The 72089-nt window shown below is 39.0% G+C and overlaps 1 protein-coding gene across 5 annotated transcripts; it reads left to right on the forward strand.

Moving 5' to 3' along the window:
• The first annotated feature begins 13268 nt into the window (after nucleotides 1-13268).
• SSX2IP (SSX family member 2 interacting protein) lies at nucleotides 13269-54230 on the forward strand. Of its 5 annotated transcripts, none has more exons than XM_032155482.2 (14): nucleotides 13269-13400; nucleotides 28969-29100; nucleotides 29468-29637; nucleotides 30390-30602; nucleotides 34029-34139; nucleotides 35703-35838; nucleotides 38237-38312; nucleotides 38392-38569; nucleotides 42256-42406; nucleotides 44605-44741; nucleotides 45083-45256; nucleotides 49085-49199; nucleotides 50561-50726; nucleotides 53548-54230. In XM_032155482.2, the coding sequence occupies exons 2-14, from the start codon at nucleotides 29058-29060 to the stop codon at nucleotides 53720-53722; spliced, it is 1845 nt and encodes a 614-aa protein (XP_032011373.1). In that variant the 5' UTR covers nucleotides 13269-13400; nucleotides 28969-29057; the 3' UTR covers nucleotides 53723-54230. The 5 variants fall into 5 exon arrangements, with proteins under 5 accessions (XP_032011373.1, XP_058295611.1, XP_032011374.1 ...); XM_058439628.1 differs by having other exon boundaries at nucleotides 45086-45256; XM_032155483.2 differs by lacking the exon at nucleotides 13269-13400 and adding an exon at nucleotides 13478-13625.
• Nucleotides 54231-72089: the final 17859 nt, after the last annotated feature.

The raw sequence follows: 72089 nt of genomic DNA on the forward strand, positions 1-72089 counted from the left end.
GAAATTGAGTAGATGGGAATGGGAGAAACTTGTTGTAGCAGTGTTACTCAATTCTGTGAATTCCTTTCAATTATATGCCAAATATCATGCAATGATAGATTATTTACATTATTTCTAATGCTCTATCAGGTGGCAATTTTGCTCCCCAGTCATCATAGGCGTTCTCTTTCTCAATGCCCGCACAGGCTTCTACTTTGCCATATTGTGTGCACCTGGGACAATACACCATCGTAAGATGTGGGATCTGTGAGAAGAATGACTTTTTGCCAAGTGGGAAATGGCCATTGTGAAAGGGGAATGGAATGGAGACCACATGCACATTCTCAGGCAGATCGGTTTTAGGAAAGCGTAGAAAAGGATCAAGGGCATGGAATTGATTCTCTTGAAACTATCCTGTTCTGCACCACTGGAGGAGAGTCTTCATGTATCTTGGGGGAGGGGCTGGGGGTTGGGAGCTGCGGGAAGTGCAGGTTTATCCCAGTTTGAAGATGTCCATTTCTTAATCATCATCTTTTGAATAAAAATGACAGACAGCAAAAGAGATTAAGCAGTCCTAAACAGATTGGTAATGACATGGTGGTTAAGAGGTGAGCTCGGTAAATCCTAGCTCGGAAATTAACTAACTATATATATATAATCTTGTGCAAATTATTTAACCTCTCCCTGTTAAATTCCTCATCTGGAAATCAAAGCAATAATGATACCTAAGAAGGTTATTGTGAGGATTAAATGAGCTAATATGTAAAGCACTTAGAGCAGTGCTTGACAATTAGTAATCATGCAATAAATCATCACATTAGTACAAGGAAATGATTATGTATGACATAAAAATTAGGACAATAACCCCCACATAAGTTTGATATGTACTTTGCTATTACCTAAGCTAAATGCTTTAATTTGTAAACTAAACAAAAAGGTATAAGGTTCCACTATAAGTATGTGGCAGAGCCAATATTCTTACCCAGAGTTTCCACTGTTAAGGACTGTGTTATCCTGCCTCTTGAAAAATAAATGAAACAAAAATAAATGATATAAGAGGTGTGTAAGTTGTAAAATTATTCTTTCTAGATCAAAGTAGCATATGTTAAGCAAAATTTATAGTATGCTTATTTCCAAAGTAGCAAAAGTGTTCACTGTGTTCTTTCCTTACCTTTTATAACCACAGAAATTTCCATTATTTCATTTCAGATACTTCTCCCCAACCCCCACCCCCCCACACACACACACACTTACTACTAAATATATCATCCAACTTTTGGTGCTTAGAGGTTCAGGGGTTTTGCCTTGCAGCTTTTACTGGGGCTTCAAGCAGATCATGTTCAACTGTTTTATTAAATGAAAATTAGAGGTCCTTTTCCCAATATTATTTTATTTTTTCCAGCATTTCTAGCTGTCCCCTTCCCCACCTCATTCTACATCTGGGTTGTATGTTTGATAGCATATACAGTAAGCTGAAAAACACAACAAAGAGCTTAAAAACCCGCATCTGAATAACATCAACTTCAGGAACAGCTGCTAAGATAAAATAAATCCAAGACAGCCCAGCAAGCAGGAGTGATTTTGTTTCTTAAAGGGACAGGCAGACTTATATAAGATTTAAGTCTTAAACTGTTATTTAAAAACATATTATATTTCAGTTGAAATCAAAGTTTTTCAAATCTAAAATTTTATGTGGGTGTTTTACTCAGTACATAGAGGATTCTATTCCACTACATTTCAATTTGATGACATTATTGATAAAGGTTTACAAAGCAGAAAGTGTAATCCATCAGGAATCAAGCCTTCAGATTTCTTCTTCACTGAGAATGCAGAAAAAGAAACTTTGCCTAGTGAAATATAAATAGTGAAAGCAAATGGAAATTTATAAACAAGATAAAAATTAAATTGAGAATCACAGAATAAAAACATATGAACTGTTTGCAACATCTTAGCCTTCTGTAGTGTGATTCGCATTACAGAAAACTCTATATTAAAATAATTGCACATTTTATTATTTTTTTTTAATTTTTTTTTTTTTTGAGATGGAGTCTCGCTCTGTCGCCCAGGCTGGAGTGCAGTGGCACAATCTCGGCTCACTGCAAGCTCCGCCTCCCGGGTTCACGCCATTCTCCTGCCTCAGCCTCTCCGAGTAGCTGGGACTACAGGCTCCCGCCACCACGCCCGGCTAATTTTTTGTATTTTTTTTTTTTTTTTTAGTAGAGACGGGGTTTCACCGTGGTCTCGATCTCCTGACCTCGTGATCCGCCCGCCTCGGCCTCCCAAAGTGCTGGGATTACAAGCGTGAGCCACCGCGCCCGGCCTAATAATTGCACATTTTAAATAATAGGTAAGGAAAGAAAGGAAATCCAGCATATTAAAATATGATCTTATAGAATAGATAAATGATAAAGAGACTGTGTGTTCTACGAAGGTGTTATTCATCATGCAAAAAGACTTACCATAGTTTTCTTTTAAACATCTAGCTTCGCTAGTACATTTAGAATATGATTTGATTTATAAGTACATTATTTACACGTGACTTTTCCTGGAAAATATCTATTACATAAAGCAAGTACTAGCAAGAAAACATAGTGCTGTGGCCTGAAAAGTTCAGAAAGGAAAAAATCATTTTGTGAAAAGTTGTATTTATCAACATATTTTGTCTGGCCTAATTAGCAAAGAAAGAAGATATGATTCAGAAAAATATTCATATCTTAGCTATATGCTGATAATATAAAGCATAAAGAGCCCCACATATTTCCTGTTTCTTATTTAAATTTTCCATTCGCGCAGTGCTCTGTAATAATTTATATACTTCATTTCTCACCGACTTTTTTTGCTCACTTGACTGTTTCCATCTGTGACACTTAAGCATATTTGTACCAATGAAATGAAGTATCATAGCCTCAGGTCCCTTCATGAATGTCCTTTTTTCAGTGTACTATCAGGGATGCTTTTGGCTGCAAGTAACAGACAACCTAGTAGTGTTTTAGAACTCAAATCCTTTATTGTTTACTAAACAGAATGCCCAGAGGAAGGTGGCCCCATGTTGGTTCGGGAGCTCAGTGCTATCATCATGGATCCAGGTGGCTGAGCTGATTTGTCTAGGCAGTCTGACTTATGTGCACATGGCACACTCTACTTCTTCTCTGCAATACTTACACTTTCACTACTCTGTCCTAGGAGACTGAGTTCCTGTTTTGGGCAGAGATCTTTTCTTTCCTTATATTCCTCAGTGCTTGACACACAGTAATCAATAAATATTTATTAAACCAGTGAGATCAATTTTAAACAGGAAGAGGGAAACTAGAACTATGTGAAATAAAAAGGTGCTTAGGTACAGAACTAAATCAATTAAGATTATTCAAATTAATGCTGGATCTTTGTGTTCTGTGGTTTTTAAAGAGACTTCAGTATAACTGGAAGACATTTTGGGTCAATTATAGTCCCCCATTTTTTTTAGAGCAAACTTTGTTGGCTGAATAAGACTCTGGCTTTAAATTTGCAACTTTAGAAGAGTAGACTGAGCTAAATTGCTCTGTGTGAGAAAGGTTTAGAGGCTGACTCTGGAGTCAGCAAAGTTAGCTGTGTGTGTGTGTGTGTGTGTGTGTGTGTGTACTGGAAAGGAAGAGGGAATTGAGCAAACACAAATAGTTGGAGGAGAGACCCGAGAAGTGGTATGTTTGCTGGTGATTTTTTAAAAAGTGAAATGTTATAGGCTGTGTGATGAGACCCCACAAGTTTTCAGTAAATCTATGAAAGTTGTATGATACTTGGTATTGTTGGATACTGATGAAGATGAGTTTATGTCAAGAACTTGGGTTAACATGGTTGAAATGTTATATCAGAATTTTGGACAGTACACCTAAATCCTTAAAACGATTACCTATCATGTGTGCACGCGTGTGTGTGTGTGTGTGTGTGTGTGCACCCATGCTTTGCATATGTGCACACTGCATTTACTAAAGGTGATATATTTCTCTCTTGGAAATACAGTTTGAAAACTACTCTCTTTGGTACCTGACCACCTTTCTATGATAATACCTTATCAACTGTTTAATTTATGCATAATCAAATTTCACGTCATATTTAAAACTAATAAATCACTTTTGGGACATTTGGAGAGTTGGAAACTAATGTGTTAGCTCTTGATAAAATCATCAGGTGTTCTTACTCAAAAAGAGTCCTTTTAGAAGAAGTCATGGGGCAAAACACTCAGCAGATCAGTCAAAAATCTCAAGTACTAAGAACGTAACACCCAGGAGAATGGAACACCCAGGCATTTGTCTGCTGATCTGTGTGTTTGTATATGACAGGGTTGGGTGGTAGTGGGGTGGGGAAATGGCAGGACGGACGAGGGACAGTTTCCTTTTCTGGAGATTTTCACCTGGCTGGAGGTGGGAGGAAGAGTGAACAGCAGTGGTCTGTTTTTCCTGCAAACTCAGCCAGCACTTTGTAAGTGGCACATACTGTCATTTCAACTACTACTACTACTGGCCCAAATCCAAAGGGATTAGCTAGAAATGAATCATCTTTGGAAATGCAGCATGATGCAGAAATTCACTAAGATAGTCAGAGGAGTCACTCAATCCCAGCTAAGTTTAAGGCCATGTTTTAGAAGTCAGAAAGCAGAGCTGGCACTCTGGTCTCGAAGCTTTTTTAACTCACAGAACTATTGTGAAGCTTGCAGAGTCAAGATTGCCCCAAGGCCCTGGTCTAGATTTTTCTCTTCAATGGAGTACTCCCTGATAATTCTAGCCCATTGAGAAAACTCTGGAGTCTACTGGCCCTTGGACTCTGCCCCATACTGTTTTGTAGTAAATTACAAACAGCCTGAAGTTGGTCTTGCTAATAAAATGAAGCCATGGATATGAAAGTGCCTAGCACAGTATTCAGAAAGACTTTGTTTATCCATTCTGTTATTTCTGGAAAAGTAGTCCTGGCCAGAACACAGAATTAATAAAAGTGGGGCCGTTAAGCAGAGGTGACTCAGCCCATATTCTCATCTGTTAACAGCATAAGGCCCTAACAGGAAATGTTCTCTACCAGATCCAGAAATTGTTGCTCCTATTGAAATAACCCAGATGGTATGCATTACAGAAGAAAGCCTTTATAAGTTGGCCCATTATTATCCAAATCTGAATATGCATGTTAGTAGAAGCACTGTGGCCTGAATCCTGGCTAGGGTATTTGAAACACTTGTTCCTGAGGAAAACATATGAGTAGAATAAAGGGTGGGTCATTAGCTTAATGCATATTAAAATCAGAGCCTATTTATTACAGCAAAATTAAAATATTTTAAGATCACTATACTACATACTTACAAAAATTCATATAACAAGTTAATAAAATGTAAGACAAATGTTCCTTTGCTCCTTTCTGCCTTCCTCCCAATCTCACTATTATTATTACTGTTGTTGTTATTTTGATACAGGGCCTTGCTCTGTTGCCCAGGCTGGAATGCAGTGCACAATCATAGCTCACTGTAGCCTCAAACTCCTGGGCTCAAGCAATCCTCCTGCCTCAGCCTTTCAAAGTGCTTGGATTACAAGCATCAGCTGTCATGTCCAGCCTTTTTAATATTTACCTGTGTAGTTATCTTTACCTGTGCTCTTTAGTTCTTTGTATGGGTTCAAGTTACTGCTTAGTGTCCTTTCATTTCAGCCTGATTGACTTGCATTAGAAGCTCTTGTCGGGCAGCTCTGTTACCAACAAATTCTGTTTTTGTTTATCTGGGGATGTGTTAATATCTCCTTTGTTCTTGAGGTATGGTTTTGCTAGAAGGTGTTGGTTAACTTTTTTTTTTTTCAGCATCTTGAATATGTCATTCCACGGGCTCTGGCCTCCGTGGTTTCTTTTTTTTTCAGGGCCCGCCACCAGCCGGTAATTTTTTTTTTTGTTTTTTAGTAGCGGTTTCACCGTGGTCTCGATTCCTGACCTGATCCGCCCAGGGATTACAAGCGTGAGCCACCGCGCCCGGCCTGGCCTCCGTGGTTTCTGATGAGGTGTCAGCTCTTCATCTTTTTGGCCCTCAATCTCATCATTATCTCAGGCACTGAAGAGCTGGGGCTACAGAGGCAAACATGACCAAAAAGAACCCTCCCTTCAGAGGGCTTATGTTTTAGTTGAAGGAGAAAGATCACAGCAAGGAAACAACTAAAACATAAATAAAACCAAGCCTCAGAAGGTTTCTTTATATATGGAGGTGGGATCTGAATGATTAAAAAACAGAATCAGTCTTGAATCTTTATGGGAAGAGCCTTCGAGGCAGACTGAATGGCAAGTACAAGGAGCCAAGGGAACTGAAAAGGCTGCCTCTATGGTTGGCACTTTGTGGCCAAAGTGAGAGTTCTGAAAGGAGGATGGGGAACAGGGGCCAGATCACGCCAGGGAGGGCTAGGTGGGAAGTTACTAAACACAATGAGAGGCCACTGAAGGTTCTTAAATGGGGAAGGGGAATCAGAATTTGATTTTCACTTTTGAAAGATGCCTCTAATGTAATGGGGGCAAAAATGGAAGTCTTCAGACAGGTTGGAAGAAATTCATTCACACATACACACAGGCATATAGAAATAAATATTTCTATTTTTAAAAACAAAAATGGTGACATATAGTACTTATTCTGCAACTAGTTATTGGTGTACATTTTTAGAACTCCTCTTTGAAATTATGCTCAGAGTTGGTTTACTGCCTCTTAGAAAAATCAAACACATTGTGTTTTTTTACCTTTCCTTTCCCACTCAAATGCAGTAACTTAGCAGGAAAACAGGTTTGGGATTTTAACATTTTGCTCCAGATCAGATTTGGCTCTTGCATGACTTTTGCATTGTCCCAGAAATCAGATTTATTCTTAAAAAATAATTGTTTTCTTTCTTTCTTTTTTTAACCTTGCAACTCCACTCAAAGGAAAGCATTATTTTCAACAAATTCAGTAAATAATGATGTGATACGTTTTGAATATGTATACATTGGAATATGTATACAGCCTAATAAAGTGCTTACTTTGAAATGAAAAACATTTATTTGAATTTATAAATTTAGTCACCAAATAATTATTGAGTACCAACCACAAAGCATCAGGCACTGTTTCAGGCACTGAGGATACATTAATGAACCAAGTAGAGGAAATTTATTTTCCTGCTGAGTTTATATTCTAGCGGAGGGAGACAGACCAAATGAACAATCAAAATAAGTAAAGGATCTATCATGGTTTAAGATTGTATAGGAGCAAAGTACGAGAAATTTGGAAAGCTGGAAGGGAGTTCCGATTTTAAACAATGTTGTCAGGTTGGCCCTTACCAAGATGGCGACATTTGAGCAGATTCTAAATCGAAGATGTAAGTAATACAGATGCTAAGGGGATGAACATTCAAATAGAGGTCCTGAGGCAGGAATGTGCTTGGCAAAATTGAGGAACAGTGAGGTGGCTAGTGGTTGGTTGAGTGCTTAGTTGAATGGTTGACAGATTGTAGGACATGGAGTGAGAGAGGTAAGGTGGTGAAGGTAAGGTTGTAAGAGCCTTGCAGCCATGGTTAGCACTTTAGCTTTAACATTGAGTTAGGGGAGCCAAAGAAGAGAAGTGACAGGATCTCACATTTTAAGGGAATTACTCTGCCCACTGTGATATAAATAGACTACAGAGGAGCAAGGGTGGGAGTTTTGATATGTTTTGGAAAACCACAACAGCAGCATTTCATAGTCACATCCCTTTAATTTTGCTAAAAAAAAAGTGGAAAGCAAAGTAAGCATTTTAAAAATAAAATTTTCATATCTTATCTTTCCTTTCTGATATAGTGCGGATATGTGTCCCTGCCCAAATATTATGTTGAATTGTAATTCCCAGTATTGGAGGTGGGGCCTGGTGGGAGGTGATTGGATCATGGGAGTGGTTTCTCATGAATGGTTTAACATCATCCCCTTGGGGCTGTCCTCCATGAGAATAGCGACTCCTCATGAGATCTGGCTGCTTAAAAGTGTGTGGCACCTTGCTGTCTTTCTTTCTTGCTTCTACTTTCGCCATGAGGTGCCTGCTCCCACTTCACCTACTGCCATGACTGGAGATTCCTGATGCCTCCCGAGAAGCAGATGCCAGTGTCATGCTTCCTGCACAGCCTGCAGAACCAGGAGTCAATTCAACCGCTTTTCTTCATAAACTACCCAGTCTCAGGTATTTCTTTACAGCAATGCAAGAATGGCCTAATACACTTACCATAGTAAAGTTCTATCAAGCCCAATTTCTTTTAGTCATGGGCTAAAAATGTTCTTAGGCTTAAGCCTACAATGGCTTAAGCAGTAGGCCATTTACTGTCTCACATGATATGCAGTGTAGAGATATACAGAGCCAAGCTAGGCTAATGTAGCCACTCAGTAACATCTGGGCTTGGGGTTGCCTTTTCTGTACAGGCACACCTTAGAGGTAGTGCAGGTTCGGTTCCAGACCACAGCAATTAAGCAAATATCACAATAAAGGTTGTCACATAGTATTTTGGCTTCCCAGTCCATATAAAAGTTATTTTATACTATACTATTGTCTATTAGTATGCAATAGCATTATGTCTTTAAAAACAATGTACATATTTTAATTGAAAAATACTTCATTGCTAAAAAATGCTAACAATCGAAAACAATCTTGAAGCCTTCAGCGAGTTATCATCTCTGCTAGTGGAGGGTCTTGCCTTGATGTTGACGGCTGCTGACTGATCAGGATGGTGGCTGCGGAGGGTTGGGGTGGCTGTGGCAACTTCTTAAAATAATGCGGTGAAGTTTGCCACATCGATTGACTCTTCCTTTCACAAAATATTTTTGTATCATGCAACGTTGTCCGATAGCGTTTTAACCACAGTACAGCTTCTTTCAAAATTGCAGTCAATCCTCTGAAACCCTGCTGCTCATCAGTTTATGGAATATTCTAAATCCTTTGTTGTCATTTGAACAACGTTCACAGCATCTTCACCAGGAGTAGATTCCCCCTCAAGATACCACTTTCTTTGTTCATCCATACGAAGTAGCTCTTCATCTGTTCAAGTTTTATCATGGGATTGAAGCAATTCAGTCACATCTTCAGGCTCCACTTCTGGTTCTAGTTTTCTTGCTATGTCTACCACATCTCCAGTTACTTATTCCACTGAAATCTTGAACTCCTCAAAGTCATATATGCGGGTTTTAATCAACTTCTTCCAAACTCCTTTTTTTTTTTTTTTTTTTTTGAGACGGATTCTCGCTCTGTCACCCAGGCTGGAGTGCAGTGGCGCAACCTCGGCTCACTGCAAGCTCCACCTCCCGGGTTCACGCCATTCTCCTGCCTCAGCCTCTCCGAGTAGCTGGGACTACAGGCGCCCGCCACCACGCCCGGCTAATTTTTTGTATTTTTTAGTAGAGGCGGGGTTTCACCGTGGTCTCGATCTCCTGACCTCGTGGTCCGCCCGCCTCGGCCTCCCAAAGTGCTGGGATTACAAGCGTGAGCCACCGCGCCTGGCCAAACTCCTCTTAATGTTGATATATTTTGACCTCCTTCCATGCCCATGAATGTTCTTAATGGCATCTAGAATGGTGAATCCTTTCCAGGTTTTCAATTTACTTTGCCCAGTTCCATCAGAGGAATCACTATCTACGGAAGATACAGCCTTATGAAATGTATTTCTCAAATAACACTTGAAAGCCAAAATTACTCCTTTATCCACGGGCTGCAGAATAGATCTTGTGTTAGCAGGCAAAGCTCTTGGGTAACCAGGTGCATTATCAACGAGCAGTGAGATTTTGAAAGTAATCTTTTTTCCTGAGTCACAGGTCTCAACAGTGGACTTAAATTAAAATGTTCACAAACCATGCTGTGAACAGCTGTGCTGTCAGCCAGGCCTTTTTGTTCCATTGATAGAACTCAGGCAAAGTCAATTTAGATATTTCTTAAGGGCCCTAGGATCTTTGGAATGGCAAATGAGCATTACCTCCAACTTAAAGTCAGTAGCTGGAGCCGGGCATAGTGGCTCATAGCACTTTGGGAGGCTGAGGGAGGTGGAGCATTTGAGCTCAGGAGTTTGAGACCAGCCTGGGCAACATGGTAAACCCTGTCTCTACAAAAAATACAAAAATTAGCTGGGCATGGTGGTGTGTGCCTGTAGTCCCAGCTACTTGGGAGGCTAAGGTGGGAGGATTGCTTGAGGATCACTTGAGGCTGCAGTGAGCCGTGATCGCACCACTGCACTTCAGCCTGAGCAACACATTGAGACCCTGTGTCAAAAAATAAAAATAAAAAGTCAGCAGTTGCATTGGCCCCTAACAAGAGTCAGCCTGTCCTCTGAAGCCAGGCAGGGACTTCTCTTTAGCTAGAAAAGTTCTATGTGGCATATTCTTCTAATAGAAGGCTTTCTTTTGGTCTACACTGAAAATCTGTTTAGTGTAGCCACCTTCATCAATTAGATCTTCTAGATAAATTGCTGCAGCTTCTACATCGGCACTTGCTGCTTCACTTTGCACTTTCATGTGATGGAGGTGGCTTCTTTCCTTAAACCTCATGAACCAAACTCTGCTAGCCTCAAACTTTTTAAATGAAGCTTCCTCATTTCTCTCAGCCTTCATAGAACTGAAGAATTAGGGCCTTGCTCTGGATAGGCTTTTGCTTAAAGGAATGCTGTGGCTGGTTTGATGTCTTATCCAGACCACTCAAACTTTCTACTTATCAGCAATAAGGCAGTTTCACTTTCTTTTCCTGCCTGTGTTCAAGGGAGGAGGACTTTTAATTTCTTTCAAGAACTTTTTCTGTGCATTTATAACTTGGCTAACTGGAACAATAGGTCTAGCTTTCTGCCTGTCTCGGCTTTCAAGATGCCTTCCTCACTAAGCTTAATCATTTCTAGCCTTTGATTTAAAGTGAGAGATAGGTGACTCTTCCCTTCACTTGAACACTTAGAGGCCACTGTAGGGTTATTTATTGCCCTAATTTTAATATTGCTGTGTCTCAGGAAGTAGGGAGGCCCAAGGAGAGGGAGAGAGATGATCAGCCAGTCAGTGGAGCAGTCAACACATACACTGAATTGGCTGTCTTATAAGGGTGCAGTTTGCAGCACCCCAAAATTATACAATAGTGACATCACAGATCGCCATATTTAACGGAAAAGTCTGAAATATTTCAAAAATTACCAAAATGTGACAGACACCAAGTGAACACATGCTCTTAGAAAAAATGGTGCCACTAGACTTGCTCAATGCAGGGTTGAGCAACAAACCTTTAATTTATTTGAAAAAAATACAGTACCTGTAAAGTGCAATAAATTGAAGTATAAAACAAGGTACACGTGTATTTTTCTTGCTTTTCTCTCGTGGTTGCAGAATATGCTGCCACAGCTCCAAATATGTCTGGCTCACTGGAGGATGTCCAAGGCAACAAGGAAAAAACTTGCCCTTAGGCTGTCAGGATAAAATCCTTCCCCTGAGGCTCCTCATCCCCCACTCCCCAGTATGGACTGAGCAGAATTAGGTCATATTTTTAGCCCCTCAACCGGTTATTGGTTAACAAAGAGGGACAGAGTACCAAGAGGTTTAGGCCAGTGGTTCTCAAAGATCTGCTGAACCTTGGGGAGGCAAGTTTCCAAGACCCTTCCAGGGAGTCTGCAAAGTCAAAACTATTTTTATTATAATACTATTATTTGCCTTTTTCACTCTCATTATGAGTGCACAGTAGACTTTTCCAGAGGCTACCTGAAATAGCACAACAGATTGAACGCACAAACAGATATGAAAATCCAAATGCCTTCTATTAAGCAAGACATTAAAGATATGGGCAAAATTTTAAAGTAACACCATTCTTTTTACTAATTTTTTGAAAATAGTTATTTTTAACTAAAATGTGCTATTTGACATTTTTATCTTTATTCATTATTATTTTTAAAAATAGCTATTTTTAAATTTCTGTTTTAATATTAATAGCTGTAACCCACATAAACAAAAGTTCTTGGGGCTCTCAATAATTTTACAAGTGGAAAGCGGTCTTGAGACCAAAAGATTGAGACCGCTGGTTTATTCAGGCAGATCTTATTCCTTCCCGGGGTTGCTGAGGTCGGAGCTAAACTTCCCAGAGCTCAACTAAGCTTGGCTCAAACCTTTTAAAAATATAACTGTTAATGGTAAGGCCACCTGGGCTCAACAGCAGCTAGACGGGCCTCTGATTGCTTAGGCCAAAGGAAAAGAGGAGGATTTCGTTGGGCCCTGAAGCTGTCACCGTGGCGTTCTTCTTCTGCTTCTTCTGGCCTTGATCTTTCATCCAGGATTGGGGATACGGGCATGCAAACTGGGAGGTGGACATTCCTCCCGCTCGTTTTTCAGTGAGTATCTTCACTCATACTGTTTTGGTTTCAAAGTGCTCTCAGGAGTCTCCTTAAAACACCAAACCTGTTTTTCGCCTTTTGAATAAATCCCTTGGCTTCACCAAAACTAAACAAAACAAAAATCAAAGAACATCTTTGTGTAACCTATATGCCTGTGATTTCTCCATCTGATCTCCTTCCTTTCTCTGGCCTCTTTTCTTTTCTTCCCTAGTGAATTTTAGGCTGCCACGAAACCAGGGAGGAGACAGCCTGACCCTGGCCACGGGTGCAGCAGGCATATTTTCATTGCACATACTTTGTCGAGTGGGTGTAAGACATTTTTGCATAAACTGAGTTCACGAATGCCATTTCTTAGTCTTTCCTTTGCCCGCGGTCTTCTGCCCAGTTCCATTTCTTCGCCCTAATTTTACATGTAACTTTCTCCCGGCTGGATTGTTTGTTTGCATCCACGAGTCCCAACGCTTGAACCTCCCGTCCCTTGGCCCTGACCTAATTCTAGGTGCCGGCAGTTTATTTCACCACTTTGGCAAACGCACGTGGCTCTCCTGGAAGCTTCACTTTTGCTGCTAGGCTGGGTGTTGGGGTTCAGTGGGGCTCGGAAAACGTGGTTTAGACACGACCCCGGTCCCTGCAGAGTCCCGGCCCCAGACGCTGCAGGCTGCAGGCGTCAGGCGGGGGCGAGGAGCAGGGAACGGCCGGGTGAATCACTGGGCGTAACAGGTGCCGCAGCCGCAGCTGCGCCCGCAGCGCGCGCGGACTCCAGGGATAAGGTCTTCTTTTTCTCCGGGTTTTTTGGAGGTGAGGAGGAGACTACCGAGGCCCCCACCCGACCAATGCAGGCCACGGTTGTTCATCGCCTAGCAACTGGCGGAGCCAATGGGAGGCGGCGGGGCCTGCGGCGCCGGCGCGCGGGGGCGGGGTGGGAACCTCGGAAACCTGCGGAGGCCGGGAGGCGGCTGCAAGGGGCGGGGAAGGCGGGAGCCCGTGGCGGAGGAGGAGCCGCGGGAGGGAGGCGCTGCGAGGCGCTGCTGGCCCGCGGGCTGCGGGAGCCGGGCTAGGACTCCGAGCGGTGACTCCCCGCCGCTCCCGGGGGCCGTGACGGTGAGCAGCAGCGCCTCGCGTCGGGGATTGTGACGCGCCCCGCCGGGGAGGGGCAGGCGGGCGGGGGTGGGCGCCGGCAAGGGGCGGGCGCGCGCGCGCGGAGGTGAGAGCCGGCACCTGGCTTAGCGCCCCGCTGCTCGGCGGGAGGCTCCGCGCGGCTGTTGGGGCCGTTGCAGGGTGCGGGCGAGCGTCGACCGGGGCCGCGCCTGGAGGAGGAGGTGGGAGGTAGGTACTGGCCCCGGGACCGCTCTCGCTGGCGTTCGCAGAGCTGCGCCCGCGGAGCGCTCTGACCCGGGGAGCCCCAAACCCTCTCTGGGATGGAGCCAGGTTGGCGCCCGGCGTGGGGGGACGAGCAGCGCGGAGACGTGGGGGAGGAGGGGATGGCCGATTTGGGGCTGCAGAGTCTCAGCAGCGGCCGTGGGGCATGCGGGGTTTGGCGACTTGCTAGTGCAGCCGCAAGAGGCAGTCTTTAAAACGAGTTATTGGGTGGCCGCTGCAGTGGAAGAGAACCCCGATAGTGGTGTAGTAAAAAGTCTAGGGGAAGAATTTACATCATCCAAGAGGCAGGCATGTGTGAAAATACTTTGGTTTAGAATTTTATAGTCAACGACAGTAAACTAAATTGTGAGCTCCCTGCACATGTTTTGAGCCTATGCTAATTGCCCAGTTAGGCAAATCGCTTGGGCCCAGGACATAGAATGTACTAATTTGCTGTCTGCACGTATAATACGGGAATCTTTAGATTATTACCCAGTTTCAGGGCCCATAGTTGTAAATGCCAAACTGCCGTTACTGGCAACGCTGATAAAGTTCTTGAGTCTGAGAGAATTGAGATTTCTCTTTTCTGGACGCTGTAATAGATTGAGGATTAGAAAAGAAGGTGATTTAGAAGTGTAAGAGTGGAGGCTTCCTGGGCTCCCTGACAATTCAGATTAGAGTCAGGGTGTAGAGTTAGCTGTGGGTGATGGATGTCTTGGAACCTTTCATGGTTCATAGGGGTTTGGCTTACTGTGGGGTAGAAGAAAATTCTGGTGGTCCTACAGCTTGATCCTGAACTAGAAAGGTTGGTATGAGTTGACTCATTTAGGAGAGTGAATAAAATTTGTAAAGAATTAGAAATTTGGAGAGAAAAGAAATGCCTTTAAAGTTTACGTCAAGCTGTCTTGAAATTTAGAAGTTAGAGGTAGATTTATGAATTTGGATCCAGTCGGCAAAACTTGATCCATCAAATCTCTTATCCTAAAACTATCAACCTACAGGCCTAGGAAGCCTAGGTTATTCATTCACACTAAACAAGTAAGGAAAGCTAATAGCTAATTTAACAGTCTGTTCTGCCTGCTGTCAATGAAAGTTTCTCAAACAAAATGGTTCTTTGAGAAGAGGGTTAGGAACTGATAATTAAAACGAAGGCTCTTTTAGTGACTGGCTGAACCTCTTAGGCCAACTCATTTTGTACTCTTCCTTCTCTTCTCTTTCCCCAGCTGTACAGGGAAGATAAAAAGCTCATGGATTACGTAACATGGGTTGAGGCAGCTTGAAGATAACTGTGAAGACTTAGTTATTCTAGGATGAAATGTGGAGATCTCCTCATAACACATTGTGCCTTGTTGCAAGACTTGTTAAAGCACATTATGTTCTAAACATAATGAGGCAGATATACGAGAAAACTAAAATGTTATGCTGAAATTGTTTGCTAAAGACCTCAAGTCCAGCACAGTGTCCAATTATATGCTTGGGATCTCCTAGTACTTGACAGTATGCTTTTTGGCCAAAGCAGGCCGTGACACTGGTTTTATAAAGTAGGCGTTTGAGTGCCTTCGATGTAGTATGCCCCTAGAGAAATTAGGTGCATGAAAAGACACCGCCCCCAAATTGTGTGATTTTAATTCATTTAACATGCTTAAATTGGATCGATTTCAAAGATTTTTAACTTATTTTTTCCATATCTTTTACAATAGCTGTGAATATGCCTTATTGGTTTCACCATTTGCTCATGACGCAAAGAGGTTTTGATACGATGTGGGTTTGTTTTGTGGCTTTGGTAATGGTGATATGGTTAGCTAGTAGTGAAGGGACAAGTTATCTCGAATTCATGAGTTTATGGGATGAGATAGAATAGAGAAATGCACCATTCATTATTAGTAATGAAAAACATCCTAGAATCGTGCCTTGTAATTGTGGGCCAATGTTTTGTGTAGTACCAGCAGGTTTACTGAATTATTCTTTAATAATTCTTTCAATAAACATTCATTAAACGCTTAGTAAGCTGCTACTTGCCTGACCTGAGGATAAAAAGATGAGTGTTGCCTTGAGGAATTTGTATTTTGGAAATTATCAGCATAGCGAGGGAGGGAGCAAAAAAACCTCACAAAAAACAAATATAGGATGGCTTTCAAAAAGAAGGAGAATTTCAACTGTGTCTGGCAGAGGCAGTGGAGTTCATCAAGCAGCTGGTGCATTCTGCAGCAGTGTACAGTTGAGTTACAGGTGGCTTGGTAGAGTTGGACCAGGGTGGGGTTGCCATATTAATAAGGCTGTAGAACAGTGCTGTGAACGTTGACCAGTAGGTTACAGGGAACCTGCAGAAGATTTTATGAAGGGGAATTATATTTGATTTTTACTTTAGAAGGATATTTCCACCAAAATCAGTAATTTGAGTGATCCAAAATGTATTGAGTATAGTCCAAATAATATCTGAAAGACAGGCGTCCCACACAGCAATTAGACTTGAAGTATATTTTGCTGAAGCCCTCAGAAACTCTAGAAAAGCAGAAATAATTATACAACAAACCTTTCTTAAGTATCTTCTACTTTTAAGACTGGAAGAATAGGGATACAAATTAAATAAGATGCTTCCCCATTTTGAAGCAACCTGCAGTTCAGTAGGAGAAATAACACAGTTATAATGCAGTACAGAATCTGGGTGTCAGACATAAAAATGTCAGACTCTAGCAATGTAGGATTCTGAGATGAGAGAAGAAATAGTCTTTCAAATTAGCAAAAATAAGTTTTTAAATAGAAATTAAACTACAAGCAGTTAAACATTCAGAGCAATCTTAACTACCGTTCTCATCTTTTAACTCTTGTTTCACACATATCCTTTTCTCATATTCTCTTGAGTCACATTTTCGGTTTGATCTACCATACTACTAGCTATGTGATCTTGTGCCCTGGTTGTCGCATTTGTGAAGGATAATAACAATACCTGCTTCGTAGGGGTGTGATTAGAAAAATAAGTTAGCATCCAGAACAATGGCTGGAAAAATAGCTCATACTTACTGAGCACTTAATATTTCTACTTGATATAAAAATGCTGTAATTGAGTAAGAACAGACTTTAAAGACAGGATTTTTTTTTTTGTCATGCTTGATCTATCAATGAGCATCTCATAAAGCCTCTACATTCAGAGAAACATTCTTTTAAACTAAGATTCTTGAACAAGTGGTTTTCCTTTTCTTATTTGGTGATCATCTTTCTGAAGTCTGATTTTCATTTTTACCCCTCAGCTTTGTCATTAAGTCACTAATCACCAAATTCAACACGTTTTTTAAATTCAAAACCTGCCCATTCTATGGCATTTGCTGCTGTGTATTACCCTTTCTCTTTAAAATTCTCCCTTGGCTTTCCTGAAGTCCATTGCCCCATCTCTTTGTATCTCTTGCCTCTGGGTCTCCTTCACTCATGCTGATGTTCTTCGGGATTCGTTCTCCTGCCCCTTTTTTCTTTATGAATTCATCTATCTAAATGTGCTCTGATGTGAGTTCTAGGCTTAGAGTTTATCCCCATGTGAATGTCTTATGAGGGCATCTCCAAACCCAGTAAGCTACACAAAGCTCATTATCTCCACACATTTGCCCAAACCCAGTTTTACTAACTTTACTCCTCTGTTCCCTTATCTAAATGACACTATTATCTGTCAAGTGCCAAAGACAGGTTTTTACATGAGAGAGTAGATGCCTCCCTTTTGTATAGTTGTCACCACGTCCTGAATTATTTCTTACCTGTTCTTCACTATCCTCAGTCACTGACTAAGTCAGCCAGCTGGTCCCTCACCATTAATTGCCCAGTTTACTATAATATCTGTCTCAAGGGTTTTTTTTTCAGATTATGAAAGTCTCGTATGCTTTTTGTAAAAAAAAAAAAAAAAGATAAAAAGCAAAAAAGTATTTAAATTACTTCATGTGTAGTTCTTGGCATACAGTCAGCACTGAGAATATCTTTTTGTGCCACGGTGCTACAAATAGAACTTATTTTTCAAGCATTAAGTTTGGAGGAGATTTTTAGAGAAATATTGTTCTAAAAGAATTGTAGGACTAAATAATTTTAAAATAGTATATACAGCCTAAATAGTGTCCAGTAGATACTTAAAATTCAAGATGGGTTCCAGCCACTGCCTATACTTTTCATTTGTCTGTTAATTGTAATCTGGTTATGCTTTCCTATTTTATTTGATTTTATTTTATTCTCTATTCTGTAGCCTTCGATTTTATTCTCTATTCTATAGCCAAATTTTAGGAATATCCCCCTGCATAGGATCTAGACTATAAAAGCAAGCCAACTCATAGAAAGAATCTGTAAGTGCAACCCATCATTAGCCATGTTGTTTTATAATGAGGCGATAGGCTCAGAGAAGTGATATCATTTGCTCAGCATATTTGTTGAGTGTCAGGAGGAAACCAGGCCTGTGAGGCTTTGGAATCATAAATGGCTAGTTTTTAGTCTTTCTAGGTTAAATAGCTGGATTTTATTTCTGTCTTCCAGATTTGTAACTGTAAGTTACCTAATCTGTTGCCTCAGTTTCTTCCATCAACAAACCAGTGCTATCTTTACTCCTTCCTAGGGCTAGTGTGAGGATTAAGTGATAACAGCTGATGGAGCCCCATCTGGCATGCATTAGATGTTCTTGAGTTCATCAGCTTCTCTCCTACCGGTTCCACATAATTAGCTAGTACAGGAGTTATTAACTTGCCACCCATGGATCCTTTGCAAATGGGTGGCTTCATAGATCCTCTGAAACTCTCGCCCAAATTGCCTGTTCTTGTACTTTTAAAGGAAGAGGGTCATTGGCTTTGGGTTTTGGGACCCAAAACATTTTAACCCCTGAGTTGGCAGTAAGGCCAAGGACCCAGGGCTCTTGGTGCCTCCACAGCCAAACTGACTGGGTAGAATTTAGAATTGCTTGAAATATTTGAGGAACATTATATATATGTATTTAAAACATTTTAAAGGACTTCAGATGTAAAGAATTAGTTTATATTCCTTGGCTCATGACACATTTGTTTAATTGGTCCATTTATAGTTTTAATAATACAGTAAGCACCACCTAACCCTGTGCATAACCCTGTGGGCCCCTCCATTCCTTTTTCCTCTGTCCCTCACCTGAGGCAGCTATTTACTGAATCCTGTATTCATCATTCTCTCGGTGTCTTTTAAATTATAGTTTTATTGCATCACATAATTTAAAACTATATATTACATCCCCTATCTTCTGAAAATTTTTTCATTTTATAATACTGAAATTTATATTATGTGTCACTGAAGTTTTCTGATTTGTGCTTATGGCATAATTTATCCATTTTCCTGTTGGTGGTATATGGGTTGTTTCCAGGGTGATAATCTTGTGCTACTCGCTATTGTGAAGAATGCTGCTGTAGACGTGCACACCTCCTGGCATACGTAGGCAAGAGTTTCTGTTGGGTTTCACTAGAAGTGGACTCGATGGGCTGTAGAGTATGTGAATAGGATAAATGAATATTCAGCTGATGAACTGTTTATTTTTCAGAGTTTCCCCCCATCCTCCAAGGTTTAATAAGCTGCTTAGCCAGGCATTCCCTAGGACTTATTTTCAGCCTCCATTTAGTGCTTTGGAACACTTTTACATCATTCTTGGAATCCATTTTGTAGGACCCTTAGATAAGAATTCCTTTTTGGTGTTCTGTAATTGAAAGTGCATATAAATAAAATACTAATGTGTACTGAACCACATTCTATAGAACACAGCAGTGATTCTCAAACTTTGTGTCAGAATTACATGGAGGTTCTCCCACCACTAAAGTTTCTGAATCTGTAGGTCTGGAGTGGCACTTGATAATTTGCATTTTTAATGAGTTCCCAGGTGATGTTGATGCTGCTGGTCCCAGGACCACACATTGACAACTATAACCAATGATTGAATTTGGGCTAAATCATTGAAAAAACGATGAGTAGATTTATTAATTATGTTTGGTTTCTTTGTTATTTCCAATGCCTTTAGTAGATATTATTACCATTTCATTATTTGAGGAGTGAAATACCAATAAATAGTAATTTTAAAATTTGATTTGGACTTCTTAGCTGACTTTTAACCTTAAAAGGTGATAGACTTCTAAAAGTGCCTCTTTTTTTTCTTTTTTCTTAATAATCGTCTAAGAATATGATTGCTGCTATTCCTGTTTGTACGTTGGAAGAATTTGAAACTGATACACTGTTTCTAAATTGCCATGCTCTTGATTCATACCCTGAATCACCTTGCTCCTTCTCTGAGCTGTTACCAATCAAGATTACATTGAAAGCCCTTCTAAATTGCAGCATGGACAAAGTGTTGACTTGTCTATCATACTAAAACAGCAGCAAACCTTACACTAATACATCCTTGAACTTGGACGTTCATTCAGCAGTCTTGACTGGGCTCCAACCTTGGGTGAGTTACCAAAGTGGGGTACAAAGAATATGCTGACAAGCCTGCCAAACAAGAACTTAGTTGTGGTGGGAGAGAAATTTTATTCCTGTTAGATCTGTGCTGTAATACAGTTCATGTTAAGTGTTCTAGAAGCACAAAGAGAAGGGATGGCAGTGTAGGGAAAGCCTGGAAATATATTTGCTAGATTTTTCAAAATTTTTTTGAATTGCTACATACAGAGTTTAATATTTTGTCTGCTTTTGTGTAGTTCCCATTCCAGTTATTCAGTTGGCATAATTATTTGATTATAATTTAGTTTCAGGTGAGGTGGTAAAGAAGAGAATGCTTGTTCGGTTTGAAAAAGCAGCTTGAGGGGAGGAAGAGCATTAGGACTCTTGTGAAGATTGACTTAATTATATACGTAAAGTATTTAGAGTAGCTCCTGGCACATGTGTTATTAAACCAGTACCCTATGTCCTAGTTACAGTGTACTTAGTTTTCCACCTCTTATTCCATTAAATACCCACAACCTTAAGAAGTAGATTATCATCACCCCATTTTACAGGTGAGGAAACCATCTTGAAGAGAGCGTCTTGGAAATAAGTGTCTTCATCAAGATATGACTCAGTCTGTTGACCTGGGCCTCTGAGGCTTGCATTGTTTGCACTGTACTTTCCAGCTATAAATCCTCTATTGGCCACAAAACATCAGGAAGGCACATTATTAATATCAGTTTTTGAGTTTGCACCATTCATGTGTATTTAAATATATGAGGAAGAGTTTATTTCTGTGGAAAATATCTAGAAAATGACACCACTCAGAAGAAATAATTTAGATTTTAAATTCATAAAGAGTAGATTTTCTAAGAGGTTGGACTTAATGTGTTTCTGTACTGATGTGCGCATCTGAACAATTTTAAGGTGCAGAGATATTTCTAATGGAATTCAAAGCTATAGTCTCCTTTATAACAAAATCATAGTTGAAGGTGGTATTACAGTTTTAAATAATTGTAATATATCTAGTTTTCAAGAGTCAATACTGATAACTAAATTCTTAAGTTTTAGGACTGAATTTGTAAAATAGGACTAATGTTAAATGACTTAGTTTTATCTTCTTAACTCAACACTTAGTTTTATCTTAACCCAACAGTGTGGTAACTCTAACTTTGTGAGATTTTAGCAAAGACTTCAGTTAGCTCTATTTGTGAAAAATTCTGTGCAATATTTAGAAGCCCAGATGGTGTAAAGTTACCATGTCCCTCTATAATGGAAAGCTATTATTTTCTGTCGACTGAAATTGTTTTAGAATTCTGAGTAGGTAGGGAATTGCACCTTCTCAAGTTTGAATTTCAAGTGAGCTTGAAAAGAACACTTAAAGTAGTGTACTTTGTGAGGGAAATCTTGTAATCGGAATACTGTGTTTCTGCAGAGCTCTCTTTCAGTTTGTAGCTGCAGAGATTTGGGGGTGAAGAGGACAAGACAAATGGGAATTGAGAGTAATTCTTTTCTCTAGAGGATTGACTCTTTTGCTACTTTTCCATTGCTCTTTTCCTTTCTCCACCTATCTACCTGCCAGAATGAACATGTTAATTTGTTATCAGTTATTTGAGTATTCATTGATTATGCCATCCTTTAAGCTTAGTGTGAGGGAGGGGATACAGAAATGTAAAATGTGTGGTACTTGAGAGTGTGGCTGGGAAAGTGAAACAAACCAATAAGTATATGGAGGGCTTAGAGATTGAGCTTTGTGGGCTGGAGTAGTTGGAGAAGGTTATGTGATGGGGACGGCGGTTGTGCACTGTTTTGCAAAAGCATTAGTTTTGAGATAGGTGCAAGAAGAAAGCACAGGTGGAGGCACAGAGGCTGAAGTGAGTGTGCCACAAGTGGGACTCGGTTCATATTGTAAACATTTACTGAGCACCTGCTGTGTTTCAGGTACTGTTGGCTACAAAGATGCAGACATTCCCTGCCCTCTAGAAGTTCATAAACTAGTCGAGAAGACATCTAACCATAATAATATAGAATGATTAATTGTAATACTGGATGATATCATTGTTAAAAACCTGATCAGTGGCATTTGTAGTGTATGGCATCATTTTTAGTTATGTTTCAGTAAATTATGGTTTAAGTTTTAGAAGGGACTCAGAAATTTCTCAAGAAATTTATATATATTTAATATACATACTTAAAAACTTGTATGAGTTATCTATTGCTTCATAACAAATTACTCCGAAATTTAGCAGCTTCAACAGCCAGCTTAGAACAGATGAGTCAGGAATCTGAGCACAGCTTAGCTGGGTGCTCTGGCTCAGGGTGTCTGACTAGGCTGCCAAGGTGTTGGACAGGGCTGCAGTCATCTCAGGGTTTGAGTGAGGTAAAATCTAGTTCTAAACTGACTTGTATGGTTTTTGGCAGGCCTCAGGTCCTGTCCACCTCAGACATCAGTTCCTTGCCACACGGACCTCTCATAGAGTTGCTTACAACGTGATGGCTTGTTTTCCCCAGGAAGAGGGATCTACGAGGGCAACAAGTAAAAAAAAACAACCTTAAACGGAAGCCACAGCCTTTTTATAACCTAATTTTGGAAGTGAAATCCCTTCACTTCTGCTATATTCTGTTTGTTGGAAACTAGTCAGTAAATCTAGCCCATACTCAAGGAACAGAATAACCCAAGGGCGTGTCCGCCAGGAGGCAGAAATAACTGAGAGCCATCCTAGAGACTGCTTACCCAAAGTTCTACAAGGTATTGTTGTGTATTGAGAACCTCTTCGTCTTTGCGGTAGAAGGAAAAAGATGAGCTAGCCAAGGAACTTTACTGATGGAAAAAACAGATGTGATTAACCAGAAAAAACAAGATGTTTTTGCTAAAGGTCTATAAAGTTAGTTTCAATATTGTGTTAATATTTACGATAGAGAAGTATAAACAAGAACAAAGCTATCGTTTGTGGCCAAGCAGAGACCAATTTTACAAGTGTGCCTCAACTTAATTAATATATAAGTTCCAGTGAGAATTGTATGCTCTGAATGGACTCATTTAAAGTGAATTGTCAAGAACACAGTCTTCTAAATAGTGGAAATCATTTTGATTATATTCTATTTTCAGTTGGATGTGCATGCATGGTAGAGATTTATGTGTACAAAGTTGAAAGGTTGAATAGTGATAGAATGAAAAGAGCCCAGAGTTGACTGGGCGTGGTGGCTCACGCCTATAATCCTAGCACTTTGGAAGGCCGAGGCAGGCAGATGACTTGAATTCAGGAGTTCGAGACCAGCCTGACCAACATGGTGAAACACCATCTCTACTAAAAATACAAAAATTAGCTAGGCACCCACCTGTAATCCCAGCTACTCAGAAGGCTGAGGCAGGAGAATCGCTTGAACCTGGGAGGCGGAGGTAGCAGTGAGCTGAGATTGCGCCACTGTACTCCAGCCTGGGTGACAGAGCGAGACTCCGTTTCAAAAAAAAAAAAAAAAAGGAAAAGAGCACAGAGTTTTGATATCAGATTTGTTTCCTGGCTTCACAGCGAATTAGAAATGTGACCTTGGGCAAACCTGTTGATCTCTCTGAGCCCTACTACCTATCTATAATACAGAAAGCAAAAGAGAAAACACTTGGACATGAGGAATGATAGATTTAAGCTCTGCATGATTTTACCCAGAAAAGACCAGAGTTCCCTTTCTTATTTTATACCTGAAGTGTATGGCATTGGTACTTTGCAACCCATAGTGACATATAGGGAAGACAGAGTACTAATACTTAAAAAGTACTTACTACTTCAAAAGTAGTAAGGTAACCCTTTTACTAAAATTATTATAAGATTTTCTATTACAGTATAAAGACATTGATTGGAATCTATGTTGAGAAGTAGTTTGAACATGGAAGTTTATTAGATGGCTATATACATGTTACTTACCACTAATGAACAAAACTATGTCTCTTATTTATGGATTACTTTATACTCTTGCTTTGATGTATTTCAAGATTGTTCCCTGACAGTCTTAAATGAATGAAATGCCTTTTATAAGATATTTAAATTATTTAATCTTCAAGTTTTGCTCATAAAATTCACTTATGAATTTGATCCATCTTGGAATTTGGGTAGCTGTATCTGAGACAGGTCTCAATTTAGAAAGTTTATTTTGCCAAGGTTAAAGACACATCTGTGACACAGCCTCAGGAGGACCTGACGACATGTGTCCAAGGTGGTTGGGGCACAGCTTGGTTTTATACATTTTAGGGAGACATGAGACATCAGTCAGTATGTGTAAGATGTACATTAATTGGTTGAGTCTGGAAAGGAGGGACAACTTGAAGTGGAAGGGAAAGGGGGGCGGGGGCTTCCAGGACCCAGGTAGATGAGATGAAAGGTTGCATTCTTTTGGGTCTTTGATCAGCCTTTCACTGAATACGCAATTTACATGTGAGAGGGAAGTAGAGGAATAGCCACTTAGGCCTTAGTCTGGTTCACTGAATCTGCGTTTTTACGTAAATAATAGGGCATAGGAAGCAATCAGATGTGCATTTGTCTCAGGTAAGCAGAGGGATAACTTTGAGTTCTGTCCTTTGTCCCGCACGTTGGAAAATAAGCTATGGATTTACACTGCAAGAGTGAAATCCAACAGAACTGTTTTAGGGTAAAAATCTTGAGGCCCACAAGGAATTTTGGACAAATGTAGCTTTTTAATCTTTGTAGCTATTTTATTTAGGAATAAAATGGGAGGCAGGTTTGCCTGATGCAGTTCCCAGCTTGACTTTTCCCTTTGGCTTAGTGATTTTGGGGTCCCAAGACTTACTTGCCTTTCACATACTCTAACCAATCATATTAATAGATAGAGAGTATTTTAGGTTACAAATTACTTGAACTAAAACATGAATCACTGCTTACTTTTTTCTCCTAAGGTAACTGTGGTAACAGTGCTAGAATAACTAAGTTTGTTCTTCAGTTGTGAGGAATAATCATGTCCCCTATATAATGGCTTACTATTATTTGATTAATCTATAATATGAACGTGTGTTCCTGCACTGACTTTGTAATGGAGTCCTTCTTGGTTGCATTTGATGCTTTCAGATTGAAATGGGCTTGTGATGGTATTATATTTATGCAAAACAGATACGGTTCTGTTACCTTTTTCTTTTGCTTTTGAAATTAACATTGACTTAGCTTAACATCTTCATAAAAAATGCTTTGCAACCTTCAGCAATGCAGCTTTGACTATATTTGAGCTGAAATACAATAATATGCTTAAATTCACTGGTTAGTTTTAGGGTATGTATTGATAAGGAGTTGTAAGTCCCCATTCTTGGAAAAACTGGTCAGGTAACTTTTCTTTTATCACAAGTCTCCTAACGTAATTGGTACATCATTGAACAGAAGAGGATTCATGGAAACTTTTAGATTGTGTGAAATGATATACTGTTAGTTAAGTTTTTTGTTTCATAGGACTTCAAAATGGGGTTTTGGTTTTCATTGTAAACATTTTACAAAGTTTGTTTGTATTAATAGGGCAGGGAACAATTCACTGTCTAATCTATAGACACAGGAGAGCTAAATTCAGAGAGAGTAACTGACTTAATTTACAATTTTAAAGAATGGATATATAATAGACACATTTTGGTGTTCTTTCTGTATGAGGAGAAAAGACACGTAAGGCACTATTGTCTTACTTAAAAATACCTTAACAAGAACACAAAGAAATTGGAAAGGTGCCTATTACTGTTTTCTTCTGACCTTGTTTCTTCCCCCCAACCAGTTGATTATGAAATTAGCTCACTGCCTACTGTGTCTTTATAAAGATATCTGTCGCTAGATCATTTAAGAATATGTGTTGAACCTGTATTAAGAGCAGCGGTGCATTTTGTTACAGATTTTAGAAGCCTGTCATTTGTACCAAATAGCCCTGTGTCTAGATAATGATGATGATGATTAATATTAGCTTATGTTTGTCTTCTATGCCAAGCAGTGTGCTAAATATGACTTATCTCTTGGGATAAGTACATTATACCTTATCTCTTGGGAAACTTAGGAGGTATGCTTCACTGTTATGGTAATTTATCTGTGAAGAAACTATGGCTCAGAGAGGTTAAGGAATTTACCCAAAGCAGAGTTCTATTAGAATAGGTTTATTGTTCCTTGGATTCTGTTTTACTTACAGTGATTATCTCAGAAAGCCAAAAGTAAAATCAGTGTCTTTCTTAGTTGGTACGGACTCAGTCTTTATCCTTCTCATCCTGTTGCTGATACCCATTTAAGGACAGTGGGAAGAACAAAATAGTTCAAGGTGCCCTTCCTTACCAAGCACATGAGTAGAAAAGTGGCAAAAGACCATTGCCAGACTGAATTACCTCCTGTGTATGTGAGTGTGTGTGTAACATCACAACATGTAATATGACACACAACATCATCTGTGTTAGTATTTATTATATGCCTCTCTACAACTTATAAATCATCCTTCATTTCTTTTTTGCCCACATTTCAATCCATCTTTGAGTCCTGAAGGTTCTGTCTCCAGAACACATCCCTAATTCATCTGCCTGTTTCTGCTTCCACAGTTAGAACTGTAGTTTAACACTGGTCGTCTTGCCTGAACTATTGTAGTAGCCTCCTGATTTCTTCCAGCTTTTACAATTGCCTACCTATAGTCTACTCACAGAGTAACCACAGTAATCTTTCTTAAAGCATAAAAGAGAACATGCTACTTTCCTGCCTGCAAGAAACACATCAATAGATTTTCATTGCAGTTTAGAGGAAATCTGACTTCCTACGCTGTAGCCTTGCTTACTGTGCTTCAATTATACTGGCCTCTCTGTTTTTCATCGTTAATACATTAATATCCATCGTAAGTCTTTGTATGTGCTGTTTCCTTCACCTGGGCTGCTCTGGCCATTGATTTTCTTTTGGCTGACTCTGTATCATTTAAGTTTCACTTCAGATGTCACTGTTTCAGTGGAGGTTTTCTCACTGATCTAAATGCTCCCTATCTTAATACTCTCTCATATTACTATGTTTTATTTTCTTTTTAGTTATCACTCTGTTAAGTTGTTGCTCACTTGTTTAGTATTTATTTCTACCTCCATCAGAATATGAACTTCACTTCTTGAGAACGTGGCCTCCCTTGTGCCTAGAAAAATGTAGTAGCACATAGTAGGAGCTCAATTAGTATTTATTGGATGAATATAAATTTCTTTTTTCTTTTTGAGATGGAGTCTCACTCTGTCGCCCAGACTGGAGTGCAGTGGCACGATCTCAGCTCAGTGCAGCCTCTGCCTCCCGGGTTCAAGGGATTCTTCTGCCTCAGCCTCTTGAGTAGCTGGGATTACAGATGCATGCCACCACACCTGTTAAGTTTTGTATTTTCAGTAGAGACGGGAGTTTCACTATGTTGGCCAGACTGGTCTCAAACTCCTGACCTCAAGTGATCCACCCGCCTCAGCCGCCCAAAGTGCTGTGATTACAGGCATGAGCCACTGTAGCCGGCCTAAATTTTCATTTAACACTATATTTTGAATATTTTACCACAGTCTTAAATATTCAGAACAATGGTTGTGAACTCTTGATCCACAGTCCAGATCTGGCCTAAAGACACATTTTATTTGGCTTATTACATAGTGCTGTTGTTTGAGGTATAACTTACAGTCAAGTGCACAGATCTTAAGTGTACAACTTGATGAATTGAACTTGTGTATACCAGTGTAACCACATCTCAGATCAAGATGTAAAAAGTTTTGGCACCCCAGAAGTCTCACTCATTTCCCTCTGTAGCCACTCCCGTTTCCCACAGGATAACTTAATACATAGTTTTTTTTTTTTTTTTAATTAGCTACTAACATTTTAAAATTGGGAGACTTCACATACAAATCCAGAGTTCCAGTATCTCATAAAAACATCAAAGATCAACACAACCGCTTTCCCCTTGACCACAATTTATTGTAGCCGAGAAGCAGCTGTCCACAGTATTGACATGTGTTCCCCAGGCTGCCTGCAGTCTTCACCCTTCCTCCACTTCCCCCGACCTTGAAATCAATTGCCAGTTGCCACTTACAATTTCATTTGAATTGTTTTTCTTATGATGGAGAAATATTTCTCTTCCATTGTCTTTACAAAAAAATGAAAACAGAAAAGGTGTCTTATACTTAGTCCATGCCATTGATTTGTAGTTTTGGCTGTTTGTTAGCCATCCTAATTCCACACAGTTATGTTTAAATGCTGTACAAATATATTGTTTATTTACTCATTCTTCTATGGAAACGTAAACACATTATTTTTGGTTTTTTTGATATTGTAAGTAACAAATTTTAGATTAATCTTTATACACATTTTATTAGGATAATCTTTTAGAAGTAGATTTTCTGGATCAAAATATATTTTCATTTTTAAGACTTGATACATATTGTCAGCTTTCTTGGTAGTAGTGTAAATTGCTATAATCTGGAGAGAGTATATGGAAGTTTCATTTCTCTACATATTTGCCAACACTTGGAATTGTAATTTACAAGTTTTGCCAATATAGTTGGTAAAAACAAACAAAAATGGAAATGCTGGCCAAGAAGAAGTTTTTCATCATCTCATCTATATAAGTAATTGTATTTTATTTTAGAGGATATAATATGGAAATATTACTTAGTACAATGCTATACCTTAGATGTATGTTGAGTCAAATCATGTACCATGTATCTTGTATATAAAGTAATATGAATAACTCAGTAGAACTTAGGAAGCCTTTAACCTTGATCCTTACATATTATTTATATTTCTGTGTATATACACACACCATGTTCTATATCTGTGCATGGGAATAGATATTGCAAAATCCTTCTGTTTTGAAGCACATACAACTAATTCTTAAGCGTTGGGTGTACATTGGCTTTCATATTTTAAATTAGATGCCATTATTCTATAATCTGCTTTTTAAGGAGATGCCTACATAGAAGAGTGACAGCAGCTGGACTAAGTGTTTAACTGCTGAACTAGTTCCTCAGGTATCCTGGCTCTAGAGATTGCTATGGGAGATTGGATGACTGTTACAGATCCAGGTCTGTCTTCAGGTAATTAAGTCTAAATAATTGTAAACTAAAGCAGAAACTGTAAAGGTGAAATTTTCAATGAAAATATAAGATAATTACTGCAGATGTTGAAGATGTGACTAAAGAGAGACAAATGGTTATAAAATACTTATTTTCATGTCTACTGAGAACACCACTTTATTTGTATCTTTTTGGAAAAAAAAGTATATCATTTTCATAAAGAGGCTTTGCCCTAATTTGAAAATACCTTAAAATATGTATGTATGTATTATAATTATATCTATGTTTATGTGTATATATGTAATTCAAAGTCTTTAGTAATGGAGATTATGTTAGCTTTACATAAGTTTTTCTAAATTATTTATATAAGTGCCTTTTATTCTTTCAGAAAGCAAAACTATCTCTCAATATACCTCAGAAACAAAGATGTCTCCATCAAGTTTATACTCACAGCAAGTGCTATGTTCTTCAATACCTTTATCAAAAAATGTGCACAGTTTTTTCAGTGCCTTCTGCACAGAAGATAATGTTGAACAGAGTATTTCATATCTTGATCAGGTAACATGTTTTTGTAAAAAACAATAGCATAAATCATGTTATATAATAGAATGTATCAAAATTATGAGAAAAACATTTGTCAAACACAAGTTTGTTGTTTATGTAGTGCCCCTGAGACTTAGATTTTCAGAGAACCTTGGTGATTATCTTATCTAGAGATAGCAAGTCTAACTTTTTTGTTTGGAGCAGCTTGGCCTCCTCATTGTCCCAGGGGCTCTTCCACTGAGAGTCCAGTCATCACTTTATGGATGCAGAAACCCAAGTGCCTTGCTCCATGTCACAAATTTATAGCAGAGGCTAAAAGAGCCGCGTCCTCTTAACTCTTTGTCCTTTGGGATATTGAACATTTTCTTAACTATTTCAAGATAGTTTTCTATTTTTCTAAGAAAAGATTTCTGTCTTTTGATTTTTTTTTTACTAAGTTGTCCAGTAACCAACCTTTTAAAATATTTCACATTTATTTTTAATTTTTGACAAAAATTGTATATATTTGTCATGTTCAACGTGATGTTTCAGAATACACATTGTGAAATGGCTCAGTGTGCATACCTCACATACTGATATCATTTTTTGTGGTGAGAATTTACTCGCTCAGCAATTTCAGGAATATAGTACATAGTTATTAGCTGAGGTCACCGTGTTTTACAATAGATCTATTGAACTTATTCTTCCTATCTAACTGAAAGTTTGTATCCTCTGACCAGTATCTCCTCAACTGTAACCAACTTTAAGAAAACATTTTCTCCTACCAGGAATTGACTACTTTTGGTTTTCCTTCATTATATGAAGAATCCAAAGGTAAAGAGACAAAGAGAGAGTTAAATATAGTAGCTGTTTTAAATTGTATGAATGAGCTGCTTGTGCTTCAGCGGAAGAACCTTCTAGCTCAGGAAAATGTGGAGACACAGAATTTGAAGCTGGGAAGTGATATGGACCATCTACAGAGCTGCTATTCAAAACTTAAGGTAGAAATTGCAGATCTGTATTTTAATGCCATAATTATATAATTGAGTACTATAGATTTTTACTGACTTTATTAAATATTTCAGGGTTTTCTTAAGCTTTAGGGTTTTCTTTTTAAACAGGTAAGTAAAAGTGAACTTATAATTTACAAACATCTGCTTCCTAATACCTACAGTATATTGAAGGCATTAATTTTTTGACCTGTTTAATGACTTGCCGAATCTGTAAAAAGTTAGATTAGGAAATATTTATGCTCTGGGAAAATAAAATAACAATTCTGTCACCCCATCCAATCTTGGTTAAGAAAGTGTATGCTTCATTTAAAAGTCTTATTGTAAGAGGCTGCACAAGTTAATTCCAAGAAAAATATTATTGAGGCATCTATGATGCCAAATGAGCTAAGGCTCAATAATTAAAGCAGACTAGATAACTTCTCTTAGAAGCCCTGGGTCTCTGGAAAAGACTATAGAAAAATGCTATAGTAAACTTGCTTTTCTCTTAAAAAAATAGGAAGTATTTTTCACAGGACCATAGAACCTACTAACTTTAAAATGTAGAATATTTGATACTGGTTTCTGTTTTGATTTCTTTCTTTTTCTTCCTTTTATGTTTTCATTTTTATTTTAAAAATGTTTATCCAAGGAGACGGGAAGAAGGTGTTCAAAATCATGGGGTGGTCGGGACTTATAGTTGTGTATTATTAAGGATGTAATATAAATCAATCCAAGTCAAATTTTTTCCTAAATATACAGTTCTATATTGGGTTTTGTTATTTGTGGAAATCAAAGCCTTTGCATTTGCATGCTGTCAGATGACCAGCTTCCTTTTAGTTTTTCATCTGTCGGTCCATGCCTGTTTGCTTTTCCTTATTTTTCTTTGTGTACATCCTCCCCCACCCCACGCCATCTAAGAAAACAATAAAAAAAAAAAACCCACTCAGAATCTTGAATCTTTGAGCTCTGTGAGGGAATAATTGGACCTGTCTACAGAATATTTAAAAATCCCCTAGCAGGAAATGTGCTATAATGATGTGGCATAGAGTTGGCCTACATAGGAACACTAGAAACACTTGGAGATTGGTTTAGAGACATCTTCGCTCTTTACGAGCGCCTGTGCCTACCAGCCTGTCATTGATAATGCTGTCTCATGTTATCTTCTTGGTTCATACACAGTGATAAAAGTGTGTTTTCTCTTAATAATGTTTTTAGGCTTTTGTGCATCATATTCCTAAGGGATAGAGATGATCCGGCTATGTGTCTCGGCTGACTGGGGAACTGTGGTAGATTGGAGAGGGTAGTTGGTGCCCCCCAGGCTTGTGAAAAGGTTATGAGTTATGGATGCTACTTTAATCCAGATCAGATAGACCTATGGAAGGTCTTATTAAGGATTGGGCTGATCCAGAGTTGTAACCCTTGGCCACATGTCTTACAGGTAGCTAGTAAATCATTATGATATGTTGGTGATCGGAGGCTATTGAGCCTTTCCTTCAAGGAGTGGTCCCATTTATTAGGACTACCCAGAGCAGATGTCTTCTAATACGGGATTTGACCTGGGCCAGAATCTTGTTATTTTGGGTCAACTATGGACAGAAATGTGTATTCAATGGGGAAAGTTGCCAATCTCTCTGGAAAAGTTTCTAGATCTAGCTTATGATTAATCTAACTTGTTGAACAAAATTTATTGAGTATGTGCTGGGCACTAAGTTTCAAAGATGAGTGAAACCCCAGTCCTAGTTCACGAGGAGATTGCAGTCCAGGGAAAGGAGACATATTGGAACATAACTATTTGCTTCATTAATTGTTCTTGGGGTAGGAAGCAAGGGAAAGCTTCACGGAGAGGTAACACCTGATCTGAGATTGGAAGAATGAGTAGAAATTTGCTAGTGTTTGGAAATGTCATTCTAGGCAGACTATATGACTTGTATAAATGTGTAGCAGCATAAGAGATCACTGCACTTTAGAGGAACCACAAATATCTCTGTCGGGGCTGCGATGGGTATGAAGAGTGGTATGAGGTAAGGCTGGAGCCTCATCTCCAGATGGTGTAAGAGGAATTGTACAAAAACAGGGAAGCACTGAGGAGTTGTAAACAGGAGGAAGACAATGTGTAAATATTCTGGCAGTGGGGTGGAGAAATTATAGGGGAATTGCAGACTTGTATTTGGGATGGAGTTAGGGGGCTCAGAAAGCCCTGGTGATAAGGATGCCTGTTAGCGACCCTTTGCTGAGGCTTTGGACTTGAACTAGGGTAGTGCTAATGGGGATAGTAAGTAAGATTGAAATCTGACGAACACTTAGGAAGTAGAATGGGTAGGATTTTATGAAAAATTGAATTTGGAGAATAGGGGTCATGGATTCAAGACCCAATTCAGGTCTCTGCCTTGAGTTACTGAGGATGGTGATGTGATTCACTAAGAAAGGAAGGACGGGTGTGTGCAGATGTTCAGGGGTGATGCTGAGTTCAGGTAAAGTGTTGATAATCATGCTGAGTGAATTTCCGATTTGACGTATATGCTACGTATCACCTGGCCTAGTACCTGTAAGTTATGTCATGCCAACTGATCTACCCTAGTAGTAAGTTTTACACATTCAGAAAAAAAAGGGTGCCAAAAATTGACAACCTTAGAGTTATCCAGGTTGTACTCCTACGTTTTCTGTATCTTCTTGAGATCTGTTCTTACAGAAATTGTGCAAGTTATTATTTATGGTCGGTTATGACATAATTTGATTGGCTTTTGAATTTTGTAAAAATATTAGTACAATTTAAAAAATATTCCGTATGGGTGGCCTCATGCAGAACTCAGCATAGTTCCTCAGATGCGATAAGTTGAAAAGGAGCATCTTGTCTCATATTAATTCTGGTTTTGCTGCCATTCCTCTCTGGGAAGTACCTTCAGAGACTTTACCACTTGCAGGGAGAAGTGGTGTCACACAGAAGTCCCATTTCTGTGACTTGACGTGTTGCCACTTTGCTTGGTCACCCATCTTTTTCTTCAGACTTAGCTCCAGATCACTTTTGCTTCTTTTTCAAAGCCAAGTACACTCTCGAAGGATGATGACATTGCCGTACTTGAGGAGATCTTCAAAAGTGTGGTATAGAAGTGTTAAAAAGTATTAAAAATAAACTTTAAAAATATTCAGGGGCAGCATCATGGAGTGATGCTCTTTCCAGGGATCCATTTTGAAGCACTTTTATATATATGTACAAAATTTGATATGTAAATTAACATTTGATGTGTAAGTTTAAATGTTATAATTTTATAGTGTGCTTTGTAATAATTCCTTTAAATAAACATTTCATGTGCCACTAACATTTGATTTTGACTAATAAACACTAGGATGTATAACTTCTTGTTACTGATCTTTTAAGGATTCAGTTATTCTAAATCCTTTATTAATTTTAAGCAAAATTGCATATAAATGTTTTAGGAACAACTGGAAACCTCCAGGAGGGAAATGATTGGGCTTCAGGAAAGAGACAGACAGTTACAATGTAAGAACAGGAATTTGCATCAGCTACTAAAGAATGAGAAAGATGAGGTGAGTTGTCAGTTATTGCAGATGAAGTTTAAGTGAATTTTTGTTTTCTTTGTAATGTGAGATGACCATAAGAGCCACTTTACTTGAAAAAAGAAAGAACCATTTATTCATTTTTCCCCAAATTGATATGGTGGACCTTTGTGTATAGTATCTAACTGGAAGGTCAGGAACCCTCTCCACCACAGTCCTCGCCCCCCAGTGGTTCCATTTGGCTTAGATATTAGTTCATAGCTGGTAACAGCCAGTGTCCTGGACTGCCCTTCCTGGACTCATGTTCACTGTCACTTTTTCTTAGGCACAAGAGTGCTTTAAATGCAGATCTTTTATTCTCTGCTGTACCTGTACGTGACGGCTGAGGTGCCCCTTCTTGCATGCACTGTCTTAAATATTGACATTGTTCATCTAGTCAAGCAGTTTCTTCATTAAATGGGCGCAGAAGCAGTTCACATTAAAAATCTAATTTCTGACACAAAAGATACAATTCTAATTTCTGTTTTAGTGGTTACTTAGCAGAATTCTAATTTCTACTTTAATGGTTACTTGGACCTATAGCACTAATGCATTTCAAAATACTATTTTTTAATTTGTGTAGGAGGAAACCATTATGTTTTTATTGCTCTAAAGTATGACCCCGACCATGTAATAACTATAAAAATATAATACTTAGTTTCAGTATTTTATATGTTGTTTTAACTATAATTAAAGACTTCTGAGGAGTGTATTTCTTTAAAGAGCCCTGGAGTGGTTTAGATAGATTTGTTTTACCATATTTGTTTATTTAGTAGTATATTTAGTAGGTAATTAGTATTTAAACTGTAAGGTTGCTTATACATGTTTCCTTGAGTTCACAGACAATTTTGACTAGATCTGTTGATTACATTTAAACGCTTTGAATACAGTTCATCTTCAGAAGGGATTAAGTTAATCATGTTAATCCCTAGCAGGGATTGCAAATGGCTTTATAAAAGAACAGGACATACTCTATCAGGAGCTGCCTGAGAAACTGTAATAGATCTAAATTTTGAACAGCAGTGTCTGGCACATAGTAGATACTCAGCAAATATTTGGACTGGATTATTCTGCTGTTTGGACTTACTCTTATTTGAGAATTGTTTTTAATTAGAAAAACAAGCCTGCTTACCTGCTGCCATGTGTCACAGGCTTTAATTCACTTTGTCACAGATTAATAAAAAGTATAAGTGATTGTAAGTCAGTAATACAAGGAGTTCACTAAAAATGATCAGATGAATTCTGTTTATCTCAGATGAAGCTTTAATCATTTTAATACTTCCATAAGAATATCTGGTTTTTAAATGATCAGAGTCTATATGTAAGGTAAAATGTATAGGAGATAATTTAGAAAATTAGCACTTCTGGAAATTTCAGAATTAAAAAAACTTTATGTGATTCATATAATATTTTAAAAAGTGGTTTCTACTGGTTACAAATAAGGAAGAATCATCCTAGGATTTTAAAACCTATATAGGGAGATGAATTTTAGGATTTTTCTCTTTCGAATTTGTGAATTGTAACTGGACTTATAATAGCAAATGCCTTTTTCAGGTACAAAAATTACAAAATATCATTGCAAGTCGAGCTACTCAGTATAATCATGATATGAAGAGAAAAGAACGTGAATATAATAAACTGAAGGAACGTCTGCATCAACTTGTTATGAACAAGAAAGATAAGAAAATAGGTAAACAGCTGTCAAAGATCAACTAAGAGAATAAATAAGCTAATACTATGCTTAGAAATAATTGCAAAAGGATTGAACACAGTAACTCATGAAATGTTATTTTCATGCTTTATACAATTGATTTTCGGTGGTGTTTGTTTATATAAAATTTAGACAACTGGTTAGTGGAAAATAAGTCATTTTGCCTTGCTTTATTTAATTGCATGTATTTTTTAACATGACCGGTGTAGAATTAATCCGTAGAGGAAAACTAAGCCAGAGGACATTCTAATTTTCCATAGCAAAGAACTGATAATATTAAAAATCAGTGTCAGTTTCTGATTATCAAAAGAAGTATTTTAGAGTAAACCTCATAAAATTTTTCTTTTTTTTTTTTAATGGGTGTTACCTATATATATATATATTTTTTTTTAATTATACTTTAGGTTTTAGGATACATGTGCACAATGTGCAGGTTTGTTACATATGTATCCATGTGCCATGTTGTTTTGCTGCACCCATTAACTCGTCATTTAGCATTAGGTATATCTCCTAATGCTGTCCCTCCCCCCTCCCCCAACCCCACAACAGTCCCCGGAGTGTGATGTTCCCCTTCCTGTGTCCATAAGTTCTCATTGTTCAATTCCCACCTATGAGTGAGAACACGCGGTGTTTGGTTTTTTGTCCCTGCGATAGTTTACTGAGAATGATGTTTTCCAATTTCATCCATGTCCCTACAAAGGACACGAACTCATCCTTTTTTATGGCTGCATAGTATTCCATGGTGTATATGTGCCACATTTTCTTAATCCAGTCTGTTGTTGTTGGACATTTGGGTTGGTTCCAAGTCTTTGCTATTGTGAATAGTGCCGCAATAAACATACGTGTGAAAATTTTTCATCAGACCAAATCGTTAATGTCAGTTTGAGTTCCTTTAAATAAGTTTAGCTGTACATTTTTGGAGCAGCTAGTCAAAAGGATGGACTATAAAAGTTAGGCATGTGTGTGTGTCTAAGGTATACTTTTTTCCTAATAGTAGTCTTTTTCAAAACTTTAAGCCATTTCATCCAAATATGTGGATAATTTCAAGTAGATAGTGTAAATTAAAAAGCAAAGAAACAGGAAAGTAGAGCTTTACAATACAGTTTTGCTGGCCTGGTATAAATACGAGACACAAGAAGTGTGTGTATTTATTTATTGAAGAGTGATTTCCAAGTGACTATAGGTAGTCCTCTAACATACATTATACCGTGACACCCCTAAACTGTCTTACCTTAGATTTGAAAAACAGGCGATGAGTGTACGTTTCAGGCTGTCATGTGGTAGACTCTGCCTGCTGTCAGCAAGCACTTTAATGTTGACTGCATCACTGTCATTCTGCAGCAGAGCTGTTGGAGGTATCTGAATACTTTGTTTTTTAGATTGTTGAAAAATAGAAATGAAGATTCAGTAATGTGCATTTAAGATTGGAAATCTTTAGGTATCCTGAGTTAATCTTACTCATTTGAGAATCATTAGTTTTTAAGTTTAGTTAGCCTCATGTTCATTCATGAAGGAAAAAAACTTAAAAAGCAGGATGAAATGCTGAAGTATAAAATGTAACACAGAGAAGTTTATTAAGGATTTAGTTCTGGAAACAGCTCTTCCATTATAGGGGTCTGGCTGTTTCCTGGTCCAATCGGAAGTGACAGTTTCATAATGATTTTATTAACTCTAAGATTACAATAATTTACCCTTATTTCCTTCTTATGCCAAATGTTTCCATGTCCACCTGCAGCAGAAGATACTACTACTATCAGGGGCTTTGACTCCTTTGATGAAAATAATGATGTTAATGTTAACAGGGCATGGCAAACTTTTTCTGTGTAGATCCATATAGTAAACATTTTCAGCTTTATGGGATCTACAACTTATTTGTTGCACCTACTTATCTCTGCCATTGTAACAGGAAAAGTAGCCATAGGCAGTATATAAACAAGTAGATGTGGCTGTGTTCCCATAAAGCTTTATTTACAAAATCAGGCAGCCAGCCTGTGGGCCATTATCAGCCAACCCTGATAATGAAATTAATAATGATAAAGTAACATTTATTAAGTACTTACTGTGCGCCAGATACTGTGTTCACTCTACTGTGTTGGGTGCTTTAACAGTTGTTTCTTTGTCTTCTCAACAACTCTTTGGTAGATACTTTTGTTATTCCCAGTGTCCAAGAAGAAACAGGCTTAACAGTTAAATAACGTGTGGAGATCTCATTGCTTACAAATGGTGGAACTAGAAACTTGAAAATTAGGCTGTTTAAGCCCAAATCCCAACCTATATACCAGGTTCACTTTCACCACTTATGTGTATAGAGTGCATTAGAGTTCTAGACGCTTAAGCATGTCTGGTAAGAATTAATTTGATGTGTTCATGTTTGTAGCTATGGACATTTTGAATTATGTCGGGAGAGCTGATGGAAAAAGAGGCTCCTGGAGGACTGGTAAAACTGAAGCCAGGTAAAGTCCAGTGTAAACGGATAAATGTGATCAGACTTCCTTCTATCCTGTGTTTTCATACTGACAGTTTCTTTCTCAGGAATGAAGATGAAATGTATAAAATTCTCTTGAATGATTATGAATATCGTCAGAAACAAATCCTAATGGAAAATGCAGAACTTAAGAAGGTTCTTCAACAAATGAAAAAGGAAATGATTTCTCTTCTTTCTCCCCAAAAGAAGAAACCTAGAGAAAGAGTAGATGATAGTACAGGAACTGTAAGTGGCTCTTTCCTCTCTAATATAGTCTTCAGATTGCTAATAAGAATAATTAAAACACGTGGTAGGCATTCTCAATGGGGACACTATTGGTATTTTGAATAGGACACTCACTGCTATGCTACTTTCAGTTACTGTGACAACTAAAAAGACTGTTCCTATGTATTTTCAGACATTCCCTGAAAAATGCTGGAAATGATTTTCCGGGGAATTAATACATGTCAAGCACTGTAAGAAGTGCTTTATAAGCAATGTCTCATTTTATAATATTCCTCATAACATATGAGATTATTTCATATATTATAATTTGATGATTTAGGTACTATAAATATGCCCATTTTATAGATAAGGAAACTAAGGCATAATACTTAGTAGCCCAGTATCACACATGACAGTGCTAAGATTTGAATCCAAGTTTCTCCAAAGCTCACGCTCATAACCACTATGTCAAATATCCTTTCACTTGTTTTAGTATTATGTACTCTACTTTTCACAGAGTGAAACTTAATGTTAACTTTGGGAACCAGATAGTCAGTTTATAAATTTATTGAGTGTTCTTTATGTTCTAGTCTCTGGAAAGGAAAGGCTAAAAAGATTTTGACTTTTTCCCTCAAGAAGCTCTTTTTGGGAGAGACAGACGTGGAGAAGTGATTATTACATGTGTTAGGTGCTGTAATAAGGTGGTACAATGTGCAGAACAGAATAGTTATGGCAATCAAGGCATCACAGAGAAAGTGACATTTTCACTGCTTCTTAGAAAGTATTTTTGAGGTTAAAAAAAAAAAAACATGGAGAGAGCATTCCAGAGAATGGGAGTAATATATGCAGAGGTCTGAAAAAAAAATCACATAGTTCATTTTACTTAATTGCTTTACATATAAGTTAAAATCGTAGGTTTCAGCAAGTTCACATTAGTGATAAAAATCTGAAAATAATGTTGATGGAAAATACTAGTTAACAGCAAGATACCAGAACTTGTTTTTTAAACCTGTATTTGAGGATTATTTATTTTGTGGTATCACAAATCAGTCCAGCTGATAAGCCCATCCCAGCACTTACCTTTTTTTCTACTTAACATTTTTTTTTTTTTTTTTTTTTTTTTTAAGAGACAGAGTCTCGCTCTGTTGCCAGGCTGGAGTGCAGTGGCACAATCTCGGCTCGCTGCAACCTCCGCCTCCCGAGTTCAAGTGATTCCCCTGCCTCAAACTCCTGAGTAGCTGGGACTATAGGCACCCGCCACCATGCCTGGCTAATTTTTTTTTTTCTTTTTGTATTTTAGTAGAGACGGGGTTTCACCATATTAGCCAGGATGGTCTCAATCTCCTGACCTCGTGATCCGCCCGCCTCAGCCTCCCAAAGTGCTGGGATTACAGGCGTGAGCCACTGCGTCTGGCCTTTTTGAGATGGAGTTTTCCTCTTGTTGCCCAGGCTAGAGTGCAATGGCACCATCTCACTTCACTGCGATCTCCGCCTCTCTGGTTCAAGCGATTCTCCTGCCTCAGTCTCCAGAGTAGCTGCGATTATAGGCGTGCACCACCACGCAAGGCCAATTTTGTATTTTTAGTAGAGATGGGGTTTCTCCATGTTGGTCAGGCTGGTCTCGAATTCCCGAATGTCTTTTACATTCTCCGTTTTGAGGCCTGCTTGACCTCTTACATGTAGTTAACCTTTTATCTCAAACTCTGTCACTTCTAATCAGTTCTTAACATTCACTAGTATTTCTTCAAGGTTAACATAGTGTCCGTTACTACTGCAGCGTCTTCAGTTTTTGGTCCAACCTTAACATCTCATCACCAGATTTCAGTTAGCAAAAGTATGTGGTAAGTCAGGGAGATCTTTCTCCAGTGATTAAACCCTCCTCACCCCCATTACTCAGCCAGTGGGTAGTATCCTGTGTAATTCTTTGTAATTCACATGTTTAAGTGGACAATGATCTCTTAAATATATATTCTAGGTTTAAAAGATCCATTTTTCCAGCTCCCTTTTCTCTTTAATTTTTGTAGGGAAAGATTTTTGAAGCATTATAGCAAGAGAGATAAGATGTAATGTTGGAATGCCTAGGTAGCATCGACATTTCATTTATTATTTGACCTACTTACTTGTAAAATATATACCAAAATTCAGTTAAAATGAGTTTGTTGTTTTGTTTTCTGGTTTTTTAGAGGCAGGGTCTTGTTCCCCAGGCTGGTCTCGAACTCCTGGGCTTAAGCAGTCATCCCACCTTGGCCTCACAAAGTGTTGGGATTACAAGCGTGAGCCACTGTGCCCAGCCGAATTTTTTATTTTCATTTTGCGGTTACAGAGTTCTGTTCAATCTGAGAAATGTGCAATAATTATTCTTTTTTTTTTTTTTTTGAGACGGCGTCTCGCTCTGTTGCCAGGCTGGAGTGCTGTGGTGACATCTCAGCTCACTGCAACCTCCGCCTCCTGGGTTCAAGTAATTCTCCTGCCTCAGCCTCCTGAGTAGCTGGAACTACAGGCATGCACCACCACGCCCGGCTAATTTTTGTATTTTTAGTAGAGATGGGGTTTCACCATGTTGGCCAGGATGGTCTCGCTCTCTTGACCTCGTGATCCACCCCCTCAGCCTCCCAAAGTGCTGGGATTACATACAGGCGTGAGCCACCGTGCCCAGCCAATAATTTTTCTAACAGATTGGTAGTATTCTAGTAGGCTTTAAAATGTTCAGAAGAGAAGTTGTGCTTCCTTGGAAGAGTTACTGGCAAGTAGATTTTGATGATTGGCAGGGGCTAGAATCACCATGATTGGGATCCTGGGCCATTCCCCTGTCTGCTCCCTCTCAGAGACTCTGACCTCTGCTAGCCCATTGCTGACCTCGACTACTGATAGAATTCTTCAGACTCAGTCGCTCCCTCATCCTGCTGATCTGCATGTGCGAGCAGTCGAATCATCCCTTCTTTCTTTTCATCTTTTATCTTCCTTTTTTCCCCAGCAAGATTTTTATTGTTCAAATTAGTGAAGTATATCTCTCTACCTTCCTGAATATTAATGACAAATTAGAACTCCTTTATGTAGATGTGGGTTATTGTGACATATTTCCATTTTAGTATTGTTTTCCCATATTCTTTATCCTGCTTTGATTCTGTATGATCATATATCAGTAAAGTTTGCTACTTCTTTATGATTTCGTGTTTTGGCAGAATACAAAGAAAAGTATCTTCAGTTGTATAAAAAAGTATATGAGGAAAATAGAATTAACAGTTGCTTTTATTAAATACTTCAGAGATTATTTCACAAGTGCATTTCTTTAAGCAGCCTAGGATTAGAAACAAGCTGATCTGATGTCAAATATCAGTTCTGCCTCTTAGTTGCAATGCTGCTTCTCTAAGCCTCGGTTTTCCCACATTGTAATGAGCTGAGGATTAAATAACATGTGAAAACATCCAACACATTAGACAGGTAGTGATATCTCCTTCTCAAACAGCTTCATGACTCTTGTCATTAACTGTATTTGGATTCAAATTCAGGTTTAGAGAGAGCTGAATTTAGGAGTCTCATCATTTTTTTTTTCAAGACATTTAAATACTGGGTCATATATGCATAAGACACAGCACAGAAATTATTTTGATGCGGCTCCCTCTGGCAATCAAACTGAAGACTACTTGCGTGAGCATCTAAATCCATTGTAAGGTACTAGCCTTTCCTCTTCATCTCTCCACTTGTAGGTTATTTCTGATGTGGAAGAAGATGCCGGGGAACTAAGCAGAGAGAGTATGTGGGACCTTTCCTGTGAAACGGTGAGAGAGCAGCTTACAAACAGCATCAGAAAACAGTGGAGAATTTTGAAAAGTCATGTAGAAAAACTTGATAACCAAGGTAACCACTGCTTCTATGCATGTAAAGTGAGTTGTGACATTTGGTAAGGTGTTGATTTTTAGTCACTTAGCAAGCCACATTATAGGCTCAGAGCTAAAGTACTATACTTCAGTTTGGTGGTTAGCAAGATTTTGCATACATTTATTTTTTCATTTTATTTTATTTTATTTTACTTTTTGAGACAGAACCTTGCTCGGTCACCCAGGCTGGAGTGTAGTGGTGCAATCTTGGCTGACTGTAACCTCCGCCTCCTAGGTTCAAGTTATTTCTCCTGCTTCAGCCTCCTGAGTAGCTAGGACTATAGGTGCGCATCACAGCCAGCTAATTTTTTGGTATGTTTTTAGTAGAGATGGGGTTTTGCTGTGTTGGCCAGGCTTATCTCGAACTCCTGAACTCAAGTGATTCACCTGCCTTGGCCTCCCCAGAGTGTCTGGATTACAGGTGTGAGCCACAGTGCACAGCCGAGATTTTACATACATTTATATGTGAGGTTTGAACTTCACTGAGAAAAATACACTTTGGTCTCAGAGTGAATGTTTGAAAAGAGGACATCATGGATCCATCTGCCCTGGATGCAGTATACAGTCGAATAAAGATAACTGAGTCGGGATAAAAGACTACACATTGGGTATAGTGTACACTGCTTGGGTGATGGGTGCACCAAAATCTCAGAAATCACCACTAAAGATCTTATTCATGTAACCAAACACCACCTGTTCCCCCCCCCCAAAAAAAAGAGAAAACTAGTCTCTTTTACTGACTGTCAAAAATCAAGAAATATTTATCATAATATAGATAGGAACCTTTTGCCTGTCAAAAATCAAGAAATATTTATCATAATATAGATAGGAACCTTTTGCCTGTCAAAAATCAAGAAATATTTATCATAATATAGATAGGAACCTTTTGCTTACTTCTAGATGCTTGCAGATTACTATGTTCCTAGTAATTCACTTAAAATTATTTTTGTTTGTTTGTTTTTTTTTTTTTTTTTGAGACGGAGTCTCGCTCTGTCACCCAGGCTGGAGTGCAGTGGCGCAATCTCGGCTCACTGCAAGCTCTGCCTCCCGGGTTCACGCCATTCTCCTGCCTCAGCCTCGGCTAATTTTTTGTATTTTTAGTAGAGACGGGGTTTCACCGTGGTCTCGATCTCCTGACCTCGTGATCCGCCCGCCTCGGCCTCCCAAAGTGCTGGGATTACAAGCGTGAGCCACCGCGCCTGGCCTTAAAATTATTTTTAAAATAATAGATGTTTAATGCAGAATATTAATTTGGAAGTATGTAAAGTAGAATATCCAGGTCTCCATTCCATACATATAACACTTACAGTTTGGTGCATATTTTTCTATACTTTCCTCTATGGATTTGAAAGATACTCATTTTTTTTTAATTTTAAAAATTGAATATTACCTGTATTTTTCTTTAGTGTGCTTTTTTCACTTAACTATTACCCTTATATATAGCTCTACATTGATGAATATATTCTTAATATTTTCTACTTGGTAAAGTTTGAATGCTTTTAAATTAGGAAAATGAAGATTTCTGCTCAGTAAATGAAGCCTATTTAAAGAAAAATTTAAATTGTCAAAATGTGAACTAAGTGCCATTGTGTTAAGTATTAGTAAAGAGCAATCAGCAAAATTATTATTACAGCACCAAAATGAATATACGCGAGATGTTGTTCATTTGAGTCAATGCTGTCTATTAGCAAATAGCAAGTATGTTTGGACTTCGTATTTGTTGAATTTAATATTTGAGAGCAAGATTTGTGACACTTCATTGATCTTTGAAGCAGTGTCAACAAAAACATGATTTTATTTTTCTCTTCTCTGAATATGGCCATTTTGTCTGTTTTTAATTAGGACATAATCTTGAATAAATATGGATTACAAATTGTTGGCAATAGAGCTCTGTTTGTAAGCATATCATTTAGTCTTAAAATTGTACAAATGTATAATTGTCATGAACTCCTGTAGTTGCTTTGCTTCTTAAACATTTTTTATAATGTTAAAATAGTATAAATTTTGTTATAGCTTTTGAAATTTTAAAAAGTCAAAAGACATAACTACTTTTTAGAAAACCTATAAAATTCTAGAAAGATAAAAGTTCTGAGAGCCCTTGTTTTAAAGATACTTGCAAAACACTGTAAACTAAGTGGTGGCTATAAGACCTATGTCAACTTACGGATTTTGTCTTAGTTTCAAAGGTACACCTGGAAGGTTTTAACGATGAAGATGTAATCTCACGACAAGACCATGAACAAGAAACTGAAAAACTCGAGTTAGAAATTCAGCAGTGTAAAGAAATGATTAAAACTCAGCAACAGCTTTTACAGGTGAATATAAATTACCTTTTAAAGCTGTTCTCCATGAAAAGCCAGAATTGTGCTGAACCTTACCAGATTTGTATTCCTTTTTTCATAAGGCCCTGGTATTTGACAGTTTTCTAGTGTGTGTTCCCTGCTAACAGATACATTGTATCCCACTCCTTAAATAGTCCATACTTTGCTAGTTGGGGTAATAGCTTTTGGGAAATGAGAATTCTCATTTGACTTTTTGATTCTTAACAATTTCTATTCCTGCCCTGAAGTTTGACCAGCCTTCCCTGGCTTTCATTTCAACTTGTTGGAGTGTTGCAGGGTCCCTCAGGAACTTACTATGTTTTAAATTTTAATAGCAGCAGCTCGCTACTGCATGTGATGATGATACCACTTCACTATTACGAGACTGTTATTTGTTGGAGGAAAAGGAACGCCTCAAAGAAGAATGGACCCTTTTTAAAGAGCAGAAAAAGAATTTTGAGAGAGAGAGACGAAGCTTTACAGAAGCCGCTATTCGCCTGGGATTGGAGGTATTTTAAACAATTGTAGTGCTTTTGAAAATACTAGGGGTGGGTGGGCCTCAGTAGAATGCTTCTAAGGTCTCCTTTTGTTTCTTGCTATTTACTTATTTTCTAAAATATTTACTGGTGATCTCATAAATAATTTGAAATGAAAGGGAGGCTGAGCATATAGAATGGGATCATTTCCCCTTACCAGATTTGAGAATTGAACTTAAAAAAAAAAACAAAAAAAAACACTGTAAGCATTTATTACTGCTTTCAGATTGGCTTTCTCCTAAGTGTTTTACACAAGAAATCTCTTGGGTATCCATCATTCATCCACTGTCAGTAGGTGTGGTGTCAGAAGACAGTGCAACCAAGACTACATTTGCTGTTTAAAAAGGAAGTATAATAAAAACATTAAGTTCTCTTCTCCCCAATCCATCATTGTTATATATATGCTCTACAGCTTCTTTTTTTTTTTTTACTTATGTCGTCTACATATTCCCCCTTCAAAAACCGTAGCAGTAATGTCCTGAACATGGTTAAAAAAAAGAAATTAACAAAACTCATAAAAAAAGCTACAAAGTAAGAAAGTAGTATCCTCCTTTCTCATCCCCAGTTTCATTCCTTAGAGGTAACTGCTGTTAAAAGTATCTGTTGGAAATTCTTCTAGGAAGTACTGTTTTAACTTTTAATGTATTTCAAGTTTTCTTATTTATCAGTTTATTGATTCCCTGCTATGAAAGATAAGGAATTCTGTGTCCTTATTGTACCTCCTACCTACACCCTTCCTCATTCACATCTCATGTTTTCATAATATTGTTCCTCTTGTTCTTCTGTTTGCCTGTTTTTTTTTTGCTTTAAGGAAAAAATAAAAAGCTTCCATTTCATGGTTGTTCAACTTCAGTCAGTATCAGTTCATCCCTGCAGTGAAAGCTGAGGACTTTCTTGTAGTTACCCTTGTTGCACCTCTCTTGCTTTACTACTTTGCAATTTTTGTGATATTATTTTTTGTTGTGATCACATTCATAGTTCGTCCTCTAATACAATCCAGATATAAGTACTTTGTCTAAACTTGAGACTTAAAAGTTTGAAAACCAGGAAAGAAAATTGATAACATTACAATTATGTAAATATTATTCTATAACCAAATATGTTTGGACACAGAAAATATTCTATATTATTAAGACTTTGCCACCCAGAGAATCTATCTAGTGAATTCTTTGACTTTCTCTGTAGCTTCCTTTGTGATTTCCTGAATCAGATTCAGCTGCCATGTTTCTTATATCTCGTGTTACTTTCTTTCTTGGGTTCTATTCAATTTGCTGTATTACCTTCTTGAGTAATTTTTTTTTATAAATAGTGCTTGAGCTATAAACATTCTGAATTCTGGAATAGTCAAAAATATATTCATACTTGATTGGTTTGGCTGGGTATAGAATTTAGATTCCAATTTTTTTCCTCAAAACTTTGAATTATTCCATTTCTCCTAGTGTTTAGTTTTACTGATGAGAAGCCTGATTGTAATATACCTGTGTTACTTTGTAGATAACTGTGTTTTGTTTTCTATCTCCCTCTGTGGAAGCTTTGGTTATTTTCTTTTCTTAAAGTTTGGAAATTTTACCAGGATATGTCTAGAGAGTTCCTTTCATCCTAAAGACTCTGTATTTCTTTAATTTAGGAAAATTTTCTTCTTTATTTTTTCCTTCTTTGACTTCTCTGTGTTCTGGAACTTTTGTTAGACACACATTTGGCCTTCTGAATATATATCTACAGGTTGACTTTTGTTCTCAATTCTGGGATATTCTCTTACCTTTATCTTAGAGATCATGAAACTGGCCTTTCAGGGTCAGTTTTATTATTTGCTTTAGCCACTGAGTTTTTGTTTCAGAATTTATCTTTAAAATTTTCTAATGTCCTAATTTTTGCTTTTCTTTATATAGCATGATGATATTTTACAGATGTTTATTAATCTATCTGATAATATGTGTTACATTTTTTAAAAAGATTTCTTTCATCTCGAAGTATCTGTTATCCATGGTCAGTTTTCTATTTATCTCGACCTTTTTTCTATATTAGTTTTCTTGAATGTTTGGTGATGCATGATTCTGTATCAGTATTTATGAATGAAAGACTGTGTTGCTTGTTTTAAGTAGCTGACGTGGATTTCCTCAGTTCACAATGTGAACGTCTGTTTCATTGGTAGCTATCTTCAGGGAACAACATTTGCACTAGCATTGTCTCCTACCTGTTTCCGAGCCCGTATCCCCCACATCACTCCAAGAGATACTCTTGCTACTTTGCATATTGCTCCCAGTTGCCAGGTGCCTTTCCCTGCATGAGAATCTTTCTCCATCTGGTCACTAGGACAGTGGGCATAGTGAGGGATGGGAGGGAAGCATGCAAGACCTGAGGGCTGATGGAGAATTTAGTTTAGGATTCATCAGCTGTTCAGAAGGGGGAGGTTTGACATAATTTGCCTATGCCCTCTTGTGATTTAGTGATGGTGGCTACCAGTACTAGTAGATGGCTAGAGGATGAGAGAAATGCTTGATAAAGTTCATAGGTTCTTTTTTCAAGTGACTAATTTACAATATAGATTGTTTTTCTTTTATTTGTAATTTTATATTGTTTTGTATGTTCAAAAGTTATGCTAATCTGTTCCATTTTTTGCATTGTTTATTTGAACTTAATATGAAGACAGTGATGGTTGGTTTATTGGGTGAAACAGATGAATTTCTGTTTTTTAAATGTAATTTTTTCTTAAGTGAAATTTTTCTTTGTTTTTTTTGTTTTGCTTTTTTTTTTTTTTTTTTGAGATGGAGTCTTGCTGTGTTGCCCAGGCTGGAGTGCAGTGGCGTGATCTCGGCTCACTGCAACCTCTGCCTCCTGGGTTCATGCCATTCTCCTGCCTCAGCCTCCTGAGTAGCTGGGACTACAGGCACCCGTCACCACACCTGGCTAATTTTTTTTTATTTTTTTTTATTTTTAGTAGAGATGGGGTTTCACCCTGTTAGCCAGGATGGTCTTGATCGCCTGACCTCGTGATCCACCTGCCTCAGCCTCCCAAAGTGCTGGGATTACAGGCATGAGCCACCGCACCCGGCCTTGTTTTGCTTTTTGAGATGGAGCCTCGCTCTGTCACCCAGGCAGGAGTGCAGGGGTGCGATCTCAGCTCACTGCAACCCCTGCCGCCTGGGTTCAAGCGATTCTCCTGCCTCAGCCTCCTGAGTAGCTGGGATTACAGGCGCGCACCACCATGCCCGGCTAAATTTTGTATTTTTAGTAGAGATGGGGCTTCACCATGTTGGCCAGGCTGGTCTCAAACTCCTGACCTTGTGATCTGCCCACCTTGTCCTCCCAAAATGCTGGGATTACAGGCATGAGCCACTGTGCCCGGCTTTTTTTTTTTTTTTTTTTTTTTTTTTTTGAGATGCGGTCTTGCTGTGTCACCTAGGCTGGAGTGCAGTGGTGCTATCTCGGCTCACTTCAGTTTCAACTTCCCAGGCTCTAGCCATCCTCCCTCCCCAGCCTCCCAAGTAGCTGAGACTGTAGTCCTGTGCCACCATGCCCAGCTAATGTTTGTATTTTGTGTAGAGACAGGGTTTTGTCATGTTGCCTAGGCTGATCTGGAACTCCTCAGCTCAAGTGCTCCACCAACCCTCAGCCTCCCAAAATACTGGGATTACAGATGAGTGCAGAAATTATTCTTAGTTTTTTAGGTTAACTCATTTGACATAAGAAGTACGAATAGATAGCCAGACAGCAAACAAAGATAGCTAGAGCAATCATGTGAAATGGCAACTGTGTGGATGTTGAAATATTGATCATTATTTCTTTGGTTGTTTATGGTAGAGAAAGGCATTTGAAGAAGAAAGAGCCAGTTGGTTAAAGCAGCAGTTTTTAAATATGACTACCTTTGACCACCAGAACTCAGAAAATGTGAAACTTTTCAGTGCCTTCTCAGGAAGTGAGTACTTTATAAACTCTTTAATTTGAACATGCATATAAATAAAATTATTTACATATTACAAAATACATATTATTAATACAAGACTTTGGAAATCACCGATTAGAGCTCTCTAATTATAACTAAAAGTCAACTTTTTGTTTGTTTTTGAGACGGAGTCTTGCTGTGTCGCCCAGGTTGGAGTGCAGTGAGTGACGTGACCTTGGCTCACTGCAACCTCTGCCTCCCGGCTTCACGCGATTATCTTGTCTCGGCCTCCTGAGTAGCTGGGATTACAGGCATGTGCCACCACGCCTGGCTAATTTTTGTATTTTTAGTAGAGACGGGTTTTTACCATATTGGCCAGGCTGGTCTTGAACTCCTGACCTCAGGTGATCCACCCATCTCAGCCTCCCATAGTGCTGGGATTATAGGCATGAGCCACTGTGCTTGGCCTAAAAATCAACTTTAATATTTTATTTACTGTAGTCAAAGTGAGGATGAGAGGGGGACTGTGCATACCCAAAGTAACTTTTGTTGTGAGTTTGTAATAATGTGAAGTTTTTGAAAATTTACATCGAGAATTTTTTTTCAAGATGTAGTCTTGCTCTGTCACCCAGGCTGGAGTGCATCTCGGCTCTCTGCAGCCTCAGCGTCCTGGGCTCAGGCAATCCTCCTTGCCTCAGCCTCCTGAGTAGCTGAGACTATAGGCACACACCACCGTACCCAGATAATTTTAAAAACTTTTTTGTAGAGACAAGCCCTCACTATACTACCCAGGCTGGTCTCAAGCTCCTGGCTTAAGCAGTCATTCCGCCTCGCCTTCCCAAAGTGCTAGGATTACAGGTGTGAGCCACCCCATCCAGCCTAGAAATATTTTTAAAACTAGATCCTTTTGGCCGGGCACGGTGGCTCACGCCTGTAATCTCAGCACTTTGGGAGGCCGAGGCAGGTGGATCACGAAGTCAGGAGATCGAGACCATCCTGGCTAACACAGTGAAACCCCGTCTGTACTAAAAATACAAAAAAATTAGCCAGGCATGGTGGCGGGCCCCTGTAGTCCCAGCTACTCGGGAGGCTGAGGAAGGAGAATGGCGTGAACCCAGGAGGTGGAGCTTGCAGTGAGGCAAGATCGCGCCACTGCACTCTAGCCTGGGCGACAGAGCAAGACTCCATCTCAAAAAAAAAAAAAAAAAAAAAAGATCCTTTTAAACATGTGTGGACTATGCAACGAAGATAGCAAGATTAATTATATTAATTTGAATTTGTTCCATCTCTTACCTCACTCAGAACTGCAGATGAATCATCCTGATGATTTACCTTCACTATATTTAATGCCTCACCATATGTACTGCCTTTTTCCCTTCCTTGTTTTACAACAGGTTCTGATTGGGACAATCTTATAGTGCACTCAAGGCAACCGCAAAAGAAGCCTCACAGTGTGTCTAATGGGTCTCCAGTTTGCATGTCTAAACTTACTAAATCTCTTCCTGCTTCACCTTCCACTACAGACTTTTGCCAGACACGTTCCTGCGTATCTGAACATAGGTATTTGTCTATAGGTGATCTTTTCACGTATTTCTAAAAATTGCTAAAGTTGCACTGCTAAGGGGAAGGTGGCATGTCTGTAGTATTAGCAACGATAGAGATTTTGGAGAGGAATTTAGTAGATGATTTATTCATTCTACAAATATTGAGTGTCCAGTGTATACAGACACTGTGCTAGATGCTGGAAATACAATAGTGAACAAGTAGATCTGTTCCTTGTCTTCTTGGAGGTAAATCATATGATGTGTGTCTTTTTATTTCACATTTAAGATACAATTTAGAATGTAGTCTTAATTATAGGAGTTAATATTTTAAGCACTTTAATTGTGTTAAATAGAAGGATATTGTTTTGACAGTTTTTGTAGAGTATATATCTTAACATTTTTTTCCGGCATGCCCATTTTATTGTTGAAGGGCAAATAACTGAGAAAAGCCTGTACCTGTTGAGTGAAAAAGATTTGTGCCCAAGGATGACAGTGTAAAAAAACATGGCTCTCCACCCTGGGAAACCCATATGTTGCTCTTAATTGCTACATTTTGGTATCTTCCTGTATCTCAAGTTATTATATCATTTTCTAAGATAAGATCAATACTCTGCTTCAGTGCCAATTCCAAGACTAGTTTTAAACGCAGCAGAGGAAGCAGATAGAACATTCCTAGTAAGACAGAGAGGAACAGAAAAGATCAGAGGGGTAAGTTGGAAAGTATGGTGGTAATCTCTTTGCTCTTAATTAAAAGTAGGAGACAATGGCCTTGGGAAACAGTCAGAGCTGAAGCAAACTCGGCCTGTGTTAGAGACTGGAGTGGAACTAAGTGTGGAAGAAGCCAGCTGGCCCTTGGGCTAAGAATTATGAAATAGATGGAGTTTAAAACAAGAAAGGAGGCTTTTAAAAGAAGGAGGAGAACAAGTTGTAGTTGACTTTTAAGAGGTGGGGGGATTAGGACTCCAAGTAAATGTTAGAGGGGATGAAAAAGAGCTAGATAAGAGCACTTCAGCCAAGTTTAGGGACCCTGAGGTGGGGCACACCTCATACATTTGCAATGGTGACCAAGACCTAGAGGTGTGAGATGAGGATGGAGAGATGTAAAAGTTCAAATATACAGAGAGGATAACATCATGAACCCATATGTACCTATGACTCAGGTTCAGCAGTTATTAACTCATGATCAATATTGTTCATATATAATCCCACTCTGCTTGCTCTCTCCACCCCAGCCCCAACCCATCTGGGATTTCATTTACAGAATATTTTAGTGTGCATTTATAGGTCAAATATTGTTCTAAGGGGAATAGAAAAAACATTAGTTTTAAGCAAGAGAGTGAAAAAAAGTCTTAAGTTTTAAAAAGATTACTGTTTTATACTATTGAAAACAGATTGTAGGAGTCCGTAATATAAACCAGGAAATCCAGTTAGGAGGCACTATTGGAGTGGAAACGAAAGACGATGGTAATTGGACTAGGGTCATAATGTGAAGGAAGGAATGCTTGGATTTGGGATCTATTTTGAAGTTAGACCAGTAGATGAGTTTAATATGGGAAGTGAAAGTTTATTTATTTTACAATCAAAAGATAATGTGTAAGCTTATAGTATTTTCTTATATAGAATATTATTCAAACTTCCAAATTTGACCAATCAGAACTATCTGTATAGATATAGATGCAAATTCTAGCCACCATTCACAAATAATGCATTTTATATCTAAGAGATAGCATAGCATAGTTATCTCAATTGTTTTTATATATTTTAAATATTTATCTTTTTACATCATTGTTTTTAGTTGTGAAATATTTGACATAAATATTTCTTGAAGACATTGTTTTATGTTTAATAAAGTTCAGCATTTAGTACCTGAATCATAGGGTGTTGCAAGTTAAATGTTAATATATGTAAAGCACTTAAAAACATTTAGTGACAGACTATAAAAATATATGTAAACAAATATAAACATGCTTTTTTTGTTTCTGAGTGCTCCACTAAACATCAGTGGCATAGAAACAATTTTGGAGCTTAAAGGAATTCAAGGTATTCATTGTTAACTAGCCTCTAAGAATAAAACAAACAGAAAAAAGTTTTATAACTGATAGAGAAGCTGTGCATCCTCACTTGGTTCTTCACATTTTAAATTATTTGATAAACTTGGTTCTCTTGCTCCTGAAGCATTTTGGATCTCGGTTTATATTAATATTACAACAAAATAATTAGGAGTATTTGTAGCTGATTTCTGCAACATCCTCATTGTTCCTTCACTGTAGAATGGAATTTTACATAAAGGCTGTGCCTTCACTGTAGAATGGAATTTTACATAAAGGCTGTGCCTTCACTGTAGAATGGAATTTTATATAAAGGCTGTGCCTTAGATTCCAGGCAAGGAGACTTGTGCATAAGTTACTTAAAAAACTTAGTTTGATCATTTGTACAGGGATTCTGATGACCGAATTACTATAAGTATTGGTAAATAAATTTATAGTAATTTGGTCATCAGAATCCCTTGTACAAATGATTAAACTAGGCATGCACTACTACTCCCAGCTAATTTTTTGTAGAGACAGGGTTTCACCATGTTACTCAGGCTAGTCCTGAATTCCTGGGCTCAAGCAGTTCGGCTGCCTCAGCCTCCCAAAGTGCTAGGATTACAGGTGTGAGCCACTGCTTCCAGCTGTTTTTTTTTTTTTTTTTCCCAAGTAAAATTTTAAATTAGATTTTTGGCCTAGATTTTTAGAATTAAAAGGAACTTAATTTTTTTTAAGATTGCCACATTATGAGGTTAAAGTATACAAGGAGGGGATAGTCACTAAGATCTGCCTTTCTTTTCCCAACAGTTCAATCAATGTACTGAATATAACTGCTGAAGAAATTAAACCAAATCAGGTTGGAGGAGAATGTACAAATCAAAAATGGAGTGTAGCATCAAGACCTGGATCACAGGAAGGTTGCTATAGTGGATGCTCCTTGAGCTACACAAATTCTCATGTAGAAAAAGATGACTTACCTTAGACATGTGGACTGGAATTTTTTTCATTAACGTGTTCATCAAATTTCACATCTAAGTTGAAACAGGGTGTCAATTAGAGATAATAAAGTCAATTATCTCTAATAACTTCAGATGGTCTAAGTTGTTTGTTTGGACTTCCCTGTCTTCCCCCAAAGAGTTGAAATCTTAAATCTATTTAAAAGGATATAAAAGCTTTGGATATGTATTTTTAGTAACAGAAGCATCTGGTTCTGTGAATAAAGGAATGTATAGATGTTTGGATAGAAACAAAAGCACTAGAATGAGTTTCCTCTTATAGGTATTAAAAATAGCACTTTTAGGAAACTGATTATTGTAAATGTTTAATTTTGTCTCAAATATAGTTGGCATTGGAAGTTTAGCCTTTACTTGAATGTATACTGTAGATTTTTAACAAAGTGAGTTCTATATTTATTATGTTTAGTGTGATTTGAAATTACCTCTTTCATATGTTTTAAATAAAGTGAAATTTATGTATGTTTTGTACATAGATATACATGATTATGTTAAGAGGCTTTAAGATTTAAAAGTTTCACACAACCATAAGTATAGTATTTCATGCCAGTAAAATTTTTTTTAGTGGTATTCTGTTTACAGATGTATTAGGACCATTGATGCATTACATTTAAGAATTCTTTTTAATACATCTGGGCAATAAATATTGAAAGGTATTCCATGAAGCTGAGTTCTTTAGATAACCAACACTACTAACATTACATTTTTGAGATTTTTATGACATTAGATTTTTATTTTGTATATGTAGGATATTATAATTTTTAAAAGGACTATTGATGATAGAGGAATAGGGGCAAGACAACAAAAGTACCTTTGAATAAAACAATTTAAGAAATTGGTTTAGGATATTGGATGATAGAAGATATTTAAGATATCTAGATGGTGATATTTTCCTTACGAGATGGGTACCAGTATAGTAATATCTGTATACTAACTAGGGCTTTGTATTGTCAATAATTTTTTAATAATTTTTTAATGAGGTATTTACCACTAAAGAAATATGATAATGTAAAACCATCAAATTTTATAATTGAGATGATACTCTGGAAAAACGTCATTTCATTTTCAGAAAACTCTTAGGCTCTCTTCAGTCTCTGTAATGTTTCTGATGCATGTTTCTTCATGAAAAGTATGTTGTTGTTTTGATAGTAATAATAATAAATGTAGGCTCAGCTCTTTCCCAGGATTTTCATCAAAAAGCTTTAAGTGCCTAACCCTGCTTGTCTCTGTACATAGAAGCCTGCACAAATCCAACCCTTGCCTAGGTATCGTAGTTTAGGCCCATTTACCTTCCCCTGTACTGGCAGTTCAGCCACTTACATGCACTCACCCTGTTTGTGGCTATTTTAAATTCATATTGTTAAAAAAAAAAAGAAAAAAAATCACCTATTTGTGTTATCCATTCACTATACATAACTATGTAACTCTTTGGAGTTGCATAGCAGCAGCCATTTTTTCAGGGCTGATAGGATATAATTAAGAGTATCTTATGAGACATTAGTGGATATACTCAATATAGTAACCATATTTATAGTTTTAAAGAGCTAGCTCTTGAGCATTAATCACTCACTACCTTCAGCTTGATGCATGGTCACTTCTTTACTATTTAAAGTACTACACATTGTACAAAATATCGAAGACACTACCATATTCTAAAGGAAGAAATCTAGCTGGGATATAGGCTTTTTGTTGTTGTTTTTGTTTGTTTTGCTATTTAGCAATAACATGGTCAAAAAAGGCAATCAAATTTTAAATACAGTTAATGGATACATTTGTCAAGAATTTTCCCCCCAGGGTTTTCCACGGTGTACTTTGCAAGAAATAAGCACTCTGATTTTTAAAGTAAATCTCTTATTTTAGCAAATACTATATTTCATGACAATGGAGTTCTAGAAAGCAGCATCTGTTTTTTGTTGTGTGTTTCCATTTTAAAGTGAGTTGAGTTCTCAAACTGGAAAGAAAAATTCCTTGAGACTTACTTTAAAATCTAAAGTGTGAAAGAAACAGCAGAGTAAAAGCCAGACTCGTTGCACCTTCGATGTCTGCATAGATCCAGAAGTTGTATATTTTACCTAACAACATCACTTTTGTTGAACATTCCAACTCCAAAATGATCCCCAGTCACCCTCATCTCAGAATGTTGGAATGATGTCTGTTGGAAAACCCGGGACTCCACACACAAAACTCCTAGGATTTTGTTTCCCATCTCTTTCTAGGTGTTTGCAATGTACAAATAATACAGCTGTGCTAATCTCACATTTAGCCATGATAGATGATGGTTCTAGAATGTGCTTCCATTTGTAAGTCCTCCTGATAATCTTAAGTGCTTTCTTGTTTATCACTATGTAAATCTGAAATATTTTGTACTTCATTTGTTTTGATCCATTCTGAATTTTCAAAGCATAAAAATGTCAAAAATTGAGATAAACATTTTGTTCACTATTAAATGTTTGCATCTGCAGTCTATGATGAGAAACAATGATATTAAATTATGACTAAAATTTAACAAATAGTATTTTCTTATAGAAGCAATGTATTAAATGATTAGATACACAGGACAGTTCACAGCAAATTGTTTACTTACATGGCATAATTGAAATACTGTTATTTGGAAAGAGTTCTATACTGCCTACCTTAGCTAACCAGAATTGTTCATAGAGTTGTGATAATACGGTGTTATGGGAAAACACATTTCGTGCGCATGATGAAGAGAGCACCGTGAATCTAGTCTTGACTGCCCCTGGTGGAACATTTGAAAGCCCCTGGGACTCCAGGAGAGATGTTTTTTGCAGCATGTATGCTAAATTTGTGAGTTAGCAAGACCCTGCTGTGATAACGCTGTTGTACAAATCTTCAAAGTATATTGCCTAATATAAGTCACGTTATTTCTGGATTGGATTTAAAGTATGGATTATGGAAGTCTAGTAAATATACTTTTCCCTATTTTTGTCCTTTTGCAGTCTTTTGATAAGCATTTATGAAGTACCTGCTGTATGTCAAGGCTTACTACTACTTTCCAATCCTTGGCGATACGAAGACAAATAAGTACACTGTCTGCTATTGAGAATCTGAGCTGAGTGGAAGACCAACTATTAAACCTACATTGTAATAAACAATGGTGGATGCTAGTGACACATTCAGTCTGTTCATAAAACATGGACTGATGGGTCTGCTCCAGGCCACATTGGTTTCTTAACAGTAACGTGGCTAGGCTTCCATGTATAAGTCTTAGCATTATTTCTTTTGTGAAGTACTATGTAACAGTAACTATTGTTTGCTAGATTTTGTTTTCTACGATCAAAATGTTGACCTGCAAAGCAGCGTAGGATTTTCTCTCCTCAAGAACATGTATTATTATCTAGTAGAAAAAGCATTCCCAAAGATTTGGTCCATGCAGATAAGGATAATGAAATCGCTCACTCTAATCCTTTTTCTAAATACAGTGTTTTTCAAGCTGGATGTAAATTAGAGTGGGTGGATATTGATTAAATTATTTGATATATATAAAATCAAATGACTGAGGTTTTTTTGAACGTTTACAAATAATGGATTCCTGAGAGCTCAGGAAGTACTGTAATGTCAGTGACATATGAAGCTCCTGATAAAGATGCACCTCATTCATATATTTGAGCTTCAGAAATACATGTACCTAGTATAATGCTTAACAGCACAGAATATTTGTTGATGAGAAATACAAAATACTGATGAAACTTAACACATTTCTTTACTGGAATGAATGGACTATAAGTTTGGGGTTAGAATCCTAAAACTCCTCTTTCTCAAGAGGGTAGGAACCTTGCCATGAATCTTTATGCATGTGTATTTCCAACCCTATCTCAACTCCTTGCATATAGAGTATCATGATAGAGTAGGTAATGCTGCAATTAAACATTAAGTCGGTGTGGCTTAATAAAATTTATGCTCATGAAATGTCCAGTGTGGACTGGGCAATCCTCCATTTTTAGCTATGCCATCTGGAACGCATGGTCTCCAACATCGCCAAATCAGAGAGCGAGCAGACTAGCAGATGGTGTAGGATATTTTTAAGGGCCAGACCTGAAAGAGACATGCCTTCCACCTAACAGCCTCACTGCAAACAAGACTGGGAGGTATAGAACATGTAGCTATTTGGTGAGCACTTACAGTCTGCCACCGAATGTAGTTGATGCTAGATGTTTCGTCCATGCATATTACTCTGCGAGGGGTTTATTGCTGATTATTAAAGCAAACATTCTTAATTTTGGGGAGGAATGTATTTTAAAGCTTCTCACACTTTCTAACCTTTTTATAATACAAGTTTCTGAATGTTCAAATGGTAGTTTTACTCATTTAATTATTAAAATAGAGTGTGCAGAACACTTTTATTTTTCAACTGTCAGGGAATCTTAACCTTCCTATTTTTAGAGTTGATAACAGACTCAAGTGTTAAATAATGAACCCAAGGTCACATAACTGCTATTAAGTGATAAGACCAGACTTTAACCCATATCTTAGGTTTGCTAAATTTCCACCTTTTCCCACACTGCTGCAGTGCCTGCTTGTAGGGCTAAGTGCAATTCTTCACCCATTAGCTGCCACCTATAGTCTACATCAAAAGTAGTGCTCATTTGGTCCATGTGCAAGACTTGGCCTCATTTTTTTGTGATTGGTTACCATGGCAGATCTATTCAGGGTTGGACCACTACCTTTTTGCAATTAAGATATTAAGGATTTTATTGAAATAGCTAATTTAGGCCATTGAGTAATCTGAAGATATGTCTAGATCACCTGCAATTTGTGTGTGTGTGAGACAGTGTCACGCAGGCTGGAGCGCAGTGGCGCCCTCTTGTCTCACTTCAGCCTTGCTCTCTTGGGCTCAAGCAGTCCTCCTACCACAGGCTTCCAAGTAGCTGGGACTACAGATGTGCGCCACCACACCTGGCTAGTTTTTTGTATTTTTTATAGAAATGGGGTCTCACCATGTTGGACAGGCTGGCCTCGAACTCCCAGGCTCAAGTGACCCGCCCCTCTTGGCCTCCCAAAGGGTTGGGATTACAGACGTGAGCCACCGCCTCTGGCCAGCCTGTATTTTTCTGCCCTGCCATTTTGTTCATTCTTGGCAGTTTGTGTGCCGTGTCCCACTGTAGCTACAGTCACAGTGACCAGAAATACTTCATTTTGTCCAAAAGGTTCAGTCACCTTTTGCAGACATTTTATCATGAAAAATAAAATAGTAGAATTAACGTGAATATTTTTACTCAGTTTTAGAAGGAAAATGGCTGATGTAGGGCAGCTGGATATTTTCTAGTTTCCCTGTTGCATCTGCATTTAGATAGATTTTCTTGTTTCTGGTCTGTCATGACAGTTTCATTCCTGTTTACAGTGTTCTATTAAAGCAAACCATACCCCAGCCCAGCGTACTCATTAGAAAATAAACATTTGCATATTCCCTAGAACCCTAAAACTGATAACAAGAACCTACCCTCCATTCTGGCTTTTGGATCCAATTTTCTATTATATATGATGTCTAAACCGAGGTGGTCAATTGTTCACCCCAGCCAGGCATAGGATCAGATGGCTGAGTTCCCTAGGATTAGACTCTGCTAGTGCTTAGCCATGACTACTATGGCTGGTTTTGTTAACCTCTAAGTATAGTTTTTACTTGACTGTAACATGCTGTAATTTATTTACCCTACCTTGAGAATTTTTTCTTCTGTAATTCTCCGCCCAGAACTATTATTTCAAACCAAACTTGTATTTCACATTTTTAATTAGTGAAGAGGCTCAATGAAATGCAATTTTCATAGTCACCCAAGAGTATAAAGCTTTTGTGGAATATCAATTTAATTTCTAACCACTTTTAGTTTCTTCTATCTTGAAAATCTTTTACCTTAATAACTAGTTGATTTGGTTTTGTAATGTTATTCCTTTTAAGCAAAGAGGTATTAAATAATAAGGAAGGCTGAGTGCGGTGGCTCACGGCTGTAATCCCAGTACTTTGAGAGGCCAAGGCAGGCAGATCACCTGAGGTCAGGAGTTTGAAACCAGCCTGGCCAACATGGTGAAACTCCATTCTCTACTAAAAATACAAAAATTAGCCGGGCGTGGTGGCAGGCGCCTGTAATCCCAGCAACTCGGGAGGCTGAGGCAGGAGAATTGCTTGAACCCAGGAGTCGGAGGTTGCAGTGAGCCGAGATCACGCCATTGTACTCCAGCCTCGGGGACAAGAGCGAGACTTCGTCTCAAAAATAAATAAATAAAAAATAAATAAGGAAAATCTCTATCAATTAGATCTCAGTGAAATTAAACTTTTCCAAACAGTTTTTCAGATTCTGTGTTAATGCCCCAAAGAAAACTAGAAATACAACAACTAGCCACACAAAGCCTTGGCACATATGTTCTAAAGAAGCTATTTTGATCTTAAACCATGAAAAATTTTAACTGGAATTTTAAAAATCACGTTGCCTTCTTATTTCCGAAGCACTTGTCTTCATTTTTATCAAGGGCAAATATCGTAGGAAACAACTCACAAATGCTTTTTGTTGTTGTGGAGACAGTCTTACTCTGTCGCCCAGGCTGGAGTGCAGTGGCGCGACCTCAGCTCACTGCAACCTCTGCCTCCCGTGTTCAAGCAATTCTTCTGCCTCAACCTCCCAAGTAACTGGGATTTCATGCATGCACCACCATGCCCAGCTAAGTTTTGTATTTTTAGTAGAGACAGGGATTCTCCATGTTGGCAAGGCTAGTCTCAAACTCCTGACCTCAAGTGATCTGCCCGCCTCAGCCTCCCAAAGTGCTGGGATTACAGGCATGAGCCGCCACGCCTGGCCTCATGAATGCTTTTAATTGAAATTCTTCGATAAGGAGCGAAAAGACTATGGTAGATCTCAGAGGCAGGTTCTGGCCTTGGCAGTGAGGGCCGGAAAGGGGTGTACATCGGAGACACAGTTGCTTGTGTGGTTTCCCAAAATCTGGAGGTGCACATTCCTGTTGACTCAACAATCTGTTTCTCTGGACTTGGTAGCCTTCTGTTTTGCAGACCCCCAAGCACTGTATAACTGGGATTCACTAACTATAGCTTGAGTAACTATAAATTATTACCTAAATGAGAAACTTTTGATAGTGAAATGGGGAGCTATTCATGATTAGGCCTGTACCACAGTGGAAATTGGGACAAATGATCACCCTGTGTATAGTGGAAGCCCTGTCCAAGTAAGCATAACTCTGACTTGAGTTTTGATTGTTGAACCTGTAAACCCAAAATAAAATCCTAAGGCCCCCCAACTATTTGAATGGGCCCCTTCTCTCAGCCAAGGGCATTCCAAAGTTAACCTGAAAAACTAGTTCAGGCCATGATGGGAAGGAAGGGTCAGACATGCCTGATTATACCCTCCTTCCTCTTGGAATTCAGGAAAAGCTAACCAGCATTAATATCAACACAGACCTTAAGTCTTATAAGAGACATTTACAACCTATGCTCCCTGAAGGCTGTTACCTGGAGGCTGTATGATAAAACATTGGTTTCCACAGCCCCTTATCATCATAACCCATACATTTCTTTGTATTGATTCCAAGTCTTTAGATAATAACTCATTCAGGCTGGCCTCGGTGGCTCACGCCTGTAATCCCAGCACTTTGGGAGGCTGAGGTGGGTGGATCATGATGTCAGGAGTTTGAGACTAGCCTGACCAACATAGTGAAACCCCATCTCTACTAAAAAATATACAAAAATTAGCTGGACGTGGTGGTGCGCACCTGTAATCTCAGCTACTCAGGAGGCTGAGGCAGGAGAATCGCTTGAACCCAGGAGGCGGAGGTTGCAGTGAGCCGAGATTGCACCATTGCACTCCAGCCTGGGTGACAGAGAGAGACTCTGTCTCAAAAATATAAAATAAAATAAAATAAAATAATAAAATAAAATAAAATAGGTAGAATAAAATAAAATAAGTAGAATAAAATAAAATAAGTAGAATAAAATAAAATAACTCATTCAACAAATTGCCAATCAGAAAATTTTTAAATCTACCTCTGACCTGGGAGCCACTGCTTCACGTTGTCCCACCTTTCCAGATTGAACCAATGTACATCTTACAGGCATTGATTGATGTATTATGTCTTCTTAAAAAGTGTAAAAGCAAGTCACACCCAGACCACTTTGGGCACATGTCATCAGGACCTCCTGAAGTTATGTCATGGGCCTGTCCTTAACTTTGGCAAAATAAACTTTCTAAATTGATACCTATCTCAGATATTTTTGGGTTCACAAACCCTAATCCCTACAAAGATACTTCCTTTAATTCATGCCTCAGGTATAGTTTCTAAAAGGTGAAATCAAGTTGTGGTCTAACCTAATATAGTCAGCTCTCCTATAACACTCATAAACACCATGTAAAAAAGCATAAGTTTTTCTCAATGCAGTTGACATATTAGGAAACAATTTGAGCATAATGCAAAATTTGTGTTTGCTTATGTGTGATTCTGTTAGTAAGAAACACTAAGTGAATGCAGAAAACTGTACCCAACTGATCCAAACTAAACAGTAACACACAAAACAAATATACATCTCAAATGTCTACTGTTACAGTAGATAGGTAGGCATGAGCAGGGCAGGAGAGGGCTCCCCCACCACCCACCAGGATGGTCAGGCGACTATCAGATAATGGTATGGCAGTTACCACACTGCCTCTCTAAAAATGATCATTGGCAGCCAGGCCTAGGAGAGGGAATTTCCTGATGGTTCACAGTTGTCACACTAACGTGATAAGTGATTGCAAGCACCAGGGAGAGGCAATCTCCCAAACAGACTAAAAACACTTGAAGTTGGCAATCAGCTTCCAATAAAATCTCAGAAATTGGATGAGTGAGCTTGAACGTATGCATTAAGAGACAGAATGGAGTATGGCCTCCCAGGGGCATTTCACTAGAAGAGGGAAGAAAGCCTCAGGTGAGCATGCATACAACTTCCTAAACACACTGTGCATGCTCACCTCCCAAGCACAAGGAGGGCACTGTGCGTGCAAGCAGCCCGCACTAAGGGAAGAATTATGGGAAAAGGGACGCAAGACCCCGGAAGTATGCCAGCATATTCAACCCCTAGTCAAAAGGTCAAATGTCGCACTTATCCTTCAAGTCGCCTGCTTGTGTCTCTTCCATGTGTACTTTCCTTTCTTTCCTGCTGTCAAGCTTTTTAATAAACTTCCACTTCTGCTCTGAAACTTGCCTCAGTCTCTTTTTCTGCCTTAAGCCCCTCTGTCAAGTTCTTTCTTCTGAGGAAGCAAGAATTTAGGTTGCTGCAGACCCATCAGTAATTTGGATATTCACCACCACTCACACTACCATCTATCTCAGTTTCCCATGTATATTATAAACAATACTCATCCCTATCTGACATTACAATTTTCCCCTGGGATTTCAGACAACTCTCCTTCCACCACTTCACAGTATACAAGCTGCAACCTTTCCAACCCCTACTTCCACAAGCTAACTTCCAGTTTTTTTCAAGGTAAAGTATCATGTTTATGGTATTGTTCATGCATTTCTTAACCACTTAACATGTATAAAACTCTGCTACCATTTTTTATTAGGATATTTTTTAACGAGTCAGTGATGAAATTTTTTTTTTTTTTTTTTTTTTTAGATGGAGTCTCACTCTGTCGCCCAGGCCAGAGTGCAGTGGTGTGATCTCGGCTCACTGCAAGCTCCGCCTTCTGGGTTCACGCCATTCTCCTGCCTCAGCCTCCCGAGTAGCTGGGACTACAGGTGCCCGCCACCACACCTGGCTATTTTTTTGTATTTTTAGTAGAGACAGGGTTTCACCATGTTAGCCAGGATGGTCTTGATCTCCTGACCTCGTGATTCACCTGCCTCGGCCTCCCAAAGTGCTGGGATTAAAGGCGTGAACCACCATGCCCGGCCCTGATGAAATTTTTTAATGCTGTGCACCTAACTCCATTTTCCCCATAGGTCCTGTGATTTTTACTGTAATTCTGCAAAACATGGATTTTAGGGATATACATGTTGTATTAAAGCAGAGCTGATGAAAAAGAGCGCCTTTTGTCCCTCCACTTATCATATGCTGACTGCTGATAGCCTCTCAAAATTCCATGCCAGCTTTCCTGATTCTACACCTCTGTAACAAACTATTATTTGAGGGACAGAAAGATTAAAAATTAAAAACAACCATCAAAAATACATCAAGCCCTTGCTGTGGCAGGCACCACACTAAGCCTTAATAAGCCATTTCTTTGACTTTTTGCAACAATTCTCTATGCAGAAGCTATTGTTATACTCACTTTATAGATGAGAAAACTGATGCAAAGAAAGGTAAACTTGCCCAGTGCCACACAGCTAATACGTGGTGAAGAGGGCATGTGGACACCAGGAATCATTTCATAGCACATTTTCTACTGAATCTGATGAACTTGCAAGTGCCTGATTGCATGCTGCTCACCAGGGGTGTTGCCTGACAGGTCTGGATGGGCTGACATTGAGAAAGGATCAACATGCCTTTGGCTAGAGATTTACTGCATCCATCCTTGGAAAAGGAAAAGAAAAGAAATGGCCAGTGAAACGTTCAAATTCTTACTCTGTGGATATAACATGTCCTAGTTGCCACAAGATTACCATGTTTTTCAGCCATGCCTATGAAACCATCCTTGCAAAAATTATAACAATGAAAAAACAATGACAGTGAAAGGGATCTATCTGATCTAACCAACTCCCATCTTGCCTTGAATCTCCAGACTGCCTTTGTCATTCCTGGGCTTGGGCCAAGCTAACTTGGGGAGAAATTTATAGTTTAAATGATAACAGCCCTTCCCCAAAACTAAACCACCTTTGTAAAGCAAATGAAAGACCACCAGGTTAGGTGGATGAGAGGAGCACGAACTCTCCTAAGGTGTAGACCTGAACAATTACTAGCCATTATTCTGGAGGTCACAATATTTGCAACTTCCCCCAATTACTCTTGCAGATAACATCACTATTGTAGAACCTAAGATTGATCTTTTGAGATGTCTTTTCAGGCTTTGGTATTTCTGACTACCATGGCTCCACTTGGACCCGCCAACCAGTCCTGTGGCCCCACCAAGAAGCAAACTGCACACCCCTCTGATTGCACCCCCAACCAATCAGCAGCACCCATTCCCTTGCCTGCCAAACCATCCTTGAAAAACCCTAGCCTCCAAATTTTCAGGGATGCTGATTTGAGTCACAATAAGACTCCAGTATCCTGTTCAGCTGCCTCTGTGTGAATTAAACTCTTTCTCTGTTGCAGTGCCTCTGTCTTGATAAATTGGTTCTATATAGGCAGTGGGCAAAATGGACCCATTTGGCAGTTACATTTAGACAGTGGATCTTTGTGTAGGTTATTCAACAGTGTTGTGCCAGCCTACAGGACGAAACACCAAGCTCACAGAAGAGTGTTCATTTAGAAGAGAGCAACACTAATGATCCACACAACATCCTGAATTTGTGTTATGTCCCAGAAAGCCTTATCATAAGTTCAGTAATTCTGGTTTATCTACCAAGATAAGTAAGTGTGTTTGATTTTGTAAGGTATGCAGCAGTGATCTCCTATTTTGGTGTTTTTCAATTAAGTTTTGGTTATGCACAAATAAAAAATTGAGGAAATTTTATTTTCCTTTAATATCAGCTTAAATGGTTCTTACATCTATAAAGCTTTTTCTGACTCTGTAGGGAGGCAGTCACAACTCTGCTCTCAGAATTGAACTTTCTCCCTTTTATTCATTAGGAAATGTTTATTGAGTACTTATTAGGATTGCTATGCTAGGTGCTGGGATTCTAACATGGAAGGTGACTTGGCCACTGTCCTCAGAAACTAACAAACTCCTGGGGGAAACAAGCCAATGGGTCACTTAAGGCACCCGAGTAAGTGCTCCAATAAAGGTTTTGGAGGGCTCTGAGGCAGGGAAGAGGGGGAGAAGCATGTTTAGCCTGCGGAATAGGAGGTCAGAGAGGATGCTTGAGCTAAGTATTGAAGAGTGAACAGTATAGATAGAGGGAACAGAACATACAAGGTCAGAGGTATGAAACCAAATGACCTTCAGGGAAATTACAAACGGTTTTGTATGAACAAAGTGAAGGGTGTGAGAGACCAGCGGGAGGGGTAGAGAGGAGCCAGGTTAAACAGGTCTCAGATTCAAGAAGTTTCATATTTAACCTGAAGGCTTAGTGGTGTACTTGGTCAAGCACAACTGTGACCCAGAGTGTTTCCTCTCTCTCCTTGTCATATCATTGTGAGTATCCCTTTATTAAAGCATTTATTACAAACGCTTTAACTGCATATCCTTCTGTCACAGCATTTATCACAATTCTAATTCCATATGGAGAATTGCTGAAAAGAAGGCAAAATGGAGATGAGACCAGGTTGCAGTAATCCAAGCAAGAAGTGATTGAGAGGAGGCCGGGCGCGGTGAATCACGCTTGTAATCCCAGCACTTTGGGAGGCCGAGGCGGGCGGATCACGAGGTCAGGAGATCGAGACCACGGTGAAACCCCGTCTCTACTAAAAATACAAAAAATTAGCCAGGCGTGGTGGCGGGCGCCTGTAGTCCCAGCTACTCGGAGAGGCTGAGGCAGGAGAATGGCGTGAACCCAGGAGGCAGAGCTTGCAGTGAGCCGAGACCGTGCCACTGCACTCCAGCCTGGGCGACAGAGCAAGACTCCGTCTCAAAAAAAAAAAAAAATAAACAACAAAAAAAGAAGTGATTGAGAGGAAGGCATGGTCCTACAGCTAGACTCTGATTGGATGCCGGTGTTAAGTAAAACAATCTCTGGCTCAGATAGCGGTGGATGAAAGGGCTTACAGAAGAACAGCTTTAGGGGATTGAGCAGGAAATAGCCTAGTCAGCAGACCTGGGTTGCCGGTGTGTTAACCCCAGCAAAGGTCTGTCTTCAGGATTGGAAAATGACCTCTGAGTCTTACACATTCTGCCTGCTAAGAGTGCTTTTGCATGCCTGAGGCCTTGGGCCATGCTGTACCGGTGTGACTAGGTAAGTTTATCCTAACAATGTGATTTATGGTGAATGCCTTTTTCGCCTGTGGGCTGGAGTCTGAGTAGCTGAGATCAGTCACCTGGGTAGGCACTGCATACCTACCTGTAACCCCCAATAAAAACAATAAAAATCCCGAGCACCAAGTCTTGGGTGAACTTCTGTGGCAACACTTCACGTGTATTGTCACATATTGCTGCGACTCCACTGGGAGAGGATACCTGGAAGTTTGTGATTGCTTTCGCCAAGACTTTTCTCAGGTGCCTGCCCCTTTGCTGATTTTAATCTGTATCCTTTTGCGGTAACAAATCATGACCACAAGTGTAACAGCTTTTCTGAGTCCTGTGAGTCCTTCTAGTTCATGTGAGTTCATCAAGCTTAAGGGTGATCTTAGGGACCCCTAACACAGGGATAATGAATTGTTCTGGACATGTTGAATTTAAGGGTCTCTGAGCCATTCAAGTTCCCGTGGATGAACTTGGGTTTTTATTAGGGGTCCTCAGGTAGGTATGCAGTGCCTACCCATGTGAATGCCTACTGTTGGCAATTGGATATATAAGTTTGGAGCTCAACAGAGAGGTCTGGGATAGATATTGAGATCTAAGAGCCAACACATAAGTGGCTATTACTGAGATCTGACAGCCAATAGATAAGTGGCTATTGAAGCTAGGGGCATATATGAGGTCACAAAAAAAGAGATAGATGGTAGAATGAGAAGCAGAAGGTAGAGACTTGGATATCACTGGCATTCAAAAATCAAATGTGCAGGCATGGTGGCATGTGCCTATAGTCCCAGCTACTTGGGAAACTGAGGCAGAAAGTTTGCTTGAGCCCAGGAGTTCAAGGCAGCAGTGAGCTATGATCACACCACTGCACTCCAGCCTGGCCAACAGAGTGAGACCCTGTCTCTACTTGAGAAAGAAAGAAGAGAAAAGAAAAAGAAAAAAAAAAGAAAAGGCAAATACGGAAGCAAAGGCTCTTTTATGGAGTGAAGAGACGGAGAGTCGAGAGTCAATATCAAGAAGAGATCAAGGCCAGGCATGGTAGTTCTTGTCTGTAATCCCAGCACTTTGGGAGGCTGAGGCAGGTGGATCGCTTGAGCCCAGGAGTTTGAGACAAGCCTGGACAACATAGTGAAACCCTCCCTCTATAAAAAATACAAAAATTAGCTAGGCATGGTGGTGTGCTTGTAGTCCCAGTTACTCAGAAGGCTGAAGCGGGGATCACCTGAGCCCAGGAGATCAGGTTGAGGCTGCGGTGCAGTGTTGATAGCACCACTGCACTCCAGCCTGGGTGACAGAGCAAGACCCCGTCTCAAAGAAAAAGAAAAAAAAAAAAAGCCACCCTTAGGAAAGAGAGAATTCCAAGAAAGTTCAAATGTTATAAAGAAAACAATATATAGAAAAAGCTGGCAGTGTTGTGGTCATTAGTAACTTTAAGGAGGGTTCCTCTGCATTTCCTAAGTTAATTTAACCATTATTTATTGAGCACCTGCTGTGTCCTGAGCCCTCATGAACTCAGTATAAAAGGAGACACCCAGGTAATTGATTGTGTCTTGAGTGGGTATCTCCCTGGAGAGAGTGCAGCGGAGGGGAATTCCTCAGTCCCTCATGAGAGTGGGAGGATGGTTGTGTGTCCTGAGCTGTATCTTAAAGGATAAGTAGGAGTGAAGCAGGAGGGATATGTCCAGGGCACCACTCACAGTGGGGTTTTGGGTAGCATAAAGGGCAAAGCAGGGGACCAGACACCAGGCCGGCAAGAAAGTCTGGAATCTGATCCCTGAAGGGGAGCTGGGGCATTATCCTGAAGGCATTTCCTAGAAACACTGAAGGGTGTAATACAGAGGAGTAAAAAGATGACTCACATTTTAAATAATAATCCACTTGGCAGTTCTGAGAATGACCTAAGGGAAACAGATCTGAGGGCAACAAGGGCTCTTAGGAGACTAATGCACCAGTCCTGGTGTTTGGATGTGTGGGTATGAAGTTCTTTCATTTGCATTTGCTATATGAGTTTATTTTTCTGCCTTAACTAAGGTCCCTGAGAAAAACAGAACCATGTTTTATGCTTTTGTAAATTTCCTCTTTCTCTCCAAGCTGAGCACGTGGTCCCTCATGAGCCATCTGGGAAAATACACTTTTATACTGGGAACCTTTCTGACATATGCATGCTTTTCAGGAAATTGGAAAGTATATCCTAACTGAAAATTAGTTTCAGAGTTGAGATCCATTGTAGGACTCAATATATTGCCCTTATTGGGAGGCAAATCTTTTACCGTCATACACATGACTAAGCTGGACCTCAGGAAGAATTCATTTCTGTTTTCTACATTTAATTGACATGAAGGTTTATTCATCCCTACCATTATTAATATCAAGAAAATGGACAGAGGCACTAGCATTATTTTAATCAGGTTAGTTCTAGATAATGGGTGAATTATCCCAGGAAGAAGAACTGAAACTGGACCCCTGGCAAACTGCTAATGATGAGTCTGTACTGCCATCATTGGTGGTGTCCCTCGGCAGCTCACAGCCATGTTGGGTGAATGTGGGCCTGTGGGGAAACCCTGTAGCGCTCCCTGGAGAGCTTGGGGAGAGACCAGCAGCAGTCCCCAGCTGTTCAGTAACCACGTTCTGATTGGTGTGTCTCATCATCAGTAGTGCTGGGCGGCTGTCATATCTAGAACAAGTTTCTGCTGGCAGCCAAAGTCCACTATTGGCTTTGACATTTTGGTCCTTAGAGGACGGTGATAATAGTCATGTGTAACCCACCAAAAAGTTAATTGTTCATAGCAGCTTGAGTGTAATATCTCCTGGTTATACTAGTCTAAAAAGGCTTTCTGCAAGAAATGCAATATGAATTGGGCCTCCAAAATCTAGGTTTCTCTGTGCCTTTTTAAAATTAAAACTTTAAAAAAATGCCTGGAGCTAAAAAGAGAGAAAAAATAGAATTAACTCATCTACAGATTATTAAAAACCCAACGTGCTCTATGACATAGAAAAGTAAGCATATATGTTCTTATTCAAAAATTTCATCAGACGTGTATTTCATCAGAATGATAGGGCAAAATTGATATTTAAGATCAGAAGTACACCTGAAAGATCAGGACTCTGGTATCCACCTAAACCATGGTAGAACATGTGTAAGGCTGAGAGAGAAAAATTTAGGTTGGGATGTTGAATGGACAGCTGTTGCTGGATTTGTATTGAACTGATGCTTCTTTGCTTCAGAAACAGCTCTTCTGGCACGATGGTGACCTGCCATGGAAAATCCTGGGTCCCCATGCCCAAGTGACTGTAGCTGTGGCTCAGCCAGGACCTGACCATTTAGATCACCTGTTGTCAGACATGCCACACTGTCAACATAGGTAAGTTTCCATTTTTTATGAGCCATGTTAAAAAAGGTAAAATTAAGCAGGTGGAATTCATTTTAATAATAGGTTTTATCTAACTCAATATATCTAAACTATTATCATTTCAAACTATAATCAATATAAAATTACCAGCTGATTTTACATTTTTTTCATACTCAATCTTCGAAATCCAGTGTATATTTTATACTTACAGCACATCTCAGTTCAGACCAGGCACCTTTCAAGGCCTCAGTAGCCACGGGTACTTAGGCTTTCGTAGTGGACTTCACAGCTCTACTAGTGGACCCAGAAAGAATATTTAAAGGGAAAACACTCTATTTCCATTAAGCGAAAGCAACTTGTTTTCTAACAGTACTTATAGGAATACTTTTTTTGTTGTCATTAAATTCCATCCTCTTTTCCATGATATGGTTGCTATTATTAAGAAACTTAGTTTGGTGAAACAGACACTAAAATAGTTACCATGTGAGGTGTAGCATGTTAAAAAATGCTATGTGAACACAGAAAAGAAAGTCAAAGACCCCAAGATAAAATTAAAACTGCATTTCCCTGTAGCATAGTGATGTTGACTTAATTAACCATCTGTTTATCTCAATGCACCTATACCTTTTCTGGAGCTTTCATTTCCCCATAGTTCACTATATTCCTTTTCTATTGCAGCATTAACAAGTTACCACAAACTTGGAGGCTTATAATAACACATTATTTCACAGTTCCTATGGGTCAGCAGCCTGTACACAGCTTACCTGGGTCCACTGCTCGGGGGGATCTCACAAGGCTTCAATCAGGATGTCAGGCCAGGCTGTGGTCTCCACTGAGGCTCCATGGGAAAGACCCTGCTTCCAAGCTCACCTAGGTTGTTTGCAAAATCCGGTTCTTTGCAGCTGTAGAATGGAGGGCTTCAGTTTATCTCTAGCTATGCGGTGCGGTGGGGTGGGGGAGCTGCCCTCAGATCCTAGAGGTCACCCACAATTCCTTGCCACTTGACTATGCCCACAGAGGTGGCCCACGCATTTTGGCTTGCTTTGCCAAAGCCAGCAACAAGAGACTCCAACAAGACACATCCTACCATCTTATGTATGCAATCCCATGCCGGCAATCACGGACATGTCCATCATATACGTAACCACGTCCATTCCATCACCTTTGCTGTATTCTCTTGGCCCACTCAAAGGGTGTGGACTAGTTAGGGAGCGAGAATCAGCCCTCTTGAGTCAGCCTTCCCTATTTCATGTGCCAACTCTCTAGAATAGTGATCCTTTTGGTATTTTAAGTCATCTCTATTGTCATTGGAAATCCTTTCTGAAGTAGAAAGGACAGAGCTCGCAAAATACAAACCGCGCCACTATTCCTGCCTGTCATTTAGAGGTTTTCCAGGGGAGCAGGTTGATTTCAGTCTTTACATGGAGTTTACTGTTTGATATGATGATATCTTTACCCCCAGAATTAATTTTATTTTTATTTTTGAGACATGGTCTCATTCTGTCACGCAGGCTGTAGTGCAGTGGTGCGATCTCGGCTCACTGCAACCTCAACCAGCCCAGGTTCAGGAGATCCTCCCACCTCAGCTTCCTGGGACCACCCCAGTGGGTTCACTGGCGCAAACCACTATGCCCAACTAATTTTTAAAAATTCTTTGTAGAGAGGGGGTTTCACTATGTTGCTCAAGCTGGTCTCAAACTCCTGGGCTCAAGCAATCTGCTTGCCTCGGGCTCCTTTGGGATTCCACAAAGTGCTGGGATTACAGGTATGAGCCACCACACCTGCCCCTGCCCCATAATTAATTTTAAGTTAATCTCCACATTTCATTATCTTGGGCTAGATTTCGGGGGAGGAGCCTAATTTAGCTGGCATGTGCCCCATTGGGTGAATCGAATAAAAGCATAGCTGCCCTGGCATGGATCTGTGAACAAAAATTCTCTGAAAAGAAATTTGGAAGAAAGACTTCATTCAGGAACAGTTCACAAACT

Source organism: Hylobates moloch, unplaced genomic scaffold (assembly GCF_009828535.3).
Source record: "Hylobates moloch isolate HMO894 unplaced genomic scaffold, HMol_V3 SCAFFOLD_5, whole genome shotgun sequence".
NCBI lineage: Eukaryota > Metazoa > Chordata > Mammalia > Primates > Hylobatidae > Hylobates > Hylobates moloch.

What these genes read in the sequence shown, in the direction of transcription:
- SSX2IP (XM_032155482.2), top strand. Translation starts at nt 29,058, where the DNA reads ATGGGAGATTGGATGACTGTTACAGATCCAGGTCTGTCTTCAG. An exon ending in ACTGGTAAAACTGAAGCCAG is followed by an intron (nt 38,313 to 38,391) that starts GTAAAGTCCAGT and finishes TTTCTTTCTCAG; the next exon opens with GAATGAAGATGAAATGTATA. An exon ending in CTCAGCAACAGCTTTTACAG is followed by an intron (nt 44,742 to 45,082) that starts GTGAATATAAAT and finishes AAATTTTAATAG; the next exon opens with CAGCAGCTCGCTACTGCATG.